We start from the raw sequence: 51010 nt of genomic DNA, 5'->3' as shown, positions 1-51010 counted from the left end.
CCTAAGAAAATTCAAACCGGGAAGCTCTAACTCATCAAATGAATAGATAAAAACTGTCATATTCCTGAATTTGCACAAGTATTTATATGTGCAAAATCGTGGATTAAACCTGGTGTTCTAGCTAGCTAAACCTCTCACTTATATGACAGTCGAATACAAGTCCATTATATTGACAATGATGTGTGAACTGTAATCTCCATAATAGCTAAGCTTATACCGTTTTAATAACTCGTCGTTAGAATTACCAATCCTTTTTTCATGGTCCTCCGAAAGGCCCTTAAAAAAAAGCTTTTGACTTCATATTGTGAATAATGTTTGCCATACGCCTTTAAATATGTCAACTTATTCAGTATATCTTACAGAAAACATTGACGAAAATCTAAATTAATACATTGGTCAAAATTTCTGGTTTCCTTTTTTCAGAGATTTTTTGTTAATAGTCTTTAGTTTTAATTTATTTTTGGTCACGCAATTTGTGTTAGTTTCCGCATACAATCATCATTTTTATCTTTGAAACAGTGTTACATTAGACAATTTTCCGGTTTCCTATTTCGGAGATTTTAGGATAAATCTTAGTTTTTGTTTCAAATTAATAATTTCTAGTCCTGAAACTTTATTAGTTTCCTTATATAATTATGTGTGTTGTTACAAATAGAGTTAAATTGTAATAAAAGATGATTCTCAATCAATAACTTAAAAATTAAAACTTCCTAGTAAATGGTTTAAACCCAAATTAACTCAGTAATTCCACCACTATTACGATGATGGTAGGAGGAATATATATATTTTAATTAGACCCCCCTCGTCTAATTAATATATATATATATTTTTTTTAATATTTTGTCAAAATGTAGTTTATATTAATATATATGCTCTTTTCAAATATATAATAAAAAACATGTGGAACCAGAATTTTTTTTGCACGCTGCAGGTTTTAATAATTTGATAGATTATGCATGAAAACCAAATTATGTGCATTAAAAAGAATAACTACACCCTAAAATTTTAAGATAAAATAGGAAGAAATAGCTCTAATACTAGTGCTATGTCTTCTGATAAGAAAAGACTAACATTGTAAAACAGGACTTATTTTCTTGCCACAAAACAAAATATTGTAAAAGTCACTTAATATGAGTTATCTCCCCTTATGTGGCAAGGTTGAAAAACTGATTCGAACAAAATTTATTGCTTATGAAATACAGCCATAAATATGTCAAAAAAGCATATCATTATTTATATTATCATGAAAAGTCTAACACATGAATTCAATACCACTCTTTAAATTTTCACATTTCTATAGAGATCCAAACCGGTTGCTATCCAAGATGGAGAAAAACATCCCAGTTACTTTAACATGCTTATTTTATATTGACATCCTTGCTACTGAATCACTCATATATATTATCTGTTAGTTACTTTAAAGTGAGTCTTAAGCTTTTCATACATTATTCAACTTGACATCCATGTAAATTAGATGTATGTATACTGATAAAACTGCATATCAAATCATTCTCGTTTTCCCTTTAACCGAATTTTTGACAAACGTCATCATTTAAACTCAGCACAAGTTTCAATGTCAATAGAACATGACTGATGGGGCTTAGCCGAAAAATCTCCATAGACATGTGATGTGCAAGTGCTGATACAAATGCCAAATATTATTGATATCATCTTTCTTTTACCTCTCTTTGTTTGAATTTTATCCATGATACATGTCGTCACAGTGGCGAGGTTTCTTTTTGAAAATTTAAAACCTACAAGACTCATATAATAGAAAACAAAGGATGTGGAGTATCAATCCCTCTTATATATAGCAGGTTTCACTCATTTGTTGAAGTGTATTTTATTGAAATATTATTAAAAACAACATTTCAAGTCTTTGGGTCGATTTGAAAAAAAAAGTGCACGTCGACCTCCAACACAATCTCTATCAACTATTGAATAATAAGTAAAGATTAAGATAAATGGGCAAAATAACAAATTTATCCATAGTTAGATGTGTTGATTGATTGTTTGTTGTAGATGTATAGCAGCTAATATAAATGAATTACTACGGAAAAAATTATATATTCCTTATTTACATTAATATTTTAAACATTTCAAGGGCATGTTACAAAACAGAAAAAATCTCTCGTTGATTTCCTTCAGAAGTGACTTTTGTTACCTACAATGATCTACTTTTAAGATATTTCAGCATAAAATATGTATGTTCTTCTGTAAACACACAGAATGCTTTTTGCAATACTTTTCCGAATGAATAACGCAATTTTCAAACGGACAGAAGTACTTTTACCTGTTTTTTTTTTTTTTTTTTTTTGAAAATTTATTAATAGGCCTTTAAGTTAATCCATCACCTAAAAGCAGAATGCAAATATTTTTTTGTGAAATCTGGATGACGGTTAAAAAATCCCAATTTTTTTTTTTTGTCTATACATAATATAATACATACGGAAAACGTACGGCATATGGAATTCGTTTTCCTTTGTTGCAAATGCTTTCAAAATCAATTACCCATTTGATGAAGTTAAGTGATTTGCCACGAATTTTGGATGTTTATATGCAACATAAAGACATTACACGTTACATTTGGATGCCATTTTATTTTCCCTTGCCATTCTAACGTATCTCTTGTTGCAGTTTGTGAATACACTTTGAATTTAAACTTATTGCCTCCGTCAAGTAAAATGGTTCATAAGCATAAGACTCATCATAGGCACAAGGATGCAACTAAATAGAAAGTCATCCAATAGTTAAGGAGCATGAAAAGCCAAAAGTCAGATAAGTTGTATATTTTTTTTATTTTTTGAAATATCACTTTTGAATAAATAGTAAAGATAAAGGCAATACAAAATGTCATTTTCCGAGAAAAGTTTAGCGCCTGAATGTATAATATTTCTATGAATTAGACGTTTTTTATCAGTAGCTTTGCATCTCACTTATTTGTACATGAACACAAGGATATCCGTTGTACAAGTGTTGGAGGCCTATTTCGCAGTATTTTCACATCTTCTGTGAGTTGCTGCTATTAAATTTAACTATATATAAAGTCAGCAGTCATAAAAGATGTAACAGACACTTTGGTGAAAAGCAGAATATACCGAAGGGGTCAATCACAACCGGTAAGATTCATTTAGTCATTGCATTTTTTTAATTACTCATGTACATGTACATTTCAAATGAAATATAAAATTTAATTGAAATCAATGATATCCTCGTAATCAATTTAATGCACGAGGTAGCTTCACTTTAATGCGGTGACTAGAGGTGAGATTATGGATAGTAAGTAAATTATTTATTATAGTGACATGTATAAATTTTTAGACAATATACGTATGTATAGTGTCTTGAAATATGAAATGTATTTGTATGAGACTAAGAAACAGGAGGAAATGCGAAGTTTCCCCTTTTTCGTGCCGAATACAAATAAATTTTTTCAAGACACTATATGTATATTGTTCTTATACTGAAATCGATAAGAAAAAACAATACAAAATAAATATGTAACAAATCTATTGTTAAAAAAAAGTGTTTTGAATTTCCCTCTTTGAATCCGTTTCATACTAAAAATGTGCGCACGGTCAACGCTTTTACAATCCTATGAAGTTACAAAAAGAAGGATTCAATACTTATAGTTACATTTTTTTAGCTGGGCTCATGAAAACACGATTTTATCATTTTTTTATTCAATTCACCTGTGTACTTTATTGTGGGACCTCGTGTTTTTAAGTTTTATTGTGTAATGCAATTGCTTAAGGAATATCACGTGATGTGCAGTAAGCCAATAAGAATAACGTATTATAATGAAACATACATCTAATGTTATTATTCAATAATGAAAATTGGAGAACAACCATACACCACTTATACCGCAGTCCCACTAGGTCACGATCGCACTACGATCTGTGGACAAAATGCAAATTTTGACGATCGTAGTGCGATCGTGTAGATCGCAGTAAGGTCGTAATACGGTCGTGATGAGGTCTTCAAGATCGTGATGAGCGTGGCAAACTTTGAACATGTTCAAGACAATCGTGGTGCAGTCGTGGCGAAATCAGGTCGAATAAGAAGCGTAGTGAGAGCGCAGTAAGGTCGTGGTACGATCGCAAAGTTCGCTGTACCATGGTAGCGAGAACGTAGCGTAAGCGTAATTCTATTCGGAGAGATTGCGACCGCAACGATCTCAAAGCGACGTTACTACGACCTCACTACGAACATCACGTTCTCACAGCGACCAATCTACGATTCCACTACGTCTATCCAACATTTACACCAGGCTGTTTAAAGCCGGGGTCACACATTCACGATTTTTGCTGCCGTCCTTGAAAGGACCATTCCCGATTCAAATTTGTCAAAAGTCTGATCAAGATCCTGTGAATCGTGGATGGAAATTCAAACTTTAATTAAAATTGTAAAGAAAATAATCTTATCAAGACAACAATCAGATATTGTTCAAGAAGCGTCGATATTTAACCGTTTCAAAGCGTATTTGTCCCGATAATCCCGTTCTCTATCCGCTTCTAATCCGATTTGTATCTTTCGCATGGTAAAATTCGACCGAGTCTGTAACGACTGTGTCCCGATTCTACTGAATGTAATCCGACAGAGATTAGACAGTGATTAGACAGTGAACCGACGCTGACGGAAGTTATCCGTTCGAAAACTGTCAGCATACTCGGGATGATCAGGTACTGTCGGAACGTAATCATATCACTGTCCGCTCTATCGCATTGCAAACGGATTTTTCTGGTCTCAGTCGTGTTGTAATTGTCGGAACTCTGACGTGAGTATCATTTACGAATTTCGTATTAATAACGGGACTGTTCCGGAACGGTTTCGGCAAAAACGGTTTGCAATCGACTAGATCTAGATGCAATCTGGACTCAATCGGCAGAAAAACAGCAATGAAAATTTTCTCCAGATCATTCCCGTTCCACAGAACACCGTCCAGAAAACTCAGAACATTGTTAGGATTTTGATAGGAAGACAGCAGAATTTTTCACGACATAGTCACGCTTGCAATCCGACTAGACAAAATCGGCTGAGTTTCCCCGAATGTTACGGGACGCACCTCACTGTCGGGGTGCTTCGCCGAACTATCCGGACAATTCCCGACCCGTAGGAATTTGTAACGAATTTAAACGACTGCGTTCAGACAATGATAGGACATTCCAGATAATTGAGGATAGTAATCCGACATTTTCACTTTTCGGATTTGTCTGGTCTCAGTCGTGTTGTAATTGTCGGAACTCTGACGTGAGTATCATTTACGAATTTCGTATTAATAACGGGACTGTTCCGGAACGGTTTCGGCAAAAACGGTTTGCAATCGACTAGATCTGGATGCAATCTGGACTCAATCGGCAGAAAAACAGCAATGAAAATTTTCTCCAGATCATTCCCGTTCCACAGAACACCGTCCAGAAAACTCAGAACATTGTTAGGATTTTGATAGGAAGACAGCAGAATTTTTCACGACATAGTCACGCTTGCAATCCGACTAGACAAAATCGGCTGAGTTTCCCCGAATGTTACGGGACGCACCTCACTGTCGGGGTGCTTCGCCGAACTATCCGGACAATTCCCGACCCGTAGGAATTTGTAACGAATTTAAACGACTGCGTTCAGACAATGATAGGACATTCCAGATAATTGAGGATAGTAATCCGACATTTTCACTTTTCGGATTTGTCTGGTCTCAGTCGTGTTGTAATTGTCGGAACTCTGACGTGAGTATCATTTACGAATTTCGTATTAATAACGGGACTGTTCCGGAACGGTTTCGGCAAAAACGGTTTGCAATCGACTAGATCTGGATGCAATCTGGACTCAATCGGCAGAAAAACAGCAATGAAAATTTTCTCCAGATCATTCCCGTTCCACAGAACACCGTCCAGAAAACTCAGAACATTGTTAGGATTTTGATAGGAAGACAGCAGAATTTTTCACGACATAGTCACGCTTGCAATCCGACTAGACAAAATCGGCTGAGTTTCCCCGAATGTTACGGGACGCACCTCACTGTCGGGGTGCTTCGCCGAACTATCCGGACAATTCCCGACCCGTAGGAATTTGTAACGAATTTAAACGACTGCGTTCAGACAATGATAGGACATTCCAGATAATTGAGGATAGTAATCCGACATTTTCACTTTTCGTGTCTTATCGCTATCTGATCTCAAACGGCAGCAATAATCCGAAACGGTAATGCGTGAACCCCGCATAAGACCATAGTACGATTCTAGCACGCTCCCGGCGTCGTCATCACGCTCTTCTTACGACATGACTTCGTTTATACAACGTCATCATACCTATTGTCATTTTCACATGAAATATATAAAAGCTCCCCATGATTTGTTTTTCTGTATGTAATTTGGACCTCTTGTCCTTTTTCTTCAAGGGCTGAACCATGCTTGATTTTTCTGTGTCATCCCTGCTATCGTGTACTAAAACATCGTCATTGGAGCTTGATGGACCAGCAATAGGTTGTGATTCAGGTTGGTTTGGTCGGTCCAACAGATCTCTATTGGATCAGGATTCGTTACTATCAGAGCTCCCTCTGCCTCTACATCTACTCCTACCGCCACGCCACCGTGTTCTGGTAGATTTTGGTGGCCTGACTGTGTTGTTTCCGAGAAATCTACGTATTGATCAGAAATATAAGGAATGGAACAGTATACATATGGAACACGATGTTGTCGTTATTATTGAGAACGTATAGTACGATCGCGGTGTGAACGTACATGTAGTATAATCGTGGTAAGATCGTGTTGCAATCGGATAATACCGCAGTCCCACTAGGCCACGATCACACTACGATCTGTGAAAAAAATTAAAGAATTTTGATGATCGTAGTACGATCGTGTAGATCGCAGTAAGGTCGTATCACGGTCGTGGTGAGGTCTTCAAGATCGTGATGAGCGTGGCCAACTTTGAACATGTTCAAAACAATCGTGGTGCGGTCGTGGCGAAATCAGGTCGTAGTAGAAGCGTAGTGAGAGCGCACTAAGATCGTAGTAAAATTGCAAAGGTCGCTGTACAATTGTAGCGAGAGCGTATCGAAAGCGTGATTCTATTAGGAGAGACTGCGCTACGATCTCCCAGCGACGTTATCACGACCTCACTACGACCCAACTACGCTTCCATTACGACTTTACCACGTTGTTCACGACCGTATCACGATTCTAGCACACCCTTACCGTCCTCATCACGCTCTTCTTACGAACTGACTACGTTCACACCACGACCATCATTCTCATTGTCATTTTCACATAGAATATACAAAAAAGCTCCCTAGATTTTGTTTGTCTGAATGTAATTATCTATTGGCTCTAACGGCTCAACCGTGCTTCTCGTTTTTATATAGATTAGACCGTTGGTTTTCCCATTTAAAGGGTTTTACACTGGTAATTGTTTGGGCCCTTTATAGTGTGCTGTTCGGTATGAGCCAAGGCTCCGTGTTGAAGGCCGTACCTTGGCCTATAATGGTTTACTTTTATAAATTGTTACTTGGATGGAGAGTTGTCTCTTTGGCACTCATATCATATCTTACAATATCTATAGACACATATGTGTCATCTCTGCTATCGTTCACTAAAATATCGTCATTTGAGCTTTATGGACCAGCAATAGGTTATAATTTAGGTTGGATTGGTAGGTCCGACATCTCTGCTTGATCAGGATTCGTTACTTTGCTCCCTCTGCCTCTACACCAATCCCTACCACCACGCCCACGTGTTCTAGTAGATTTTGGTGGCACGACTGTATTGTTTACGAGAAATCTACGTATTAATCAGAAATAGAAGGAATGGAACTGTATTGATATGGAACACGATGTTGACGTTATTGCTGAGATCGTAGTAAGATCGCGGTAAGAACGTAGTATAATCGTGGTAAGAACGTGCTATAATCGCAGTAAGATCGTGTTGCAATCGGATAACTCGTGGTATGATGGTATTGAGAACGTGAAGAGCGTAGAAATATCTTCATAAGCGTAGTGAGGTCGCAGAATAAGCGCGATGAGAACGTGGTATAATCTTAGCGGGATCGTTGTAGAAGCGTAATGAGGACGTAGTAGCATCGTGAAAGCAACGAAAATTTACATTTTCATGCCGCTCATACCGCGACCTCACCACGATCTAAATTTATTTTAGATCGCGGTGAGCGTGGTGCGATCGTGGTCTAGTGGGACTGTGGCTTAACTCGTGGTATTGTCGTAGTGAGAACGTGATGAGAGTAGTAACATCATGATGATCGTAGAAAAGATGTGGTGAAAACGTGGTATAAATGTAGCGGGATCGTCGTAGAAGCGTAATGAGAACGTAACTATCATCGTGAATGCAACGAAAAATTACATGTTCATGCCGCTCATACCGCGATCTCACCTTTAATTTAGATCGCGGTGAACGTGGTGCGATCGTGGTCTAATGGGACTGGGGTTTTATCCCGATTAAAAATGAAGATACATATCATCGTAATTTGTATGTGTATTTTTAAATAACACAGTTTAACAAACATCATCAACATTGTTTAATATTTTATCAATAGATGAGCTAATTTACTTTTGTTCTCATTCACTAGATTCCCCTCTGTAGGAAGTCGACGGCTGCATACAATATTCACAAAACATCACATTTTATACAAACTTTACCTTTTATTTAAAAGGCTATAACCAGCAATTTGAGCTAGTATGGCAGAGACAGAGGACGATGACATATGGAACAAATTGAAACAGTTGCGGCAAAAGAAAACGAACGAGTTAAAAAAACAGCAAAAGAAAACGAATGGGTTTGGAATGCAGAAACAGCACCGTGATCCAGAACCACCGAAACTCGTCCTTTCTATCATTGGTGATTCGAAAAGCTTTGTACCTAAACCATGGATAACATCTGTATTTAAACAAGGACTCATTGAAACTGCAAAAGGCGCAAAAGGTATATTTTAGCTTTTTAATTTTTATAAGGAAAAAAAGAAAAACTTTGTTAATTCTGGATAAATCAACTCCCTTCACCATGATCACGCACTTGTCAAAACAAAATGCAATAGAACACAGCATTCATTGTATTTTTTCCATCTTGAAGTATTTACCATTATACATATCAGACGTCATCGTAAGTTCAGAAGAGGAATATTTTTTTATGCGATTTCTATCTGTGACCGGTTGTAATTTCGTTTCATATAGCTATGTTTTAGTCTTTACATACTTTATTGGGCCTTTTTAGTTTTTGGATTCGAGCGTCACTGATGAGTCTTTTGTAGTCAGCACTTTTTGTGCTGACATGAATTGTCATTGATATGGTTATATTTATAAATTTACTGTTTACAAATTTTTGAATTTTTTGAAATATTAAGGCTTTTCTACCTCAGGCATAGATTACCTTAGCTGTATTTGGCAAAAAAAATTAGGAATTTTGGTTCTCAATGCTCTTCAAATTCGTACTTTATTTGGCCTTATTAACTTTTTTGGATTGGAGCGTCACTGATGAGTCTTTTGTAGACGAAACGCGCGTCTGGCGTATATACTAAATTTAGTCCTGGTATCTATGATGAGTTTATTTACAACCAATGGGTCGATGCCACTGCTGGTGGAGATTTATTTCCCCGAGGGTATCACAAGCCCAGTAGTCAACACTTTTTGTGCTGACATGAATTGTCATTGATATGGTTATATTTATAAATTTACTGTTAACTAATTTTTGAATTTTTTGAATATTAAGGCTTTTGTACCTCAGGCATAGATTACCTAAGCTGTATTTGGCAACACTTTTAGGAATTTTGGTTCTCAATGCTCTTCAATTTCGTACTTTATTTGGCCTTTTTAACTTTTTTGGATTCGAGCGTCACTGATGAGTCTTTCGTAGACGAAACGCGCGTCTGGCGTATATACTAAATTTAGTCCTGGTATCTATGATGAGTTTATATACTTTTATATCAGTTCCTATCTTATTAGAGCTATTCGTAACAATGTGAAATAACGGCAACAGTTGTATACCACTGTTCAAAAGTCATAATTCGATTGAGAGAAAACAAATTCTGGTTTCAAACTAAAACCGAAGGAAACACATCAACTGTAAGAGGAAAATAAAAACACGAAAGTGCAACATAGACAAATGCAAGCGAACATAGAAACGAACTATTTGATAACAACTGGCATATTTCCGATTTGGTACAGGTAGTTTTAAGAAAATATGGTTAGTTGAACCTGGTTTTATGGCTTGCCAAACCTCCTGCTTATTTGACCATGTTACAAAATATCGCTAAGATTACAACACTACGTGACAGAAATAAAGCGCAATCAAAGACAAGAACACAGAGAAACGCAATAACACATAATAAAATAGTCAAAAGCAAATTACGATCTTTGTTGTATTTTATTTACCATGTGTATTGCTTGGTTAAAATAATATGAATAAACATGCAAATTAACATAAACATTTACTCATTTTAATATAAATATTTATGTTTACAGAACCTATTTTTAAAAGGTAAACTACTGAGATCAAAGTTTATCAACGTATTTCATTACAAGGTTACCCTTATTTACATTTTGGTTACATTAAATTATATTTTGTAGACAGTTTGATTCTCTACAAGGGTTCGTCGGAAAAGGTTAGCTGTATCGTGAGAGAGGCAGTTGAGGATTTCAATAAATTGCAATCGGAAGGTGATGATGTCTTCATAAGTCTAGTGGGAATTCTACCGGAAGAAAGCATGTGTGAAACCTGCATCCATCTTCATGACAAACACAAAACTAAATACGGATGGGTAGGGTGATATTATTCACACTGTAGCAATCAAAAGATATAAAAACAATCTATCAAATATGCCATGCAACGTTTTAGATGTTTTTGTCTAAAATGGAAGTGACTGAGTTCGTGTTCAGTCTAAATATATTATATATGTTATGCATTTATATCAGAAATGACATATACTTCAGACTAAAAAAATATTGGCAACTTCGGCAACAACTGTCTTTAAATTTGCACCATATTTCCATTGTATTGTCAAACACAGCCCATCTACTTTTCAATATAAAGCTTTAAGACAACAGAGATGATTTCAGCTTTCCAATTGTGAACTTTCCATTTCTAAGTAGCAACATTCCAGCAGCACCTGCATACGGGGTATATATCTCCCAATTAATACGATATTCCTGTGCTAGCATTTCCTATCATGATTTACTTGATAGAGGGTTGCTGCTCACAAGGAAGCTATTAAACCAAAAGTTCCAAATGGTGAAGTTGAAATCATCCCTTTCGTAAATTTTACGGACGCCATCACGAGTTGGTTTACAGATATGGAATAACCGTTTCACAAATGATATCGGATATGTTCCTTACTTCGTAACTACAATCCCCTACCCTTTCATGAATGTGACCTACAGAATTAGACTATTTACCGGATTTGTTATCACATAAGATACACGCCGGGTGCCAAATGTGGAGCAGGATCTGCTTACACTTCTGGAGCACCTGAGATCACCCCTATTTTTTGGTGGGGTTCGTATTGCTTATTCTTTAGTTTTCTATGTTGTGTCATATGTACTATTGTTTGTCTTTTTGTCTTTTTTCTTTATTAGCCATGACGTTGTCAGTTTATTTTCGATTCATGAGTTTGACTGTCCCTCTGGTATCTTTCGTCCCTCTTTTGAGTAAACAGTTTCAAAAACTCTGTAAAAATCTAACGTTTATTTGCCAAAGGGATTTTAAAATTTTACCGTTTTTATTTATTATAAGGACTATTGGCAAAAGAAAAACAGTGACTGCCTGCTTGGAGAAATATATCATGTTTGGATAGAAGAAAAGGGGTCATATGCTGTGTTTCATGCCTCCGTACTGAAAAAAATAGTACAAAACAAAATATCTTTCATGACTCTCGAAAAGAAGGCGTGTAAGTGTCATATTATTTAGATGAGTACCAATGTAATATATTATGGTTTCTTATTACGATGAATGGTTTGTAGTGTGAATATTTACCAAAGAGTACCAAGTCAATTTATTACGTTTGAATCACCTCTGCGAACTATATAAAGTAGAGTTTATAGCAACATTTATTCAATATTGTTTACAATTAACATAAACATTCAAGAAATTGTTTGTCTAAATAGGAGGGAAAACACATTTTACAAGAAAAGCACGTAGCATAGTAAAAAAAAACTTTCACCTCCAATCATACAACTTAAAACTAATGTAATGTCTTCCCTTTAACAAAAAAAAAAGAAGAAAGATTAATCAAATGGCGATAATTTCATCATTAAATAATTTGTTATTATGTATTTAGTTGCAAGATTATGATGTCCTCATGTGCATGTAATTAGCTTCTTTGATATTCATACCATGCTTAACATTTTGATTGAGTTTTGTGCAACACAGTTTGGCCTCCATAACCATGTGTAAGCTTTTGCCTCTTTTATTTCAACCATACAATAACGTTTAGAACCTTATTTTATAAGAGATCACTCAATTTTTTTGGGTATTTGTTCTTTTGATGTTTTGTGGAATCTGAGACATAGTTTGAAGATAACTGGTTAAGGAGCAGCATGTTGTAGAATCAGGCATAAAGGATTACCTTTCTAGCAGCCGACTCCGTTTTCAATTACCGTTTCATAACAAAAATGTGTATGTCCCAATTAAATCAATAAGGATTTTTTTCTTTGAATCTCATGAACATCATGGAAAACTTCTGGATTGGCATTTAACCATACATCAATTAGGTTTTGCCCAGTAAGAAAGCATGTCATTTCAGAAATTCTAAATATAGGATGAAAATGCCCACCTTATGCCTAAAAACCAGATCTGGAGAGAAATGGCCTTGCTGTTAGTCAAAATTGATGCTACTGATTGTATTTGCTTTTTCAATATTTTATGTTTTTCAATTAGTAAATGAAACAATATATTTTGTCTCAACAATTTCAATGAAAGACATTTTATACTATTCAGTTTATATCGCTTATTTTTTCGGGATATTTAAGGACTAATATATCAATAAATTCGATTTGAAAAAATGTTTAAAATGTAAAAAATGTATTCAATAGATACGTATATAGTTTATCTGAAATCTTTCTACTAGATGGCTGTCTTAGTGACAGTCATATCAGTTTTGTTTTATATGTATAGTGTCACAAGGGGCTTTTCAACGATATTTGAAAGAGGGGACGTAGAACGAAATATTTTGCCGAGCGGGGTTAAAAACATAAAATAATGGTGAAATGCACTAATGTAAGGGTTATAATAAGAGCATGTATATTTTATAGTTAAAGTGTCTGGGTTTTACATTTTTATTGCCGAATTCTCTCCATTAATTGTCTATGGTATATTAAAATGATTGGAAGGATGTTAACAGCAGTACACCAATAACGAGAAATCCCATATTCTAGGGTTTAAACGTGGCTAAACATATCAATATTCCTAAGCAAGGATTTTTATGAATTGGAGGCGTAAATACGGTTGTCCTGTTAAAGGGTCCATGAGGAAGCTCAGCAGCTCCAGGATTTTAACAGTTTAGCATCAACTTTTGACGATAACAGACTGATAAAAATCTCCTTATTTTAGATTAAGTTCTGGTTTTGATGAACGACACACATGAACCAAGACAAACAAACAATGAAGTATAAAATTCTTTCGTTCTAAACTTATGTCACTGTCTAGTTCTGATTGTTGGTATATGGTACATACATAAATATATGGTTCTTCAACTTTATTGCAAAGTGTAGGTCAATGTCACTTAGTTACTCACTAATGGATATTGAAATAATATGATACTTCTAAAGGCTATCCAGATAGGAAGAAAATGCTATGCCAAAAATACATGTTACTAGTATAAATGTACCTTAATGCAAAACCTAAAATGAACACAGAAATACTGACAGAATCTCATTTTCAATGAATGGTTAGACTAGAGTGGATATATTAGAACAATTTTACGCGGATTTCTCATGTCGTTATCGTCACTTATTTTATCATAATCGAGTTTTATGTATCTGTAAAATTGAGAATGGAAATGGGGAATGTGCCAAAGAGACAACAACCCGACCATAGAAAAAAACAACAGCAGAAGGTCACCAACAGGTCTTCAATGTAGCGAGAAATTCCCGCACCCGGAGTCGTCCTTCAACTGGCCCCTAAACAAATATATACTAGTTCAGTGATAATGAACGCCATACTAATTTCCAAATTGTACACAAGAAACTAAAATTAAAATAATACAAGACTAACAAAGGCCAGAGGCTCCTGACTTGGGACAGGCGCAAAAATGCGGCGGGGTTAAACATGTTTGTGAGATCTCAACCCTCCCCCTATACCTCTAGCCAATGTAGAAAAGTAAACGCATAACAATACGCACACTAAAATTCAGTTCAAGAGAAGTCCGAGTCTGATGTCAGAAGATGTAACCAAAGAAAATAAACAAAATGACAATAATACATAAATAACAACAGACTACTAGCAGTTAACTGACATGCCAGCTCCAGACTTCAATTAAACTGACTGAAAGATTATGATTTCATCATATGAACATCAGGCACAATCCTTCCCGTTAGGGGTTTAGTATCATACCATCATAACATATATGAGAAAAACATAACCCGTGTCATGCCAACAAAGAAGAAGCACAGCATTTAGATGATCCTCCTTGATGGTGCTTATCAAACCATTCTTAGTCAACCTAAGCGATATGTTAACTCTTTCGGTGGACCCTGACGTGACGCTCGCGATCGTCAAAGCAAGAAAGAGGAGAACTGTCATGATGTTTTAAAATAAAGTCTAGCATGCACTTACACCAGTTAGATTACAATAGGTTTTTGGTTTTTTTCCTGAAAAATAGGGGGGCTGTTTGCCAATCAAGTCTCTTTACACATCAAAATATGTCTGTTCTTTAATTGTATTGTTGGGTCTTATCACTTAATGTCAACGCTTTAATCTAACCTTTAATTTTGTTCACAGTTTCAGATGTACAATCTATGTTGCATAAAATTTTCCGGATCGACTCTACACAACTTTTGTCCCCAAATACAATAAAATGATAAGATTCACCAGTTCGACATGACATATATTTAAACATCAATACAAGTATATTGTTATCACAAACAAAGATTAACAAGTCCTTTATAGATACATTATTACATTATAACAGCAAAACACATGTCTTGTTAACTTTTGTATTTCTATTGAAATACATGTATATATTTTGTAATATTATTAGTGCAGTGGAATGTTCCAGTTCTAACAATAGTGACAGAAGGTGACTTAGATACAATAGAAGCTGTAAACCAAGTTCTGAAGCAAGACCTGCCTATACTGATAATAAAAGGTTCTGGAAAAGCAGCTGATTTTATTGCTGAATTCATTGAAAAGTAAGATATGATAATTATAGATAATTAAAAAAAAAATAGAAAAAAAGCAGTATAGACTCCCGTAAATGTTAACGATAACAAAACTCTATAGTATATAACATTCATTTTCTAATGAATGAATACTCGACAAAAAAAAAATGTTTTACCAGAGAATGATTAAACACAAAATACTACTCTAAATAAATATCTTTTTGGGCAATGGTTATATAACGTTTCATATTATTTCTAAACGTGTACAATATTGCTATTTTAATAGAAATCATTGCTTTTTCATGGCTGTATATTTTTTTTAAAAGGGCAAATTCCTACAATCAATTTTAAAAATCTGAAATATTTTGAAATTATTGATTATAGGATTAATATGTCTTATAATCGTACATTGTCCTTACATAACGTTAAACTTAATATTAAATTGCTTTTTTCAGTGATAAAATTAGTATAACTGAATATATCAAAGACAAAACACCATTGTTATTTGGTATTGCCTCTCACGATCTTATGAAAAGAGAATTTGTCAGCAAAGGTTCACAGAAGAATCAACAAAATGACCTGGAGTCAATCATGAAAGCAATTCAACATAACAAAAGCTTGGTAAGTTTTAAACAGATAGATGAAAACTATATGTTTAAAAAACAATAAAGAAAAATTGTGATAAAATTTTAATGGAGCTTCATGATCAAAGTTAAAAGTAGTGGGCAATGTATTACAGTAAGAACTTTTAGTCATATAGCTATTCTTTTTTGTGTTTGGTTGTTACGAAAGATTGCATTTATAATATGATTTTCAACACGGAAATATTTTTGTTGTTGACATATATGTATTTACATTATGGTTGCACATATATGTAGACTTGAGTTTTTCCATGACTTTTGGCGTATTCTGAAGCGGTTTCACTATAATATATTTCTTGTCATATAGAGATAACTTATCAAGTCGATTCATTCGATTGTGTTTTTGTAAATCATACATAACAAGGCGAGACAATTTGAAAACTGTCAATTACAGTTCTCAATAGAAATCAAGACGTGTATATGATATATAATGTTATAGCTGAAGTGTCCCTTTGTTCGAGTAGTATGCATACATAAAAATTGTAGAAATCACAACTGTGTTAGAAAGGTAGGACGAATGAATTATTTTATCATGACAGATAACGATCCTTGATGTCAACAAACACACACAGCCGAAAGAGTTTACAGATGCAGTTACAAGGGCAATCATAAGTAGTTGGTCCCGAACCAAACCTGATGATGAGATTTATGGCAACATAGAAAATGACCATCTGAAACCAGGTATAGAGTTTTGAGTTTTCATAATATCATTATAATATTCACCTAAAGCTTTTCTTCTCATCAAATTATGTGTTTTCATATCTACCAGGTGTTTGTTAATTCCTATATTTTATTTTAGCAATTTATATTAAACTAAGCTTTTTTTGTTGAACTGCACACACACATGAAAATAAATAGCCATGCTGTCGATAACAAAGGGTTTATGTGAAAAAAAATATCTCAAAAAAGAAGTTGGTCTACAGAACAACATACTACAAGATTTGAGTATCTACACTTCGCATAGACAACTAACTATAATTACCAACTAATTCGATCATTTTAAAAATATATCATATAAAGGATATTTGTTTAGAAGCTACCTTATCTTTGCATTGATGAGGAGTATGTACTGAAATTTTCACAGAAAAACAATCATTCACAATCTTTTAAGGTTTAAAATGTTTAGGCACAGCTAAAGACATTAATTATGCATTAAGATATTGATATTGACGGTAGTTTTCTCGTTTGAATTTTTTTACATTGCCTTATCAGGGCCTTTTATAGCTGACTATGCGTTATGGGCTTTGCTCATTGTTGAAGGCCGTACGGTGACCTATAGTTGTTAATGTCTGTGTCATTTTGGTCTCTTGTGGACAGTTGTCTCATTGGCAATCATATCACATCTTCTTTTTTATATAAGTTCTCTTAATAAATATTTTATAGTACTAAGCTATTATCGGGCTTCTATCAACGCCGAGCAATATCTGTCAGCAGTATCTGATACCTATAAGACATTACCAGCTGATAAAAAGAAAGTTAAGGAATCCTTGAATGAAATACTGACTCCGTCATCTTTACCACTTTATTATTACATTGCATATCAGTTGATACAAGAAATGCATGGATTGAAAGAGACTACAATTGAGGTATTATTATGTTTACATCAATTATATGTTCACATTATCTTGATTAATAATCCTTCTTATACGTTTATGTACGTATTATTATTACAGTTTTTAAATGTCTTCAAAAGAAAAGAGGAAAAAGAAATTGCTGTAACATATACTATTATACTGTATAACCATAATGTTCTAAAAACAAAAGCACTATACATGTATATGGTAACTTACGAGTGATATTGCATATTGTCTATACACTGTATTTTGCATAACAAGCGACAAGACATTGAAACATTTAACAATAATGTATCGATTATCATGATGACTTTTTCATACATCAGAAGCAAGATCTGCTTACCCTTCCGTATCACCTGATATAACTATAGTCGTTGGTAGGCTTCGTGTTCCTCAGTCGTTAGTTTCTATGTTGCGTTTTGTGTATTATTGTTTGTCTGTTGGTCTTGTATAGCCATGGCGTTGTATGTTTAGCTTCGAATTATGAGTGCGAATGTCCCTCTGGGATTTTTTTTTAATTCTTTGTTGTTCAGTGTTTCAGTGTTTCTGTTTTCTGTTGTTTCCTTTTAAAGTTACTGTATTTCTCTCGGTTTTGGTATGTGACCCAGATTTTTTGTTTGCACAATCGATTATGAGTATTGGACAGGGAATACTACTATTGCCTTTTTTAACATCTTTTTGCTGAATATTTGTTAGAGCAGAGATGTACAAACTTCCAGATAAATCTCATAAGGAGCTCTCTGTTATTTTCCATTGGCTGTCTTTTGTGTATTATGTGTGTTGTACTCAATCAAGTAGATCTAGCTACATTTCTTATCTTTCAAAAGCTATATAACAGCATTCTCTTCAATAGAGGACAGGTGAACTTTGAAAAAAAATGTTTATGCCCGGTCTATCGGATGGATGGAAGAACGGACATAGTCGAGCGATTTCTTTAGACGTGCTGTCGTTCTCATCGACGCTAAGAGCATTGACTTCCTGGTTTTGCTAATTTTTTACAGAGATTATTTCAAGCATAGACTTTTACCACGGTGTCAATAATTCCTTTTCTTCCATGATCATTCGTGGGTATTGTCTGATCAAAGCATGAACAGTAACTCATGAGACATATCCGGAACAATTTTCCTGAAAAGATACCAAACGGACAGTCAAACTCATAAATCGAAAATAAACTGACAACGCCATGGTTAAAAACGAAATGACAAACAGACAAACAGACAAACATTAGTACACATGACACAACATAGAAAACTAAAGAATAAACAACACGAACCCAACCAAAAACTAGGGGTGATCTCAGGTCCTCCGGAAGGGTAAGCAGATCCTGCTCCACATGTGGCACCCATCGTGTTGCTTATGTGATAACAAATCCGGTAAATAGTCTAATTCGGTAGGTCACATTCATAAAAGAGAAGGGGATTGTAGTTACGACGTAAGGCACATATTATTGAAATTAACAAAACTTTCTGGTGAGTTCGTGTGGATTAGTCTTTGTTGTGTCTTGTGTACTATTATTAGTGTGTTCTTTATAAGCCATGGAGTTGTAAGGTTTTTTAGCTCACCTGGCCCGAATGGCCAAGTGAGCTTTTCCCATCACTTGGCGTCCGGCGTCGTCCGGCGTCCGTCGTCGTAAACTTTTACAAACATCTTCTCTAAAACTACTGGGCCAAATTTAACCAAACTTGGTCACAATCATCATTGGGGTATTTAGTTTACAAAATGTGTCCGGTGACCCGGCCATTTAACCAAGATGGCCGCCACGGCTAAATATAGAACATAGGGGTAAAATGCAGTTTTTGGCTTATAACTCAAAAACCAAAGCATTTAGAGCAAATCTAACATGGGTGAAATTGATTATCAGGTCAAGATCTATCTGCCCTGAAATTTTCAAATGAATCTGACAACCGGTTGTTGGGTTGCTGCCCCTGAATTGGTAATTTTATGGAAATTTTGCTGTTTTTGGTTATTATCTTGAATATTATTATAGATAGAGATAAACTGTAAACAGCATTAATGTTCAGCAAAGTAAGATTTACAAATAAATTTCGGTCATGTTGACCCCTTTAGGAGTTATTGCCCTTTATAGTCAATTTTTAACCATTTTTCGTAAATTTTAGTAATCTTTTACAAAAATCTTCTCCTCTGAAACTACTGGGCTAAATTAATCCAAACTTGGCCACAATCATCTTTTGGGTATGTAGTTTAAAAAATGTGTCCGGTGACCCGGCCATCTAACCAAGATGGCCGCCACGGCTAAATATAGAACATAGGGGTAAAATGCAGTTTTTGGCTTATAACTAAAAAATTAAAGCATTTAGAGCAAATCTGACGGAGTTAAATTGTTTATCATGTCAAGATCTATCTGCCCTGACATTTTCAGATGGATCCGACAACCGGTTGTTGGGTTGCTGCCCCTAAATTGGTAATTTTTAGGAAATTTTGCCGTTTTTTTGTTATTATCTTGAATATTATTATAGATAGAGATAAACTATAAACAGCAATAATGTACAGCAAAGTAAGACCTAAAAATAAGTCAACATGACCAAAATAGTCAATTGACCCCCTAAGGAGGTATTGTCCTTTATAGTCAATTTTGTAAGCAGCAAGAAAGTTCAGTAAAGTAAGATCTACAAACGCATCACCATCACCAAAACTCAATTTTGTCATGAATCCATCTGTGTGTACTTCGTTTATGATATGCACATAGACCAAGGTGAGCGACAGAGGCTCTTTAGAGCCTCTAGTTTTCGATCTATGCGTTTGACTGCCCTTGTGGTCTGTTTCGTCCCTCTTTTATTTAGTGGTTTAGATACAGTTTCGGATAAAAAAAAAATGTAATCGTTAAAACGACGGACATAAATATTTCAAAAGCACTGCTTTATGGCGGGCCTTATGTTATATTAAATGTTATCTTAATATCATTTCATGTTATACCGAGCACAACAATTCAGCCGATCATATTGAACCAAACCAAACTCGTTGATAAACATTTTTTAAACGAGTATATCTGTTTTGCATCGTTTTTCCCTAATATAATGAAAATTCGCCCTTTCATTCTTATAGTTTTGACAAATAATTTTAATTTCTTTACCTTGAGAACGCTTTATTGTCATAAAACTACTCTGGATGGCGATCGTATAATTTTCGAAGCTAGAACTCAGCCTTTACCGGTTAGAGCACTTGGTTTTATTCTTCGTAAAACTCTTCATTAAGGAAGATATGAAATACATCTGTAGAATATCAATCAATTTTGAGATATGTACTCCATAACTCATTGGATACTCTTCACTGATACATTCATCAATAGTGACAAGATCTTTAAAACAGCGTAATATTGTGTTTTCTTAAAAAGTGGCTATTCATTATTGTAAAATATATTGAATAAAGGAAAACAAATATATCGTTCTTAATTTTTATTTTATTAGAATTTCAATATGCTGTTAAAAGCAGCTATTGTAGCTGATAGAGATGAATATGTGTCGGTACTATTAGAAGAAGAAGGTGTAGAGTTTGAAGATATATACTTTCCCGATATTTATACGGTATATGTTTAAACATACTAATATATTGTTTTTTGTTCTGTTTTAACAGTAGAATTTCACGAATTATAACGGAGTTATATTAAGTTTGTTGCTTATATCGCATTTTGAGATGCCGTTTGCTCTTTCCGTAAGATTGTTTCACATTTGTTTAAGTCGTGTTTTTACAGTTAATTATTACCAGGGTTTTTTTTTTGGTTTAAGCAGCACAGCAAAAAATACACCAGCAAAAGTTTTTAATATACTAAAGGGAGTCATCTTAAGACATTTGACGACAAGAAAGAAGTAAATACTGAAGAGTCATTATATCAATCATAGTTCGAAAAATAAATACCACTATGATAAAAAAGGGAAAAAACAGTCATCACTAGAAGTCAAATTACTGTCATAACAACATAACATAAATATACGGAATACTTATGAAAACAAGCCATTTAGAAATATGGGTCGAACTCTGATGTTTATTTTTTATCTCTGGTATACAATAATAAATTCGTGCATGAAAATTGACAGACTTTCAAGAACGCTCCGAACTAATTTTAAATAAACGTTTTATTTGTAATTTTAAAAAGCCAATCGTCAGTCATTCTTCACTTTTGAATGTTTTTTTTTCAATTTTAGGAAACGATTCGATCTCAACAAAAATCGAAGACAGCCCTTCAAAATGTTTTCAAGGTAAAATAACAATACTGAGTGGTAAAATGATAAATTTGTTTACCTATATTTACCATTTTTAACTTTTGAAATACAACAAAAGAAATATTTGATTCATCAGCACTAATTTTATTTGTGTGGATCACTGAAATAGTATAATATTTCATAATGATGTGCTCTGAATTATTTTCCCGGATTGACCTGCATTAAAATGTTCACGTCTTAATATTTGAAAGCCAGGAGTGTAAAAATCGCAGAAACATACTTGTTTGTCAAATTCTTGCTACCAAAAAGTTTTCACAATCGATTTTTTTTTAAAAACGCACAATTCTAAAATCTTAAAGCCGAAATTTGTAGAACCATTTGAATCTTTATGACCAACTATCGACATAGAATTGAGAAAGGGTTGGAATGTTGGTTTATTAAGTAGTTAAAACACAGAGACAAAATACCGAGGCCAAAAGGATACAAAAGGAATTAGAAGAAATAAAAACAAGATAAGTCTGAAATTTATAACACAGAAAGCTAAAATTTTTGCTGTATTGAACCTATCAAACACAAAAAGAAACTATGGTCCTGTGAAATTTCAAGGTTAAGAGAAAAATCATATATAAAGGATAACACAAAATACTTTTTCCTTTTATATGCAGCCGCTAAATTTGGAAAATAATCCGGAGAGGCAAGATAATATAATTTACTCAAACATAGGACCAAAAGCATGATTATAAAACCGTATACTTTAGATGCATTATTTTATCAGCAGACTTTGATAAATCAACAATAATATATACTGGGTATCCACAGAAAATGTAAGATTTACTCAATCAACCAAGAAATCGGCATGTAACGGAATTACGGGACTGCCTGACATTTTTCAAAAATTCGAGTTTAGTACCTTGTGTTATATCAAGGTATATAGCATATTATAATAACATTACACTGGAAATTAACATCAATGACATAAACTCTGGATGTCTGATGCAATAGTTGAGATTTTGTTGAATGGCTCAGATAATTGAGAGATTTTGTTGTTGTAAACACCAACTATGAGTTTGGTAAAGGTATGAATGGATATCATGAACTATAATACAACGTGTCCTGTCTAACACATTTCAAATACTTAAATCAATTTATTTTAAGTGGGGCTCCTCTACAGTTATTCAGAAATTTAAGGAGTTTTGCTTTCCCACGAAAGAGAAAAAAGTCAGCCAGGTTTATGAACTTACAGACATTGAAGTATGTATGATCGGAGGTCGACAGATTTGTCAGGAATTGTTGGGTTATCGTAGAGGTGAGTTTTTCATGCTACTGTGACCTTTTATTTAGATAAAATACTAAGATTTTGCATTTTATTCTATGCATCAACATTTAGAAACGAATAAAAAAAAATAGTCTGTCCCTAGCTATGTCTATAATACGTAGTTCGAGTTAACGATTTCTACTATTCATGTGTTGAAGACGTTGTTAAATACATAACCTGTTTTTTTTTCAAATTCTAAATCACAATTGAAAAGAAAAATATGACAGTATCGACGCATTGTTTGATAAGAATATATTTGCTGTTATAGTAAGTGACAGGCTCTCCACAAAACGTGGACATTGATTGTTTGTATACTCTCAGGTACGATTGAATAAACAATAATCTCGACTCATCATTCTGCTTACAAGAAAATCTATTTAATTATATGCTTTAAATCTTATGCCATATCAATGTATCATTTGTAAACTGTATATATTGGAGATGTGAATAAGTTTTGGGGTTCGAAGCAGAGCTTTTTCAAATACGTTTTCTGACATTAAAGCTGAAAGTTTGACCAACATTTCAATTCAATCCATTTCTTAAAGTACAAATTGTTATGTTGAATATATATCATTAATTGTAAAGCCTATACTCAAGGGGGCGTTTAGCAGTCACTAATTATCATATTTTATATTGAAATCTCTTTTTATTTGTCTAAAAACAGAGAATTCTCTGAACAGGAAGGAAAAATGGTCTGCATATCAAGATCTTCTGATATGGGCAATTTTTGTTAACAGACCAAAACTAGCTACCTTATTCTGGATGAAATGCAAACAACCACTATGCAAGTATTGAATATCTATCAATATATATTATGAGTTTAATAATTTAACTGTAACAAAAAATATCGAAAACGAATGAAATGTATACGTTGCGACTCTATGCTGCACTTGAGGGAAACATATACAACAAAAGGGGTAATGATTTATATCGCACAAAAAAAAGCCTTTGACTCGATCTGATTTTTGTTTGGACTATAACACATGGGTAAATAGGAAAACGCTGTTTAATAGTCATATTTCTGCTAAGCTTATACAAATTCGGTTACCAAACTTAAACCGAGGGAATCACATCAAATATGAAGAAAACAACGGAACAACAGAAACACTGATACACACCAAAAACCAAAACAACTGCCAAATTTCTGACTTGATGGAGAACATTTTTAGACTAAATGTTGAGTTAACCCTGGTTTCATGGTTAGCACCTAAACACTCAGCTTATTTGACAGTATATGCAATTACTGCTAAAATTACCTAAATACTTCACAGAAATACAATACAAACAAACGCAAGATATTTCAGCAGAGAAAAATACATAAAAAAAAAATGATATCATAGTGCATCACAACATATAAAAGGCAGAATAATATCTGACAACTCCCATCAATATACGACGACACACTAAGACACCACAACTGAAATATAGACCACGTAAAATGAAGGGATCGACGTCATTAAACGTGACGTATTTCCTTTATGACGTATACATTATTACAGGTATATTTCTAAAGAAAAATAGATTTGTTTTATTTATAGAGACGTGCAATGGGATTAAGTCTGTAACGGTGTTATGATTTATATTTTCTAACAATGTCGGTTTTTCTTCAAATCAAAACTATGTTTAAAAACAAACATTCTGTGTATATAGTTGTTTTAACCTTATAATCATTTATATGAAGTAGCTCATGTTTCATTTGACCGTTTACATACATACATAGGTTAAGGAAATACAAATCAAATACAAATCAAATTAAAAACTAATTGCTCATGGAACAATTGAAGGTCTTTCCACAAGTTACTTCCGGTATTGTTTGGTTACTTGACACTGATTCCAAAAATATATGGTTCTATATACTTTAACATAAATTTAGTACAAAAATCGATACTTCCGGTTTACAAAAGGTCACATTCGGTTGGGTTTTTCAAGGTCACATTGCTTGCAACATTATTAAAAAAGTCCCAAGGCTTTTACATGTATACATATGAGGTAGAAGCAAAGGTCAAAATACAGAACGATAAATTTACCTATGACCATGAGCTCAATTTCATGGTCATAAACCAAGGACCTCAAATCAACAGACCCTAAGTCTTAATTATTTTAACAAATGAGTTACATCGTACATGTAATTTCAAATATAATAGAGAGACTAACTCCCATTAAATGTCTACGTACCTTTTCAACTAAAATTTTACGTGTAACGACATGTCGCAACTAAATATTTTGTTAAAATATTATGTCAAGATTTCTAAAAAAAAATTGATAACAAGCCAAAATAAAAAAAATTAACATGACCTTGACCTTTGACCTTGACCTCATTTTCATTTTTTTTTACTCAAATCAAAAGACCCTAGGTCTCTATAACTTATGGTTTTCTAGTTAAAATACATTTCACTTATATCAAATACAAAAGGGGCACTAACTGATATGGAATCTTTATACCGCTTCGGTCAAAATAAAACAGAACATCCCGAGGATATAACGAGCAATTTGGAAAAACAAACTTGTCGGTGTCTTATGCGGTTGCGAAGCCTCAGAGATAACAAGAAAAACAACATTTGGGGAGATAACTCCTATATTGGAAAGTATGTGGTTAAGCGGTGTCGGTTTCAAAAGCGTATAAACTGTTCGATATCATATTCAAAATATCTAAGCGACATCTTGCGAAACAAACAAAAACAACGAAGAAAAAAAAAATTAGGAGAAAAAGAAAATTAACGATAATCAGAAGAAAAACACGGAAAAGTGGAAAGACCTAATTATCAGAACAAACTCAATAGGTCTTTCCATTGAAAGGTGGAAAGACCTAGTAATCAGAAGAAAACCAATAGGTCTTTTCACGGAAAAGGGGAAAGACCTAATAGCTGTAATCAACGACAAGCTCATTTACACAAACAACATAAAATCATGCTTAAGAACAACGATTAACTATAGTATACGGACACATTGTACATATATGAAATGTACCAAAACTCAATTCTGTCTCTTTGTTTCTCATAAAACAAAATCCTTACAATAAAGCAAAAGATGCCCTGCCAACAACTTTAGTCCAATTTCTTCAATCATATAAGAATGTATTTTTCTGACTTTTCAGTATCGTTCAGTCTCCTTGAAATCTCGTTCTTGAATTTTTTCCAAAACATGTGATACAAGTAGAAAACATCAATGAATTCTTAAAATATTGTAATCAAACATAACTCTGTGAAAAAATTGTGTATCTATAATAAACGGTTTTTGAGTAGTCCAGTTTTAAAAAATTTACGACCAATCAATAGATATAGGAATATGTGGTGTGAGTGCCAATGAGACAACTCTCCATCCAAATAACAATTTTAAAAAAGTAAACCATTATAGATCAATGTACGGCCTTCAGCATGGAGCATTGGCTCACACCGAACAACAAGCTATAAAGGGCCACTAAATTACTAGTGTAAAACCATTCAAAATGGAAAACCAACGGTCTAATCTATATAAAAAAACGAGAAACGAGAAACACGTATAAATTACATAAACAAACGACAACTACTAAATAAAATTGAGAATGGAAATGGGGAATGTGTCAAAGAGACAACAACCCGACCAAATAAAAAACAACAGCAGAGGGTCACCAACAGGTCTTCAATGTAGCGAGAAATTCCCGCACCCGGAGGCGTCCTTCAGCTGGCCCCTAAACAAATATATACTAGTCCAGTGATAATGAACGCCATACTAATTTCCAAATTGTACACAAGAAACTAAAATTAAAATAATACAAGACTAACAAAGGCCAGAGGCTCCTGACTTGGGACAGGCGCAAAAATGCGGCGGGGTTAAACATGTTTGTGAGATCTCAACCCTCCCCCTATACCTCTAACCAATGTAGTAAAGTAAACGCATAACAATACGCACATTAAAATTCAGTTCAAGAGAAATCCGAGTCTGATGTCAGAAGATGTAACCAAAGAAAATAAACAAAATGACAATAATACATAAATAACAACAGACTACTAGCAGTTAACTGACATGCCAGCTCCAGACTTCAATTAAACTGACTGAAAGATTATGATTTCATCATATGAACATCAGGCACAATCCTTCCCGTTCGGGGTTTAGTATCATACCATCATAACATATATGAGAAGAACATAACCCGTGTCATGCCAACAACTGTTTTTAGAATAAATGTGTTTAGTTCCGATGCAAAGACCTTATCAGTGACTCAATATTAACGCCAAAATATGCAATCTTTAATGACTTGACAACAGTATCGTAATTATATCCCTTCTTAATAAGTCTATTCAAAGGTTTTGTAAGTTTCTGAGGTGAATACTGACACCTTTGTGCTTTATAAAGAATATTACCATAAAAAATTGGATGTGAAATACCTGAACGTATTAGAAGTCTGCATGTTGAGCTATATTTACGAATGATGTCTTTATACCGATGATAAAATGTAGTAAATGTTTTGACTAGTTTGTGATATCGAAAACCCTGGTGTAATAATTTTTCAGTAATACATAAATTTCTCTCGTTAAAATCGAAAACATTGTTACATACACGAGCGAATCGTACAAGTTGAGATATATAAACACCGTAAGATGGTGACAAGGGAACGTCACCATCTAAAAACGGATAATTAACGATAGGAAATGAAAAATCATCCCTTTTATCATAAATTTTAGTATTCAGCTTTCCATTAGTGATATAGATATCAAGATCGAGAAAAGGGCAGTGGTCATTGTTAGTATTAGCTTTATTTAAAGTAAGTTCAACAGGATAAATTTCATTAATATACATACTGAAGTCGTCATTATTGAGAGCCAAAATATCATCCAAATATCTAAAAGTATTATTAAATTTGTTTATCAGATGTTGTTTCGATGGGTCTTTGCTTATTTTTGTCATAAATTGTAACTCATAACAATACAAAAACAGGTCCGCAATAAGTGGTGCACAGTTAGTCCCCATTGGAATTCCGATAATCTGACGATATACGGAATCTCCAAAGCGAACACAAATGTTATCTAGTAAAAATTCAAGGGCATATATAGTATCAAAGCATGTCCAATTGACATAGTTTTTTTGTTTATTGCTACTAAAAAATGACCTAAAAGAGTTTGAACATATATTTTCACATTCTGATTTTTTGAATGCCCATTTAATTAGGTGTGTGAATTTTTTCTGAATGAGAATGTGAGGCAATGTGGTATACAGGGTAGAAAAATCAAAACTTTGAACAGATTCAAAATCACCAATATAAGCATGCAATTTATCAAGTACTTCCAACGAGTTCTTGACACTCCAAAAGTAATTTATTCCACTATTTTCGAAGGCCTTATTTGAACAATTTATTATCAGGTTTTTAATTGTACCAAGTGTGCTGGTAAGAAGAATAGACAATTTAGTAGTTGAACAATGGCTTGAAGACGAAATAAATCTGTATTTGTAAGGGGTTTTGTGTAGCTTCGGAAGCCAATACATAGTTGGGACTTTCATTGTATTTGGCTCTGCTTGTAAAGCGGTGGCTAAAAGTTTATGTTTGTTACAGATTTCGTTTTCTGAAAATGGAGTCAGTTGGAATGTTGGCGAATTGGTGATTTCCTTTTTCAAAACCTCAATGTAAAATTTACGTCAAACAATAATAATATTATTAGCAGCTTTATCTGCCGGGACAAAAACAAATTCCTTGGCTAGTTCTTTTAGTTTATGTTTGATACGAGAAATAGGTTTATTGTGGTTATTGTTTATAGTAAAATGTTCTTTAAAATGTTGAATACGTACATCAACTATCTTCATTACTGAATTAAAAAAAGAGTCCAAAGATTTTTTGTCAGCTTTTTCCCGTTTAATCCATTTCATACAGTAAGTATGGAGTGAGTCGTGGATCTGTACATCAGATTCCTGACTAAGGACAGGTGCAAACATTTGCAGCGGGATTAAACGTTCTGTATGTTTAGCCAAAATTTTGAGAAAATGGGTGAGGGATACAAAAAATGATTTTACAGGAATCATGTACATCCCATATCATTTGGTCTTTTCAAATTTGTTAGATATGTATTTTTTCAATCATTAATAACAAAAAAGTTGAAATCATTTGTATTTTGTTCTTAAAACTGAGAAAAATCACAAAAATACAAAATTGACAGCATGGTAAATTTTACTCAAAAAGCGTTAAAATATGATAAAACTTTCTAATATAAACACCTACCTATAGTTTTTTTTAGTAAAATTTATTCAGATTGGTCCACTACATCTTTGTAGAAAGTATGAAAAAAAGTTCAATTGTGGAACTGTGATTTTTTTCAGGATAATAGCCCAAAAATAGGTAAAAATCAATGAAAAATGGGAAAATCATCAAAATTGGTCATTTTCAAAGGGCCGTAGCAAAAAAAGAAGCGCACCACCATATGATTTTTTCTTTACCAATTATTTTGTTACAGTCTTATAAACCAAAAAAATCAGGTTAAGAAAAAAAGTTTAATTCTAGAAATGTTTGGCTCCTCAGAGGTGTACATCCTTAATACTCTTTTAGATTACTTTGGTTTAAATAGTAAATTAACACATTATAGACTCCAGGATTAAAATATGTATTTTAGCCGAAGCAAAAGACTCATCAGTGAAACTCGAATTCAAAAAAAGTTTAAAAGGCCAAATAAGTACGAAGTTGAAGAGCATTGAAAACCAAAATTACTTACAATTTTGTCAAATACAGCTAAGGCAATTCGAGAATCAGATCATTCGTTTTAAAATAGCAACAAATGGCATTAATTGTATTTAACAGTCTTCCTACCATAAAACATTTTGAATTTCACTTCTTTCATGAAATATGGCAAATTATGATGAGAACCTCATTCTGAATCGAGTATTGTGTGGTATATGTGACACTATGTTTGTTATTCCGAATTTTAAGATAAAGTAATGATGATGTCCAGATGAAAATGGTCAAATATTGGAATGCCTACATTTTCAAAATTGAGTTTGTTTGCCCCTGAATTTCAAATCATTCATATTTTCAGTTTCAACTGAGGAATTTTTCTATAGTATTGATATAAATGGTAAAAAAAGACGATAAACTGTATAAAAAATAATAGAAACCACAGGTAGTTTTTTTTATTGGCATTCATTGTTCTTCAGTAATGAACCACACAATACTTGTGGTTTAAAATAAGATTTTAAATAATACTTAACCATACAGTTATGCATTATTACAAAAATGGATGAACGATGAGAACCATTACACCCATATATGTATCTATGTCTTTAATATTATGTTACATTACAAATCTATTGTAATATATTGTACTCATTTAGTGTGCGCATTATTGGCTAGCAGTGTATACAAGAAAATGGCAGCCAGTGCTACTGACCTATCAACAAAGTCTGACATGATTGCTGAGTCAAGGTATATATTAAAACATTTAAAACATGGAACAAATTAATGTTGAAACTAGGAGCGACAATTTTTTTTTTTTTTTTTTTTGCAACAGTACCATGTGACCAATTATATCGTTAACTAAAGTAAGTCAAACATCTTAGAATTGAGCTGCATTTCCAGTAGAAATGATATCAGTAGAGTATATTTTTATGTCATCTAATGTCGAATGAGTGGTTGAATGCCATAAAGTGTTTTATTTCTAATTTGTTGATTGCTTTTAAATTTTTGTCTGTTGAACCCGAATGGAAAGAAAAAAAAACATATATACTTACTGTATTAACGTTTTGCCAGTGTGGTATCAACCACAAATTCCGTCCAAAATGTATCTGCCGTTTTATATAGTTTACCACAATACTGATGAATCGTTATGAAACTCTATTTTCTAACACAGAAAAATACTTGTGCTCCTAGAGGCAGAAACTATCAAATAGTTTTGAAAGGAACCAGGCTTATTATTTTTTACACCAGACGCGCGTTTCGTTAACATAAGACTCAAAATTGCAAAGAGGAATTTGAGGTCAAAAGAAAGAATAAATCGGACAAAATAAGTGTTAGAAATCGTAAATCTCAAAATTTGTTTACGATGTAAAATCATGGTTCGTCTTCAAAGCATGCCCATTGATGGTTTGCAAGATGAACAATGGATCTGTGTTTTCGTAATACTATTAAAACAACATTTCAATATCTATATTTTATAGGATCTTTGCAGAAAGAGCATTAGATTTGCAAGCGAGATTGTATGACGATGACCCTGAGCTTGCAATGGATTTAGTTATGACAGAACAAATCGTTTGGGACATCAGCATAAGTCCGATGCAGTGTGCCTATGAACATGATATGCTGGACGTTCTTGCTCAAACATGCCCTCAACGACGTTTGAATAAAATATGGTATAGCGGAATTAGTTCTAGTCTTGGAGGTTTTTGGAAGGTAAAAATACTTGACCGGTTTTATTTAAATAGGGTTAAAGTTATCATCTAGTAGATTTGCAATCAATTTACTGCAATTCAAGGTAATTATCTCTTTAAGGAATGAAATCATGTTAAGGCTTAAATAACAGAATTGACTTTTCCAAGGTATCACTTGAGCATATGCAGTGTCCCATATACGAATAAAAACACAATATCTTCTACAACATAGAATGTAAAACTAATAAAATCAACAACATATATATTTTTAATATAAGTTCTTTTTTTGGAATTTTGATATTTATAATTAACCATACTAAAAATGTTGTTTGATTATTAATAGAAACAACGACCATATAGAAAAGAAGCTGAATGTACGAACGGGAAATTCTTAACTCATAAGCTAGGAACGACGAAAAGGTCTTTTTAATTGATAACTTTTTGAATTGAGATGTTATTTATTACTTGTTGTACAGAAAGGCTGTTTAAAAGCTTGGTGCTGTTGCTGCAAGAAATGTTCACCATATGAAGGACCAAAGGTTTTTGTCGCTCCTCTAACCAGGTTTTTGATCCATTACGTAAGTAATACATATATGCCAACTGAATAAATCGAGTTATCTTTCATGGTTCTGAATGCGACTATAACTTGTCTATATACTTTGCAGATGAACGCCCTGTTGTACTTTAATGTGTCTTTCTTTATTCTAGTTTATCCTCTTTTTATTATATTTGTTGTAGGGGGAAAATATTAACAGGAATATTTTTCTGACATTATCAGAAACATCGATATAAAATTTAAAAATTTGAGATAAAACAATCGCTTCCATTTCATTTCAAAACAAAATAGTTTTCATTTATTAGAAAATGTCTTGGTAAAGAAAATCACTATATGCTGTTTTTTGAAGAATTAAGGTGTGTTCGATTATTTCATAATATAAAGTATACTGAGTCACGACTGTTTAATAGTTGACTGCTTTACTCTTCACTCACTCATTTCTCGTTGCTAATGTTAGTTGGAAAATTTCTTTTATTAAATGAAGGAAAAAGGTAGATGCAAAAATCTTTTTTAAGTAAAAGACAAAGTTTACTTCGCACAAAAATGAATTAACAAGTCAAAAGTCATAACTGTAAAACTGATATGATGATAGATTAAAACGAACTAGTTTTTTTTGGTGGACAAAGTTTTTCTACAGACACTTGGCGTTCCTACATTTGGTGTAGTACTCTTCTACCTTGGAAAATATCAGCAATACTCATAGTTCAACCAGTTCTTATCATCAATACGTTTTGACAAACATAAACGTGTAAACTTTAAGAAATAAAATGAATTTTAAACATGAAAAACCCAAAATTTGTACAGAAATTATATAATTCTGTCAAATCATTTTGGTTTTAAAAAGGACCTGATTACTGAGAATCAAACCTCCAACCAGCAGTTTCATTGAAATATAGATTGATTTAATGCGCACTAGAAGGCAGGATGAAATTGCACACATCTGGATTTTAAATAGACAGGACAATTTTGCCAGTGTGTGACCTATCAAGAGTATGATCATCTAAACTCATTTTTCAGTTCGTTTTTTTTCAATTAACCGTCCACTCCCTAATGTCATTGACGTCATTTAACAGACCGAGAAGTTGACCACCAATATTCAGATCATATGTCTCGCCAGACATAAAATTCAAGTTACGCGACTGTCGAATGATTGATAATGAGTTGATCAAAGTCCAGGGGTAAATATTTCATGTATTATTAACGTGCATAGGGCTTGATATTCTATCAATAAGATTCATCTGAATAAACTTTCGGACAGGACTGCGTACTTGTACATCCCGCACAATTAAACGGACTCCCAACTATTGCATTGGTTAAACAGCCGATCGGAACAAATCCAATAATGACCATATTTCTATTCCCCCGATCACCCTTCAGTGGTTTAGTACTGTTAAACTCTACTTTTGTATATAACTGTAAACGTTTTATATATTGAATGAAAGAACAAACGGATGCGCAGACTAGTGAATAGATTATCCCTTTCATATCAAAAGTTGATCATTTAACTAAAGTTATCATCCTAATTAAAAAAAACATTCAAACAAATATTCCGCTTCTGTCCGTTTTCCATACGTATTTGTATAAGTTTGCCAAACATTTTAGAAAATCAATTTAAGAGCAATGACGTTAAATTACGCATGCGTTTGTACGGTATCTTCTTATAATTCATGCATCATATACTTTTCATCCTGACTACATATTCCTTTTCACTAATAATGAATATTTTTGTTTGAATACTTTCAGGTATTCTTTTTTGGTGTTTTGGTATGTTACAGTGCCTTCCTATTACAAATGGATGTATTTCAAGGAATAGTCTCATTTGACGTCAACGAAATAGTTGTGTATGTGTATCTAGTTGGAGACATTTTCGAAGAGTATAGGAATGCGGTATGAATAATATTTTAGAATAATCTTTCACCTTTTTTAATCTATGAATATCAATTTTCTGGGGTTCACAGTTGGTGTGAAATTACCTTACCTGTGAACGTTGTGATTCAGAGGCATATGTTGATTCCAAACATCTGTAAAGAGAACATACAATTAAAGTGTGTTTCTTTTTTCTTTCAATAAAATATAAATATTGACTGTTCTACTATTTATAAAAGTATTTTCAATCACTTATTTCAAACAAAATGACGGTCTTAAATGATATCAACATAAATATCTGTATCTGAATAACATGTTCACAACTTTTTTCAAGGGGCAGCGGAGGACCACCTCCGGCTTCAGATTTTTTTTTCTCGCTTAGTTGAAGACCCATTGATGGCCTTCGGCTGTTGTCTGCTCTTTGGTCGGGTTGTTGTCTCTTTTCCATATTCCTCATTTCCATTCTCAAGTTTGTTATTTGTTTATCAAAACATTTTGTAAAAGTTTTTATGTGAAAAATATGCCTAGTTGATGAGACTGTAAAAAAAATGAGAGGTTTAGCACTATAAAACCAGGTTTAATCCACCATTTCCTACATAAGAAAATGCATGTACCAAGTCAGGAATATGACAGTAGTTGTCCATTCGTTTGATGTGTTTGTGCTTTAGATTTTGCCATTCGATTACGGACATTTCGTTTTGAATTTTCCTCGGAGTTCCGTTTTTTGTGTGATTTCACGATCATTCCATTTTATGTAAAATTGAGAAAGGAAATGGTGAATATGTCAAAGCGACAACCACCCGACCATAGAGCAAACAACAGCCGAAGGCAACCAATGGGTCTTCAATGTAGCGAGAATTCCCGCACCCGTAGGTGTCCTTCAGCTGGCCCCTAAAATATGCATAATAGTACAGTGATAATGGACGTCATACTAAACTCCGAATTATACACAAGAAACTAAAAATTAAAATCATACAAGACTAACAAAGGCCAGAGGCTCCTGACTTGGGACAGGCGCAAAATTGCGGCGGGGTTAAACATGTTTATGAGATCTCAACCCTCCCCCTATACCTCTAGCCAATGTAGAAAAGTAAAAGAATAACAATACGCACATTAAAATTCAGTTCAAGAGAAGTCCGAGTCTGATGTCAAAAGATGTAACAAAAGAAAATAAATAAAATGACAATAATACATAAATAACAACAGACTACTAGCAGTTAACTGACAAGCCAGCTCCAGACCTCAATTAAACTGATTGAAAGATTATGTCTTCATCATATGAATATCAGGTACAATCCCTCCCGTTAGGGGTTTAGTATCATACTATCATAAAATATATGAGAAGAACATAACCCGTGTCATGCCAACAACTGTTTTTTTAGAAATAAATGTGTTTAGTTCCGATGCAAAGACCCTATCAGTGAATCAATGTTAAAGCCAAAATATGCAATCTTTAATGACCTGACAACAGTATCGTAACTATATCCCCTTTTAATAAGTCTATTTAAAGGTTTTGTTAGTTTCTGAGGAGAATACTGACATTTTTGTGCTTTATAAAGAATATTTCCATAAAATTTTGGATGTGAAATACCTGAACGTATAAGATGTCTGCATGTTGAGTTATATTTACGAATTATTTCCTTATACCGGTGATAAAATTTAGTAAATGTTTTGACCAGTTTGTGATATCGAAAACCCTGGTGTAATAATTTTTCAGTAATACATAAATTTCTCTCGCTAAAATCTAATACATTGTTACATACACGAGCGAATCGTACAAGTTGAGATATATAAACACCATAAGATGGTGACAAGGGAACGTCACCATCTAAAAATGGATAATTAACAATAGGAAATGAAAAATCATCTCTTTTATCATAAATTTTTGTATTAAGCTTCCCGTTTATGATATAGATATCAAGATCGAGGAAAGGGCAGTGGTCATTGCTATCATTAGCTTTATTTAAAGTAAGTTCTACAGGATAAATTTCTTTAGTATACATACTGAAGTCGTCATTATTTAGAGCCAATATATCATCCAAATATCTAAAAGTATTGTTAAATTTTTGTATCAAATGTTGTTTTGATGGGTCTTTGCTAATTTTAGTCATAAATTGTAACTCATAACAATACAAAAACAGGTCCGCAATAAGTGGTGCACAGTTAGTCCCCATTGGAATTCCAATAACTTGACGATATACGGAATCTCCAAAGCGAACAAAAATGTTATCAAGTAAAAATTCAAGTGCATAAATAGTATCAAAGCATGTCCAATTGACATAGTTCTTTTGTTTATTGCTACTAAAAAATGATCTAAAAGAGTTTGAACATATGTACTCGCATTCCGACTTTTTAAATGCCCAGTTAATTAGGGATGTGAATTTTTTCTTAATAAGAATATGAGGCAAAGTGGTATATAGGGTAGAAAAATCAAAACTTTGAACAGATTCAAAATCACCAATATATGCATGCAATTTATCAAGTACTTCCAACGAGTTTTTGACACTCCAAAAGTAATTAATTCCACTATTTTCAAAGGCCTTATTTGAACAATTTATTATCAGGTTTTTTATTGTACCAAGTGTACTAGTAAGTAAAACAGACAATTTAGTAGTTGAACAATGGCTGGAAGATGAAATAAATCTATATTTGTAAGGTTTTTTGTGCAGCTTCGGAAGCCAGTACATAGTTGGGACTTTCATTGTGTTTGGTTCTGCTTGTAAAGAAGTAGCTAAAAGTTTATGTTTGTTACAGATGTCGTTTTCTGAAAATGAAGTCAGTTGGAATGTTGGTGAATTCGTGATTTCCTTTTATGTACCTTTTTAAGCTGATCAAATAACGTTTAAAAAATAATTACGATTTATTAAAAAAAATATCTCTGAAAAGTGACATTATTTCTTCATTGACAGCATATTTGTAACGTTTGCTTGGTGTTTTTTTACGCAATAAATCGAAATATCCACAAAATTTTAAATCGGTTACATACGGAGTATATATCGTTCTGTTGAAGATATATTCCAGGGTTTGAATTTAATATCATGATTACTTGATAGAAAGTTTTATACTTGCATGGAAACTATTACACGAAGGGCTCGAAGTGAAGAAGTTTGAGTTATCATTTGAAAGCTTTACGAACGTCTTCACCTGTTGATAAGTCTTTAGAAATATCTGTGTCACAGATGACCAAGGATTTATTTCAATTATAGTACTCGACATTGATTTACATGATCAAGTTGACGATATAGAAAATCTGCGCACCCTTTCGGAGAATTTATATTTTAGTTTTTATATTAAATATTTGTTGGTCGCTATTGAAGTTGCATAATATAGACTGTCTTATTGTCGATTTTTGATTTGCCAAAGGTTTGTCCAATTTGTATAAATATAATATTCGTGTCTACTGCATTTCTGATAAAACTAGGGATAACAGTGTCATCAATTTCTACTCATTTGTATGATATTGTAAGAAAAAAATTAAGAGGAAAATAAAATTGTGTTCATCTATTGAAAACTAGAATTTTATGAATAACACGAGTAGTCCATGGAAAGGTTGAATCACTGAAAATTAGATGCATTATCGTCAGCCATAATTTTTTTTAATTTTCTTTTTCAGTTTCGGATGAATGCTTGTACTAGTTGTGTACCGAAGATGTGTAGATGTAAACATGAGAACATACCACGTCATTCCAGTTGGTATAGACTGAAGAAATATCTGTTTAATTTTTGGAACATCCTAGATGTTCTTTCATTTGCGCTGACCATCGTGGCTATATTTGTCCGTGTGTTCAGGTCAACAAAAACAAACAAGACCTACCGACGTTTTTTCAGCATGAGTCTATTTGCGATGTACATGAGATTTCTCCATGTCCTATTGATGTCAAGGAAACTTGGACCAAAAATCATCATGATAAAAGAAATGGTATGTCACTATTAAGTCATCATTCACTGCCTACATTCCCACTAATATAATGACGTTCATGCATGTACTACCCACCAAAACACAACCGTGCACGTCGGAGTGATTTCATATCTAATTTTTCATTTATTTATAATTTGCTCATCCGAAGCGCATTTCTAGATATACCGTCATCATGAATGCTAAAACCGTAACAATTTTACGTTTGACGCAAGCATTTGTAAAAATGTACAGAAACGTGAAAAGTAATATGACGAACATTTACCGAAAAATAACCAATAGGGGATTGACATATTCGTAATTTTATTTTTTTCTTAATTTATCAACTGGTACCTTAAAAAATACCTTACCAAGTCACTTTTGCTGTCAATTTTCTGTTTCGTGTAATTTTCTAAGTTATTTATGTAGCTCTTTAAACAAAACATATAGTAGAAGGATGATGCGCATAAAGCTTATTTAACAGTCTTTGGTCGTACATTGACTGTTCGTAAACTATTTAACTCGTTTGAAATACTTATGGTTTTCTATTTCATGTCATAGATAGCTTGAGCCAATTTCAGCAAAACTTTTCTGAAAATGTTCTTCAATTGCACAATCAAATTGGACGTCTAGATTTAAGTATAGAACAATTTTAATAAATCTTAAATACATGCAGACGTACACTATTGTATATCGAGATTTAAAAAAAAATCCAACACCCACATCTTTATTTTACATTTATTTCTTTTTGATACTAAATGTGAAGTTCTTTCTTTATTCTTGAGAAACTGACTTCATACGTAACATTCTTATTAACAAAGTTTGCAGTAATCTATATATGTGATGTTTTCTCACTATAAAATAATTCATAATTTGTTGACATAGTATAACGCATCTATCCCGTTGACCTTGAGAAAAAGGATTCAACAGATAAAATCAAGTCTGCCTCATATCTTAACGTACATTTAGATATTGACAATGCGGGTCGATTGAAACGAAAGACAAAAGAGATATACGATGCAGGAAATGCTTACCATTCCAGAGCACCTAAATTCACTCCCGGTTTTAAGTGGAGTTCGTGTTGTTTCTTATTTATTATTTCTAACTGTTGGTGTAAATTTCTTTGGGTTTTATGAGTCTTTGTTGACTCCTTGGTTTTGATTGTTATTGTCTTAGTCTCCCAATTTTGAACTATCTATTTCTATGAAGCAACATTTGAGCAGCGTCTGCATATGGGGTATATATCTCCCAATAGATACGATATTTCCGGGCTTGCATTTCCTATCATGATTTCCTTTCTAAAGGGTTGATGCTTACATGGAAGCTATTAAACCAAGTGTTCCAAATGGTGAACTTTAAATCATCTCTTCGGAAATTTTATGGTCACAATCATTAGATGTTGGACCGTAATGAAATGTCCGTTTCACATACTAGTATGCTAGCAGATATGTTCCTAATGTTGTTATTACAAACCTGTCCCCTTTTCACGAACGAGACCAACCGATAAACCTTGTTACTGGGTTTGTTCTAATAGAGTACCACGACGGGTTCCACATGTGGAGCATGATGTGCATACCTCTTCGGAGCACATGAGATCATCCCTAGTTTTTGATGAGGTTGATGTTGCTTAGTCTTTAGTTTTCTATGATGTGTTTTGTTTACTAATGTTAGTCAGTTCGACTTTTTATGCCATGGCATGTTCAGTACATTTTCGCCTCATCGGCTTGAATGTCCTTCTGGTATCTTTTGTCCCTCTTATACAGTGAATGTATAGATAAGTTAAAATGGCTTTTATTTTGTAGAGACTTTTATCATGTTTATTTGGTCTATTTGCTTATCACATTATGATGCATTTTCAGTTAAAGGACCTCTTTCGATTTATTGGAATTTTATTTGTATTTATGGTTGGTGTTGGGGTACTGTATCATGCGAATATGTACCCAGCACACAAAGATATGTGGAGTTCAGTTGATTGGAAATACTGGAGAATATGGAAAATCATTTATATTCCATACTGGCAAATATATGGAGAATCTATGTTAGATAGTTTTGAAGGTAAGCTTTCATTGTATATGTTGTATATATATGTAAATAAAAAGTAGCTAAAGAAGCTATAAATAAAACAGAGATCTGTATCTTTTACTGAAATGTTATTGAGTATGTTCTAGTTATCCGAGAGATCAGAGAGTAGAGGATGTTCTAGGTTTTATTTTTTCAACAAGTTGAGTTTAACGTGTTTAAATCCCAAATGAGGTAATTCAGTGGTTGTCGTTTGTTTATGTGTTACATATTTGTTTATCGTCCATTTTTTTTTTATATAAATAAGGCCGTTAGTTTTCTCGTTTGAATTGTTTAACATTGTCATATCGGGGCCTTTTATAGCTTACTATGCGGTATGGGGTTTGCTCATTGTTGAAGACCGCACGGTGACCTACAACTCTGTGTTATTTTGGTCTCTTGTGTGCATTGGTCTCATTGGCAATCATACCACATCTTCTTTTTTATAAGATAGATGTTATCATGTTCAAAAATTCTGCTTAACACTTTCGTGGATTATTTATGTGAAATTACATTTGTAATGAGGGCGTTGAAATTCTAACGTCAAATACAAAAACAACGAACAAGAACTACAAAAATTGTCGTTCAATAGTAGCATTAGCATTTACGTATGAGTTTTACACCCTATCCAAAAATATTTTTTATGAAAACACCTTGTTATCTCATTTAACATTGCTATTTTAGCATATGTATCAATGTCTGCATATTAATGAAAGTAATCACCTGGATATCATAGTCTATACTTCCACACTAAAGTATTGAAAAATATGCATCATATTCCTTGATTAGTAAATCAGCCAAATTAAAAAGAAATTGAAGAATCCCGTTTTGGAAATTGATTTTAAGGAACAGATAAATGCGCCATCCTACACTACTTTTAAACGTGTCTCACTTACAACAATATAATTGTGTGTCTTTATTGCGTTTCATACTTTAAAATTTTGTTTATGTTAGTATGTTAGTATAGCAGTTGATACGATATCGGATATGTTCCTTACGTCGTTACTACAATCCTCTTCCCTTTCATAAATGTGACCTACCGAATTAGACTATTTTCCGGATTTGTTATCTCATAAGCAACACGAAGGGTGCCACATGTGGAGCATAATCTGCTTACCCTTCCGGAGGACCTGCGATCACCCCTAGTTTTTGGTGGGGTTCGTGTTGTTTATTCTTTAGTTTTTTATGTTGTGTCATTTGTACTATTTTTGTCTGTTTCATTTTTAGCCATGGCGTTGTCAGTTTATTTTTGATTTATGAGTTTTGCTGTCCCTTTGGTACCTTTCGTCCCTCTTTTATAACATATTTTGCAGTTTTCTTACTTATAAAATTGTAGAGCCCAAAGAAACTTTTTGAAATTGCGTTACCATCTTCTATCATGGAAATCTAATTGAAACGAAAAAAGCGGTAGTTTATCGATGATTTCTTTAATGTGGCTTTTGGATACTTGCAAAAGTATATCAGAAAGAACTATACTCCATAGACTCATTATTATTCGTATTAATTTTGTAGTCATTGGTAAATCACGATTTTAATTATTAAACGAAGTGAACATTTTCTATGGCTTGTATGGCAGACTTTTAAAAAACTACGAAATAAAAATATCCACGAAAATATATTTTTCTCCAATCGACAATATTTGGTATTCACGAATATAAATTGATGTACATGTATGAATATTTCAGCAAACATTATTTAATTGCCCCAGCTATTGATTTTAAATTTCTTTTCAGCAAAGTTAAAAGGTTGTTTTAATTTCCAAATCAAAAATATTTCAGAAAATAAAGATGCTTCATGCACTAAAATACAGAGCGTATGGGAGAATACCCCTTCTATAGAGCGTTGCAATGAGTATGATTGGATACTTGTTGTGATAACTGCTTTGTATATGCTGATGTCAAATCTCCTCCTTGTCAATCTTCTTATAGCAGTATTTAGGTTTGTATTTGTTTTGTATTTCAGGGACATAAAAAATATTTTCAACTGAACAATTAAGTCATTAACTATGATAATTTGGGTCTGTTTATTATTTGTTTGCTAAATTACTTTAAATTTGTCAAATAAAAATGAGAATTAAAATGGGGAGTATGTTTAATAGACAAAAAACTCGACAAAGAGCATACTACAGCCGAAGGCCACCAATGGTTCTTCAACGCAGCGGGAAAATACCGCACCCGAATATGGGCTTAAGCTGGCCCAAATTAAATTTAGGCTATTTGAAACCTTTCTTCATCATTGTTTTATATAAGAAGAAATATGAGGATTGTTCTTATTTTTGCATTTGCATCTTGTCTAAAGACTATGTATGTTGTCACGTTTTACTTATCTTACATCAATAATAAGTTTCCTTAATTTTGTTGTAATCCGTACAACTTTGTCAAATTAAGCAAAAATCCCTATTTTTGGTCTATTTTAGATTGAAGGATATTTTTTTTAACAATTTTCATCATAAAACTCGAACAAAACATGGTCCTTTCCAATCATACCACTCTTACTGTTAAGTTGTCTATCTTCTCTGATGTTAAATACTGTTGGGTATTTTTTTTACACGTAAATATTGATAAATGATGTCACAGAGAACCTCTTTTTTCGATACTTTGACAATTTTTAAAAGTATAATGTTCTCGTAGCATGTAAACAAAACGTTTCTACATAAGCTTTCATTCAAAATAAATAATTAAGGTCTTTCCTTTTACTAAAGGGAAAGACCTTACTGTATTTCTTCTGTTTATTATTATTATTATTATTCTTCCGCCAAACTTTGACAAATTTATCCGCGTTAACCGTAAGACGTGTCGCTTTCATATTCATACCTTGTATCGGTGTCATGAATACCTATCCTGAACTCACCCTGTGAGTCGAAATATTTTGTCAGTTCGGAGTTATCCCTCCGAAACCCAAAAACCTTGTTATCGTTCCAACACCGTAACCGTAATAGGTAGAAAAAAAACGAAGGGTGAAATTTGTTCAGGACCTGACCCCGGTTCTTCGTTACATTTGGATCGAAAAGATTCAACGACTCATTGGTAGGGTTATGCCCCTATGGAAATTAACCGGTGTCGGTTGGACACCAAAACTCAGAAACCATAAGTCGTAGACACCTGGGATCTTCACCAATCATCATCAATTTATGTATTTTCGAAAAATACCTCAAGGTCAAATTTGTATGTTGACCTTGACCTTTGACCTAACACCTTGTTATGGGATAATCTCAGGAACCATTATACTTACAGAAGTTTTAAATAGTGGAAAATGTTTGGATCATTATGGCGCAACTTTGTTATATTTTGACCAAAGAGATTTGACCTTTCTATAAGGGGCATAACCCTTGTTTTAGGTTTCTGAAAACACAAAACCAGCTTTTACTATATAACCAAAGGTCCTAATCCCATGGGGTCTTCAGCAATGACATTGGGGACTAATGACCTTGACAAAGGTCAAAAGGTCAAAGGTCAAGGTCATATCCCATATAGCGAATTTAGTGTGTTTAACCTTATTTAAAGGATTTTCAGTGTGTTTTAAAGCTTTTCAATACATTCTACGTCTATTTGAACATGTATTTTACATTAAAAAAGGAAAGACCTCTCAGTTGTTCAAGAACAATTGACAGTTTAATTCGTTCCTCTAATGCTATATTTGATGTTTCACACCCTCAGCTATCGATTTGAACGGGTACAGGAAAACTCTGAGAAATTATGGCGATACTTGAGATATGAAGTCATTATGGATTATCGGACTAGAATACCCGCACCTCTCAACCTTGTGATCAGACCAATATTTTTCGTCGTTATCAAGTGTGTCAAGTGTATTAATCATCTAAGAAAGAAGGACAATGAAGATGCCAAAGATGCTGCTGCTCGTGAGTAGGGTTCATGTGTTAATTGCCTTTAATTAGAAAATGTTAAATGAAGGTCCAGCACTTAAGGGATTTTAACGAGCTATAAAAAGGTGAGAGACCGGGCGCGTTGAAAGGAATAAACAACTCCTGTTATACATCCATTACACTAGCTGAATGAATAATCACTTTGCATTGTGTCTAAACTGTTAAAATTCTACTATACAAATCTACTCATAAATGCTAAGCAGGAAAGATAACATCCCCCCTATTTATACTATTTCTAGGTGAAAGAAAATCCAAGATTATGTACATTTCACCTTTCAAATAGTAACTTTTACAATAACTTATAATGCAATGTAATGAATACTAATATTTTGTCAAAGTCAAGGCACAACGTTAAAAATTTGAAGTCTTACTTGCTGGAATCATTTTTCATTACCTAATAAAGGTTTGACAGTGGCAGATATAAGCAATGATTTATAAACGTTCAGAGCCTTTACAACTAGTTAGGATGCATGTGTTGTCTGGCTCTATCTAATAACCATCAGTTTCTAGTATCATTCGGAATTGCTTCCCATCATAAAATCACCTTTTATTGCAAAACCTACCATTTGAATTTATTGGTAATATCCTCTGGTAATAACGTCATGCATAAAATATATGCATTTATTAATATATTACTCAATTGAACAAAAATGAAACTACTAGGGCATTAACACTTTTTAGTCCAAGGATGCAGGGATCCAATTTCTGCATAAAAAGTGTAATGGTGTGAGAAATAATTTGAGTAAGAAAAACGGTTACATTTTAAACATACTACAACTTCCATTACTGTTTATGTTGCACCAAAGATTCGTTTAAATACAATCCCAAATATATGCAATGGACACGTGTTTCAGAAACAGCCTGCCTTGTGTACACTTGAGGTAAAATTTGGAACTTGAGACACACACTTAACATCTAATCAGCTTTCCTGATGCTCTGAATTTCCGATGATGGTGGATTTGTTCGGATTTTACGCAATATATTTATATGTTGGCTTTAAAAAATCACTATGCATCTAAAGGCTTTGACGTATGAATATAAAGATTCAAAATTCATTCACTTTGTTTATATTTAGGATTTCTCGGATAAACTTTAGCAACACAGGTAGTCAGTTCATCTTTGTTAACTACTCACCGTTTTAAATTATAACTGAACAATTGTTATTTGTATGGAGAGTTGTCTCATTGGCACTCACACCACATCTTCCTATATCTAAATATCTTGGAGATCACTGGAACAGTTTTTAATTAGAAGTGACTGCTATGACAATCTGTTTCAAATCTTTTATTTAATAGTTCTCAAACATTTTACTATTTTTCAGATACAGTGTGTACTTTTAGAACGGTAGTTTGTGTCTTTAGTATTGCAGTTTTTTCTTTTTATAGTTTTTTGTCGATTTGCATAGTCAAACATTTGTAAGCTGATAATATATATTTTGTTTCTGACGTTTTTTTTTTATTTCTATTAAACCACTGTCTAAGGACATGGTTGATCACTCGAAAGCATATTAGACACCTGTAAATGATTTATGGACTTGTCCTTAGTCAAGAGCCAGTAATTCAGTAGTTGTCATAGATGTTGTTTATTATATAGTTTGTTATTTTTTGGTACATTTATCAGGATGTTAGTTTTCTTTTTTGAATTGGTAAACGCACGTTTTGCCTTTGGTATATTTCTATATACACCTCTCATGTTTGATTGCAGAGGATAACTGAACTATGTAGTTATAACTATTTCACAAGTTATGTATTTTTTGGGGAGAAATTTGATACTGATAGATATTTTGTTTTGTTTACCTACTGGTTCCCATGTGATCTATATGCTTCATCTCGTATAAAAATATAGAATATTTCACCAGTTTATATACAAATAGATAGCAACCAAATTGAATTCTAAAGAAATACTAAAGTGAAAGGAGGTAGTACTCAATTGTAGTATGAGTTAAACTCGTAATCTTGTATCACTGAAAAATTATAACACCAGGGTTTTCGATATCACAAACTAGTCAAAACTTTGTAAATATGAATCAGCATGCAGACATCTTATAAGTTTAGGTATGGTACATCCGATATTTTTTACATAGCACAAAAATGGAAACATTTTCCTCAAAACCTAACTAAACCTTTAAACAGATTTACTAAGAAGGGGTATTATTACGATTCTGTTGTCAGATCACTAAAGATGACATATTTTTTTTCTAGAACCAGTTGTTGATCCTGATACGAGTTATGTTCTTTTCAAATATTTTATGATGATATGATACATTGTACTAAACCCTTGAGGTAGATTCGTGTTAAACCGCTTACTTAGATTGCACAATTGCAGTACAAAATCAGTCTAATTATTTGCCCAAATCTGCAAATTGGGGGACAGATTTGCAATTCATATTTAAAATAATCATCCTTTATTTTTATTAACTTTGTATTTACATTGTATATAGATAAAAATTATTCGTTCAGTGTATGTTCATTTGTATTACTATGTTTTTTTATTGAGTAAAGCCTTTCCAATTGATAATTTATAGTGTGTCTTTCTATGTTTTGATAATAAACTATTGTGTCATATAAGAGAGAATATTTGGTACCATAAAAACGTTTAACGCTGCAATTGTTTGTACCTCTCCTACATCAGTAATTTGTTGTTCAGTAGTTGTCGTTTGTTGATGTGGTTCATAAGTATTTCCCTATTCTCGTTTTCTATATATATCAGAACATTGGTTTTTCCGTTTGACCACTAGTGGTTTTAAACTAGTAATTTGTGGGGATTTTGTAGCTTGTTCTTCGGTGTGAGCCAAGAATCCGTGTTGAAGGCCGTACCTTGACCTATAATGTTTACTTTTATAAATTTTGACTTAAATGGAGATTTGTCTCATTGGCACTAATACCACGGCTTTCTATATCTATTACTTTTAAGTTTTTGAAAGAGGGGTACATATATTGCATAAAAGAGCTGACTATTGGGATAATTTGCCATATTTACTCTTTTCTGCTATTTATATATGTTATTAATAGTAAATTATGTCATTGAAACGGACAGTTTTTTTTAGTTAAATGTCTGAACTAATTAAAAGCAGATTTATTTGCACATACATTTGCTCATCATTTCTATTTCTTTCCAGAAAGGAAGTTAGATAAGATCAATGCTCTCCAGTCTTTGAATGCAATTAAATGCGTTTACAACTTTTGAGAAGAAAACTTATATATAGTGTACTTAAAAGATAATTGGAACTTTATTTAACCAAAGAAATATGGAAGACACAGGAAAAACCAGAAGGGACGTGAAACATCAAATCATTGATTAGAAAATGAATATACAATATTATGATATACATGTATATAGCTTAACACAACCTTGATTTTTTTTCCAGATCACTAGAGACATTTGACATTTTACCTTTATGAAGTGTAATGTATGATTTATACTGCATGTATATAATATATATTGTGCTGATATGTGGTTTAACACTCCTAAATCAGGTAGTGTTAGAAAGTTAATTTTGCGTGTATCAATTCTTCATTCTTTATCCTCATGCACATTTTATTCTAAATTTGCCGTTTAATCTTACCCAGATATTTTTTTATAGAAATGTCCCAGAAGAATAAAAACTTGTGAGCGAATTTCATTGTGATGAAATCGTTATTCATAAAATATTCCTAAGGAATAAAAATATGTGAGCGAACTGCATTTAGATGACAACTGGGTATGACAGAAACTGCTTGATTTAAAGGTGTGATTAGATTGGAATAATGACACGAAACATCAATTTGAAAAGATTTTTAAATGCCTTGTTTACTTTTTGTTTTAGTAGTACTGATTTTTGTGGACAATACGTGCGGCTGTCGTAAACAATTTGAATCCCTGTATATATATGACAAGTATTTTGACAGGCAACCAGCTATTTTAATTGCCCAACTGAACATCGCATATAACGATTTCTGTGAAAAGAACATTTGGTATGTTGACATACCTTTAACGCCAAATGTAAATTATATATGTGATGTTTAAGCCATGAGTTACTTCGTTTTTAAATGTTATATATTCCTGGATGGTTTTTAATTGCTTGCACATATTTCAGTTTTCATTTGGCAATTTTTTATATCTATTTCAAATATCGCTAAGGAACATAATTTTTGCTTTTTAATATTTTTTTATTTAATATTTGCTTATTTTGTATCTTTTTTTATTGACCATTTTGTAAGAATTTTATGTATAAATGTTCTTTAACATCATTGGCGTTAATAGTTACTGATCAGAGTAAGTGAAGGAAATCGCTTGAGACGAATACTTAATTTTATAGCCACTTTTTCATTTTTATTTTAAGTTATAAACTTTTGTTTATTTTGTCTTATTAATAAAATTTTTGCTTGAATTTCTTTAACTTGAGAGCCTTTTAAAGTGCCTTGGAATATATCCAATATTCTGTTTCTTGAAAGAATACTCTCAAATTTTTAGTATGTACATAGGGAGATAAACTATTAGGTAGATAATTTAACTCATAACCATGGTGTCTTATTGTTATACAAAGATTCGAACAAAAACTCTGAAACTGACATGATCAAGATGCTGGATTTCATGATTTTAACATATTTGTAACGTTTGGAGGTCGTTTTTTCAATAGATAGTCAGTATTACAATAGGAACGAATTGTGCCCCTCTTCTTTCAGACTTGTTTCTTTATTATTATGAGGCTGACTTCATACAGGAACTTCTTAGGAAGAAAGATAAGAAATGAGCAATATCCCTCAACATTACCTTCCGCTATATCGAAGATGTTCTCTCTCTACGTAATTTAAAATTTAATGACTACGTTGAACGCATTTCTCTCATCGAACTAGAGATAAAGGATACAAAAGATACATCTAAGTCTGCCTCATATCTTGATTTACATCTAAACATTGACAATTTGGGTTGATTGAAAACAAACCTTATCGGCAAAAGATGATTTCAGCATCATAATTGTGAACTTTGGATTTCTATGTAGCAACATTTCGGCAGCGGCAGCATACGGAGTATATATTTCCCAATTGATACGGTATTTCTGGGCTTGTATTACCTATCCTGATTGCCTTGATAGAGGATTGCTGCTCACAAGGTAGCTATTAAACCAGGAGTTCCAAATGTTGAAGTTGAAATCATTTTACGGACGCCTTTACAAGTTGGTTGATCGTTATGGAATAACGTTTCACAGATGATATCTGTAATGTTCCTTATGTCGAAACAACAACCCCCTCCCTTTTCATAAAAGTGAATAACCGAATTAGACTATTTACACTTTTTTTCAATAACATGAGCAATACATCTGGTGACACATGTGGAGCAGGATCTGCTTACCCTTCCGGAACACCTGAGATCATCCCTAGTTTTTGGTGGAGTTTGTATTGCTTTGTCTTTAGTTTTCTACGTTGTGTCTTTTGTACTATAATTTGTCTGTTTTTCGTTTTTTTAGCCATGGCGTTGCAAGTTACTTTTCGATCTATGAGTTTGACTGTTCCTGTGGTATCTTTTGACACTCTTCAATAATATTGTGCTAAATCAAATTTGACTTTTCCTTTCTGTCATTTTATACATATTTTTCCTCGTCCAATTTTGTTATTATAATTTAACTTTAAACCGGATTTGTAATCACACAAGCAAAACACGACGGTCGCCACATGTGGAGCAGGATCTGCTTAGCCTTCCAGAGTACCTGAGATCACCCCTAGTTTTTGGTGGGGTTTGTGTTGTTTATTCTTTAGTGTTCTATGTTGTGGCATGTGTACTATTGTTTGTCTGTTTGTCTTTTTCATTTTTAGCCGTGGCGTTGTCAGTTTATTTTAGATTTATGAGTTTGACTGTCCCTTTCGTATCTTTCATCCCTCTTTTAAACAACTGTTTTATTAGTAAAATTTCATCTAGCTATAAAGCAAGGTGTAACCCAACATGTTTTTCGGAAAATTCATGAACTTAGTCGGGCATATGACAGTTATCTTTACTTCGTTGCGTTGATTGATAACGTTAGATTTTTTCAGTTGTTATTGCCATCGCTTTAGTTGCGTTATCATTGGAGTTCAATTTTATAGGGTGTAATAGAGAGTAGTTTATATGTATTTAGTATATATATTTTCTAAATCCAGGCTAGGGAAGAGCAAAAGTTTACTACATCAAATTTTCAGCTTTAAAATTGTTGTGATAATATTGAGAGTAATTATATACAAATTTATACATATATGTCTTCTAATAAAAAGAGACAATTGTGTGAATTTCAATGCGACATCAGTCCAACATATCAAACAGTGAAATACATATAAGCATCCGGTCTTAAACAAGAGATTGCCATCCTATATTGAGCAAGACTAGAACACTATAGAATGAATCAGAGAAGTGCTTACAAATGATTACACGAAAGAAGTCAATGTATTATTAATGGTTTAAAGGAGACTAAATGTACCATCAACACTTACATACACACTATTATACCACATATGCGAATGCTCGCAAAAACTGAACACAGAATCTGATGTGTTTTTACTTCAATGGCTGTATATAATGATCTATATATTTCATTTATTCTGGTACAATACAAATCATTACCTTGTGATCGTTCAATACAATTTAAAAAGGTTATTGTTTATTGTAGTCAACCACTGTCATCATTGAAAAATTGTTGAGGAACTATCCAAATAAAAATTTGAATAAATAGTTATCAAAGGTACCAGGATTATAATATAGCACGCTAGACGCGCTTTTCGTCTATATAAGACCTATCAGTGACGCTCAGTGAGACTATATGTACAACGTAATAAAATACATCCGACAAAATAGCTTCTTCTAAAATTATGATTATTTTACAAATGAAATTCTGTCCAGTTTACGCTATTCTGATTATTATTTGTACAGAAGGCTTGTAAAACAAATAGTGAAAGGAAATCAAAATTCAATTCTCAAAAAATACATATTTCCTTTAAATCCCTTATAAATATCTTCAAATACAATTTTTGTTTATCATGTTTATGTTTCTACGTAGATTGTTTACATACTTATATAACTTTACATTTTAATACAACAGCACAAAACGTGATATAGAAATCAGCATGAGGTCTTGAACAAGAGACGGCAGGAGTAAATTGACCTGATCTAGAAAATAATTGAATGAACGAAACTGTCAGAGATCTACAATCACATAAATTCACGACAAAAACATATAAATATATGAATAAATGATGTCAAACATTTACTGGTTAGTTTTCTGACTTGATAAACTAAAGCGATTGAACGATTGGCAGTTTTTAAATAATATGAAGATCCCAGCCATATCCTTCTTATTTTTTTCGAGATGAGAAATACTTTTGCATACAAATTAGTACAGGAAAGTAGTCAAAACCTGAATAAAATACACTAGTACCATTAATACATACATAAGCACTAGT

The 51010-nt window shown here is 33.0% G+C and overlaps 1 protein-coding gene across 1 annotated transcript; it reads left to right on the top strand.

Moving 5' to 3' along the window:
- Positions 1-2981: 2981 nt before the first annotated feature.
- Positions 2982-47973, top strand: LOC143071384 (transient receptor potential cation channel subfamily M member 2-like). Its single transcript, XM_076245638.1, has 21 exons — positions 2982-3119; positions 8662-8930; positions 10571-10761; positions 11733-11886; positions 15196-15346; positions 15772-15937; positions 16497-16638; positions 17341-17543; positions 20957-21073; positions 21692-21745; positions 22865-23015; positions 23689-23808; positions 30315-30405; positions 31137-31368; positions 31823-31924; positions 33646-33789; positions 37382-37687; positions 39523-39718; positions 41500-41659; positions 43378-43580; positions 46723-47973. The coding sequence occupies exons 2-21, from the start codon at positions 8687-8689 to the stop codon at positions 46788-46790; spliced, it is 3195 nt and encodes a 1064-aa protein (XP_076101753.1). The 5' UTR covers positions 2982-3119; positions 8662-8686; the 3' UTR covers positions 46791-47973.
- Positions 47974-51010: the final 3037 nt, after the last annotated feature.

The sequence above is a fragment of the Mytilus galloprovincialis genome, chromosome 4, assembly GCF_965363235.1.
Source record: "Mytilus galloprovincialis chromosome 4, xbMytGall1.hap1.1, whole genome shotgun sequence".
NCBI classification, from domain to species: Eukaryota; Metazoa; Mollusca; class Bivalvia; order Mytilida; family Mytilidae; genus Mytilus; species Mytilus galloprovincialis.
This window is presented reverse-complemented; position numbering and strand designations above follow the sequence as displayed.

What these genes read in the sequence shown, in the direction of transcription:
- LOC143071384 (XM_076245638.1), top strand. Translation starts at nt 8,687, where the DNA reads ATGGCAGAGACAGAGGACGATGACATATGGAACAAATTGAAACAGTTG. An exon ending in TCGAAGAGTATAGGAATGCG is followed by an intron (nt 33,790 to 37,381) that starts GTATGAATAATA and finishes TTTCTTTTTCAG; the next exon opens with TTTCGGATGAATGCTTGTAC. An exon ending in TCATCATGATAAAAGAAATG is followed by an intron (nt 37,688 to 39,522) that starts GTATGTCACTAT and finishes ATGCATTTTCAG; the next exon opens with TTAAAGGACCTCTTTCGATT.